The sequence below is a fragment of the Telopea speciosissima genome, chromosome 2 (assembly GCF_018873765.1).
Source record: "Telopea speciosissima isolate NSW1024214 ecotype Mountain lineage chromosome 2, Tspe_v1, whole genome shotgun sequence".
NCBI classification, from domain to species: Eukaryota; Viridiplantae; Streptophyta; class Magnoliopsida; order Proteales; family Proteaceae; genus Telopea; species Telopea speciosissima.
Window position 1 is genome coordinate 10,630,442 of NC_057917.1, and position 72,089 is coordinate 10,702,530.

Genomic DNA, 72,089 nt, shown 5'->3' on the forward strand with positions numbered 1-72,089 from the left:
GTAAAATTTCATTTCTTCGGCAGGTTCCTCTAAGTTATCCTTTAGAGGAAAAGCACCTAAAAGAAAATAACCATTTAAGATACAGAAAAAAAAAAAAAAAAACAAACACAACGATATTAATTACTTACATTTCATCTTCGTATCCCCAACAGTATGGGGAATGATCCGAGCTTTCTTTAACTCCAATTTCCTCTCCTTTCGAGACTGCGGCTTATTTCCTTCCAACGTAGCGTCGCTGCTGCCACGATAACTTCCAGGAAGCACCCTTTCGGCACATTACAGAGATCGCAGAGATCCGAAAGCCATCATTCTCTGTCTCTGCTATGTTATCTTCTCTCCCCCTTCAAGGACGAAGCTCCCTCCCACTGTTCATACTTTATAGGGGTTAACGGACAATCACTCTCATTACCCTTCACTTTAAGCTAAGTGAAGGGTAATGATAGTTATTGCCCCTTAAGCTTATCCTAAATCAAGACCGTAGGTTTCTTCTCTTAATCGTCCTAAATCGTCCTAAATTTTTTGTTGGGGGTGGCCCAAAATGCCTTGCCCAGATCCTGGCTCGGGCGAGTGAGCGATGCGCGCTAGCTAGTGTGCAATAAGGAATTAAAATTGCACCTTCCATCACAAAACGTCTTTTGGAGGATTGGCAAGCATTTGGTTCTAAAAATTTGTATCAGAGTAGGTGGTCGCGAGTTCAAGTCTCCCCGGTGCCATGGGTGCTCTGTTATTGGGCGTGCATTTGGGAGGGATTGTTGGGGGTGACCCAAAATGCCCTGCAGGTGCAACATAGAGTTACGAAATTGGCTTTGCAGGTGAGGCCTGCAGGGGCCTGCTCGGGGACCTCGCACATCCACATCGATTTGCAGTCTCACCCCCTCTTTCCTAATTCGCTACTGTCCTTACTTAAGTCATTTAGAATTCAGAAACTTGGAAAGCCCAGAAAGGATGGAATTAACCCTCCCACACCTCTGGAATCGAAGTGGTGAGGCTGATCATGTTTTTTATGCTTCCCACGATTACAGAGTTTGTTTTCATGCTATGGTGAGTCCAAAAGCTACTTTTGATTTATTTTTTTATTATTTTATAAGTGTTTACCTCGAATGACATTCGATTAATCAGAAGCAACGTGTCTTGGATTCTAATAACTACTGTAATATATACAAAAAAACAGAAAAACAAACAATAGAAATTTCAAATAAGGCTAAAAACTTGAACTAAACTGACATTCGATTAATCAGAAGCAACGTGTCTTGGATTTTGATAACTACTGTAATATATACAAAAAAATAGAAAAACAAACGATAGAAATTTTAGATAAGGCTAAAAACTTGAACTAAACCCACCGACATCATCGCTTCAACGCTTCAAATTTTTCAATACAACTTGTGCATACCCACTTCTCGCCACTAGGTCTAAGGAAAAAGGGAAATCGCCTCTGCTCTTCAATTGGCTGACGGTCTTCAGCAGCTCCAAACTGATTATATTCTTCTCCAGCTGCAAATCCAGGACGTCTCCTTCGGCTATTTTGTCTCCCATCAGATATATATAATGGCCGTCTCTATCCCATTTATATCTGTCGTGAAATTTCATTTCTTATGCAGGTTCCTCTAAGTTATCATTTAGAGGAAAAGCACCTAAAAGAAAATAACCATTAAAGATACCGAAAATAATAATAATAATAATAATAAACAATAACAACGATATTAATTACTTACATTTCATCTTCGTATCCCCAACAGTGTGGGGAATGATCCGAGCGTTCTTTAACTCCAATTTCCTCTTTTTTTGAGACTACGGTTTACTTCCTCCCAGCATAGCGTCGCTGCTGCCAAGATAACTTCCGGCAAGCACCCTTCCGACACATTGCAGAGATCGCAGAGATTGTAGAGATCCGAAAGCCATTATTCTCTATCTCTGTTATGTTACCTTTTCTCCCCCTTTAAGGACGGAGCTCCCTTCCATTGTTCATACTTTATAGGGGTTAACAGATAATTACTCTCATTACCCTTCACTTTAGGGAAAGTGAAGGGTAATGATAGTAATTGTCCCTTAAGCTCATCATAAATCAAGACCATAGGTTTCTTCTCTTAATCGTCCTAAACTTTTTGTTGGGGGTGACCCAAAATGCCCTGCCCATATCCCAGCTCGGGCGAGGGAGCGATTCGCGCTAGCTGGTGTGCAATAAGGAATTAAAGTTGCACCTTCCATCACAAAGCATCTTTTGGAGGATTGGCAAGCGTTTGGTTCTAAAAATTTGTATCAGAGCAGGTGGTCGCGAGTTCAAGTCTCCCCGGTGCCATGGGTGCTCTTTTATTGGGCGTGCAACTGGGGGGGATTGTTGGGGGTGACCCAAAATACCCTGCAGGTGCAACATAGAGCTACGAAATTGGCTTTGCAGGTGAGGCCTGCAGGGGCTTGCTCGCGGACCTCGCACATCCACATCGATTTGCAGTCTCACCCCCTCTTTCCTAATTCGCTACTGTCCTTACTTAAGTTATTTAGAATTTAGAAACTTGGAAAGCCCAGAAATGATGGAATTATTCCTCCCACACCTCTGGAATCGAAGTGGTGAGGCTGATCACGTTTTCGATGCTTCCCACGATTACAAAGCTTGTTTTCATGCTATGGTGAGTCCAAAAGCTAATTTTGATTTATTTTTTTAAATTTTAAAAGTGTTTACCTCGAATGACATTTGATCAATCAGAAGCAACGTGTCTTGGATTCTGGATAACTCCTCGTAATATATACAAAAAAATAGGAAAACAACAATAGAAATTTCAGATAAGGCTACAAACTTGAACTAAACTGTCATTCGATTAATCAGAAGCAACTAAAAACTTGAACTAAACTGACATTCGATTAATCAGAAGCAACGTGTCTTGGATTCTGATAACTACTGTAATATATACAAAAAAATAGAAAAACAAACAATAGAAATTTCAAATAAGGCTAAAAACTTGAAATAAACCCACCGACATCATCGCTTCAACGCTTCAACTTTTTCAATACAACTTGTGCATACCCACTTCCCACCACTAGGTCTAATGAAAAAGGGAAATCGCCTCTGCTCTTCAATTGCCTGACGATCTTCAGCAGCTCCGAACTGATTATATTCTTCTCCAGCTGCACATCCAGGACGTCTCCTTCGGCTATTTCATCTCCCATCAGATATATATAATGGCCATCTCTATCCCATTTATATCTGCCATAAAATATCATTTCTTCGGCAGGTTCCTCTAAGTTATCTTTTAGAGGAAAAACACCTAAAAGAAAATAACCATTTAAGATACAGAAAAAAAAAATTAAAAAAAAAATAAACAAACACAACAATATTAATTACTTACATTTCATCTTCGTATCCCCAACAGTGTGGGGAATGATCCGAGCTTTCTTTAACTCCAATTTCCTCTTTTTTCGAGACTGCGGTTTATTTCCTCCCAAGGTAGCGTCGCTGCTGCCATGATAACTTTCGGCAAGCACCCATTCGGCACATTACAGAGATCACAGAGATTCGAAAGCCATCATTCTCTGTCTCTGTTATGTTACCTTCTCTCCCCCTTCAAGGACGAAGCTCCCTTCCACTGTTCATACTTTATAGGGATTAACGGACAATTACTCTCATTACCCTTCACTTTAGGCTAAGTGAAGGGTAATGATAGTTATTACCCCTTAAGCTCATCCTAAATCAAGACCGTAGGTTTCTTCTCTTAATCGTCCTAAATCGTCCTAAACATGTTGTTGGGGGTGACCCAAAATGCCCTGCCCAGATCCCGGCTCGGGTGAGGGAGTGATTCGTGCTAGTTGGTGTGCAATAAGAAATTAAAGTTGCACATTCCCTCACAAAGCGTCTTTTGGGGGATTAGCAAGTGCTTGGTTCTAAAAATTGATATCAGAGCAGGTGGTCGCGAGTTCAAGTCTCCTCGGTGCTATAGGTGCTCTTTTATTGGGCGTGCATTAGTGCCATGGGGGCTCTGTTATTAGGCGTGCATTTGGGGGGATTGTTGGGGGTGACCCAAAATGCCCTGCAGGTGCAACATAAAGCTACGAAATCGACTTTGCAGGTGAGGCCTGCAGGGGCTTGCTCGCGGACCTCGCACATCCACATCGATTTGCAGTCTCACCCCCTCTTTCCTAATGCGCTACTGTCCTTACTTAAGTTATTTAGAATTCAGAAACTTGGAAAGCCCAGAAAGGATGGAATTAATCCTCCCATACCTCTGGAATCGAAGTGGTGAGGTTGATCACGTTTTCGATGCTTCCCACGATTACAGAGCTTGTTTTCATGCTATGGTGAGTCCAAAAGCTACTTTTGATTTATTTTTTTTTTAATTTTAAAAGTGTTTACCTTGAATGACATTCGATTAATCAGAAGCAACGTGTCTTGGATTCTGATAACTACTGTAATATATACAAAAAAAAATAGAAAAATAAATAATAGAAATTTTAGATAAGGCTAAAAACTTGAACTAAACTGACATTCCATTAATCAGAAGCAACTAAAAACTTGAACTAAACTAACATTCGATTAATCAGAAGCAACGTGTCTTGGATTCTGATAACTACTGTAATATATACAAAAAAACAGAAAAACAAACGATAGAAATTTCAGATAAGGCTAAATACTTAAACTAAACCCACCGACATCATCGCTTCAATGCTTCAAATTTTTCAGTACAACTTGTGCATACCCACTTCTCACCACTAGGTTTAAGGAAAAAGGGAAATCGCCTCTGCTCTTCAATTGGCTGACGGTCTTCAGCAGCTCCAAACTGATTATATTCTTCTCTAGCTGCAAATCCAGGACGTCTCCTTCGGCTATTTTGTCTCCCGTCAGATATATATAATGGCCGTCTCTATACCATTTATATCTGCCGTAAAATTTCATTTCTCCAATTTCCTCTTTTTTTGAGCTGCGGTTTACTTCCTCCCGACTTAGCATCATGTTGCCATGATAACTTCCGGTAAGCACCCTTGGTACATTGCAGAGATCGTAGAGATTACTGAGAGATCCGAAAGCCATTATACTCTGTCTCTGTTATGTTACCTTCTCTCCCCCTTCAAGGACGAAGCTCCCTTCCACTATTCATACTTTATAGGGGTTAACGGACAATTACTCTAATTACCCTTCACTTTAGGCTAAGTGAAGGGTAATGATAGTAATTGCCTCTTAAGCTCATACTAAATCAAGACCATAGGTTTCTTCTCTTAATCGTCCTAAATCGTCCTAAATTTTTTGTTGGGGGTGACCCAAAATGCCCCGCCCGGATCCGGCTCGGGCGAGGAGCGATTCGCGTTAGGCTGGTGTGCAATAAGGAATTAAAGTTGCACCTTCCATCACAAAGCGTCTTTTGGAGGATTGGCAAGCGTTTGGTTCTAAAAATTTGTATCAGAGCAAGTGGTCACGAGTTCAAGTCTCCCCGGTGCCATGGGTGCTCTGTTATTGGGCGTGCATTTGGGGGATTATTGGGGATGACCCAAAATGCCCCTGTAGGTGCAACATAGAGCTACGAAATCGGCTTGCGGTGAGGCTGCAGGGGCTTGCTCGTGGACCTCGCACATCCACATTGATTTGCAGTCTCACCCCTCTTTCCTAATTCGCTACTATCCTTACATAAGTTATTTAGAATTCAGAAACTTGGAAAGCCCAGAAATGATGGAATTATTCCTCCCACACCTCTAGAATCGAAGTGGTGAGGTTGATCACGTTTTCGATGCTTCCCACGATTACAAAGCTTGTTTTCATGCTATGGTGAGTCCAAAAGCTAATTTTGATTTATTTTTTTTAAATTTTAAAAGTGTTTACCTCGAATGACATTCGATTAATCAGAAGCAACGTGTCTTGGATTCTGATAACTACTGTACTATATACAAAAAAACAGAAAAACAACAATAAAAATTTCAGATAAGGCTAAAAACTTGAACTAAACTGACATTCGATTAATAAGAAGCAACATGTCTTGGATTCTGATAACTACTGTAATATATACAAACAAAATAGAAAAACACACGATAGAAATTTTAGATAAGGCTAAAAATATGAATTAAACCCACCGACATCATCGCTTCAACGCTTCAGCTTTTTCAATACAACTTGTGCATACCCACTTCCCACCACTAGGTCTATGGAAAAAGGGAAATCGCCTCTGCTCTTCAATTGTCTAACGGTCTTCAGCAGCTCCGAACTAATTATATTCTTCTCCAGCTACACATCCAGGATGTCTCCTTCGGCTATTTCGTCTCCCATCAGATATATATAATGGCCGTCTCTATCCCATTTATATCTGCCGTAAAATTTCATTTCTTCGGCAGGTTCCTCTAAGTTATCCTTTAGAGGAAAAGCACCTAAAAGAAAATAACCATTTAAGATACGAAAAAAAAAAAAACAAACACAACGATATTAATTACTTACATTTCATCTTCGTATCCCCAACAGTATGGGGAATGATCCGAGCTTTCTTTAACTCCAATTTCCTCTCCTTTCGAGCTGCGGCTTATTTCCTTCCAACGTAGCGTCGGCTGCCACGATAACTTCGGAAGCACCCTTTCGGCACATTACGAGATCGCAAAGATCCGAAAGCCATCATTCTCTGTCTGCTTATGTTATCTTCTCTCCCCTTCAAGGACGAAGCTCCCTCCCCTTGTTCATACTTTATAGGGGTTAACGGACAATCACTCTCATTACCCTTCACTTTAAGCTAAGTGAAGGGTAATGATAGTTATTGCCCCTTAAGCTTATCCTAAATCAAGACCGTAGGTTTCTTCTCTTAATCGTCCTAAATCGTCCTAAATTTTTTGTTGGGGGTGGCCCAAAATGCCTTGCCCAGATCCTGGCTCGGGCGAGTGAGCGATGCGCGCTAGCTAGTGTGCAATAAGGAATTAAAATTGCACCTTCCATCACAAAACGTCTTTTGGAGGATTGGCAAGCGTTTGGTTCTAAAAATTTGTATCAGAGTAGGTGGTCGCGAGTTCAAGTCTCCCCGGTGCCATGGGTGCTCTGTTATTGGGCGTGCATTTGGGAGGGATTGTTGGGGGTGACCCAAAATGCCCTGCAGGTGCAACATAGAGTTACGAAATTGGCTTTGCAGGTGAGGCCTGCAGGGGCCTGCTCGGGGACCTCGCACATCCACATCGATTTGCAGTCTCACCCCCTCTTTCCTAATTCGCTACTGTCCTTACTTAAGTCATTTAGAATTCAGAAACTTGGAAAGCCCAGAAAGGATGGAATTAACCCTCCCACACCTCTGGAATCGAAGTGGTGAGGCTGATCATGTTTTTTATGCTTCCCACGATTACAGAGTTTGTTTTCATGCTATGGTGAGTCCAAAAGCTACTTTTGATTTATTTTTTTATTATTTTATAAGTGTTTACCTCGAATGACATTCGATTAATCAGAAGCAACGTGTCTTGGATTCTAATAACTACTGTAATATATACAAAAAAACAGAAAAACAAACAATAGAAATTTCAAATAAGGCTAAAAACTTGAACTAAACTGACATTCGATTAATCAGAAGCAACGTGTCTTGGATTTTGATAACTACTGTAATATATACAAAAAAATAGAAAAACAAACGATAGAAATTTTAGATAAGGCTAAAAACTTGAACTAAACCCACCGACATCATCGCTTCAACGCTTCAAATTTTTCAATACAACTTGTGCATACCCACTTCTCGCCACTAGGTCTAAGGAAAAAGGGAAATCGCCTCTGCTCTTCAATTGGTGACGGTCTTCAGCAGCTCCAAAGCGATTATATTCTTCTCCGTACCGCAAATCCGGACGTCTCCTTCGGCTATTTTGTCTCCCATCGAGATATATATAATGGCCGTCTCTATCCCATTTATATCTGTCGTGAAATTTCATTTCTTATGCAGGTTCCTCTAAGTTATCATTTAGAGGAAAAGCACCTAAAAGAAAATAACCATTAAAGATACGAAAATAATAATAATAATAATAATAAACAATAACAACGATATTAATTACTTACATTTCATCTTCGTATCCCCAACAAGTGTGGGGAATGATCCGAGCGTTCTTTAACTCCAATTTCCTCTTTTTTTGAGACTACGGTTTACTTCCTCCCAAGATAGCGTCGCCGCCAAGATAACTTCGGCAAGCACCCTTCCGAGCACATTGCAGAGATCGCAGAGATTGTAGAGATCCGAAAGCCATTATTCTCTATCTCTCGTTATGTTACCTTTTCTCCCCCTTTAAGGACGGAGCTCCCTTCCATTGTTCATACTTTATAGGGGTTAACAGATAATTACTCTCATTACCCTTCACTTTAGGGAAAGTGAAGGGTAATGATAGTAATTGTCCCTTAAGCTCATCATAAATCAAGACCATAGGTTTCTTCTCTTAATCGTCCTAAACTTTTTGTTGGGGGTGACCCAAAATGCCCCTGCCCATATCCCGGCTCGGCGAGGGAGCGATTCGCGCTAGGCCGGTGTGCAATAAGGAATTAAAGTTGCACCTTCCATCACAAAGCATCTTTTGGAGGATTGGCAAGCGTTTGGTTCTAAAAATTTGTATCGAGAGCGGTGGTCGCGAGTTCAAGTCTCCCCGGTGCCATGGGTGCTCTTTTATTGGGCGTGCAACTGGGGGGGATTGTTGGGGGTGACCCAAAATACCCTGCAGGTGCAACATAGAGCTACGAAATTGGCTTTGCAGGTGAGGCCTGCAGGGGCTTGCTCGCGGACCTCGCACATCCACATCGATTTGCAGTCTCACCCCCTCTTTCCTAATTCGCTACTGTCCTTACTTAAGTTATTTAGAATTTAGAAACTTGGAAAGCCCAGAAATGATGGAATTATTCCTCCCACACCTCTGGAATCGAAGTGGTGAGGCTGATCACGTTTTCGATGCTTCCCACGATTACAAAGCTTGTTTTCATGCTATGGTGAGTCCAAAAGCTAATTTTGATTTATTTTTTTAAATTTTAAAAGTGTTTACCTCGAATGACATTTGATCAATCAGAAGCAACGTGTCTTGGATTCTGATAACTACTGTAATATATACAAAAAAATAGGAAAACAACAATAGAAATTTCAGATAAGGCTACAAACTTGAACTAAACTGTCATTCGATTAATCAGAAGCAACTAAAAACTTGAACTAAACTGACATTCGATTAATCAGAAGCAACGTGTCTTGGATTCTGATAACTACTGTAATATATACAAAAAAATAGAAAAACAAACAATAGAAATTTCAAATAAGGCTAAAAACTTGAAATAAACCCACCGACATCATCGCTTCAACGCTTCAACTTTTTCAATACAACTTGTGCATACCCACTTCCCACCACTAGGTCTAATGAAAAAGGGAAATCGCCTCTGCTCTTCAATTGCCTGACGATCTTCAGCGACTCGAACCGATTATATTCTTCTCCACCGCACATCCGGACGTCTCCTTGGCTATTTCATCTCCCATCAGATATATATAATGGCCATCTCTATCCCATTTATATCGCCATAAAATATCATTTCTTCGCAGTTCCTCTAAGTTATCTTTTAGAGGAAAAACACCTAAAAGAAAATAACCATTTAAGATACAGAAAAAAAAAATTAAAAAAAAAATAAACAAACACAACAATATTAATTACTTACATTTCATCTTCGTATCCCCAACAAAGTGTGGGGAATGATCCGAGCTTTCTTTAACTCCAATTTCCTCTTTTTTCGAGACTGCGGTTTATTTCCTCCCAAGGTAGCGTCGCTGCTGCCATGATAACTTTCGGCAAGCACCCATTCGGCACATTACAGAGATCACAGAGATTCGAAAGCCATCATTCTCTGTCTCTGTTATGTTACCTTCTCTCCCCCTTCAAGGACGAAGCTCCCTTCCACTGTTCATACTTTATAGGGATTAACGGACAATTACTCTCATTACCCTTCACTTTAGGCTAAGTGAAGGGTAATGATAGTTATTACCCCTTAAGCTCATCCTAAATCAAGACCGTAGGTTTCTTCTCTTAATCGTCCTAAATCGTCCTAAACATGTTGTTGGGGGTGACCCAAAATGCCCTGCCCAGATCCCGGCTCGGGTGAGGGAGTGATTCGTGCTAGTTGGTGTGCAATAAGAAATTAAAGTTGCACATTCCCTCACAAAGCGTCTTTTGGGGGATTAGCAAGTGCTTGGTTCTAAAAATTGATATCAGAGCAGGTGGTCGCGAGTTCAAGTCTCCTCGGTGCTATAGGTGCTCTTTTATTGGGCGTGCATTAGTGCCATGGGGGCTCTGTTATTAGGCGTGCATTTGGGGGGATTGTTGGGGGTGACCCAAAATGCCCTGCAGGTGCAACATAAAGCTACGAAATCGACTTTGCAGGTGAGGTCTGCAGGGGCTTGGTCGCGGACCTCGCACATTCACATCAATTTGCAGTCTCACCCCCTCTTTCCTAATTCGCTACTGTCTTTACTTAAGTTATTTAGAATTCAGAAACTTTGAAAGCCCAGAAAGGATGGAAGTAATCCTCCAACACCTCTGGAATCGAAGTGGTGAGGCTGATCACGTTTTCGATGCTTCCCACGATTACAGAGCTTGTTTTCATGCTATGGTGAGTCCGAAAGCTATTTTGATTCATTTTTTTATTTATTTTAAAAGTGTTTACCTCGAATGACTTTCGATTAATCAAAAGCAACGTGTCTTGGATTCTGATAACTACTGTAATATATACAAAAAAACAGAAAAACAAAAAAATAAAAATTTCAGATAAGGCTAAAAACTTGAACTAAACTGACATTCGATTAATCAGAAGCAACTAAAAACTTGAACTAAACTGACATTCGATTAATCAGAAGCAACGTGTCTTGGATTCTGATAACTGCTATAATATATACAAAAAAATAGAAAAACAAATGATAGAAATTTCAGATAAGGCTAAAAACTTGAACTAAACCCACCGACATAATCGATTCAACGCTTCAACTTTTTCAATACAACTTGTGCATACCCACCTCCCACCACTAGGTCTAAGGAAAAAGGGAAATCGCCTCTGCTCTTTAATTGGCTGACGATTTTCAGCAGCTCCAAACTGATTATATTTTTCTCCAGCTGCACATCCAGGACGTCTCCTTCGGCTATTTTGTCTCCCATCAGATATATATAATGGCCGTCTCTATCCCATTTATATTTGCCGTAAAATTTCATTTCTTCGGCAGGTTCCTCTAAGTTATCCTTTAGAGGAAAAGCACCTAAAAGAAAATAACCATTTAAGATATAGAAAAAAAAAAAAAACAATAAACAAACACAACGATATTAATTACTTACATTTCATCTTCATATCCCCAACTGTGTGGGGAATGATCCGAGCATTCTTTAACTCCAATTTCCTTTCGAGACTGCTTACTTCCTCCCAGTGTAGCATCGCTGCCGCCATGATAACTTTTGGCAAGCACCCTTCCGGCACATTGCAGAGATCGCAGAGATTGTAGAGATCCGAAAGCCATTATTCTCTGTCTCTGTTATGTTACCTTCTCTCCCCCTTCAAGGATGAAGCTCCCTTCCACTGTTCATACTTTATAGGGGTTAACGGACAATTACTCTCATTACCCTTCACTTTAGGGTAAGTGAAGGGTAATGATAGTAATTGCCCCTTAAGCTCATCCTAAATCAAGACCGTAGGTTTCTTTTCTTAATCGTCCTAAACTTTTTTTTGGGGGTGATCGAAAATGCCCTACCCAGATCCTGGCTCAGGCGAGGGAGCAATTCGCTCTAGCTGGTGTGCAATAAGGAATTAAAGTTGTACCTTCCCTCACAAAGCCTCTTTTGGGGGATTGGCAAGCGCTTGGTTCTAAAAATTGGTATCAGTGCAGGTGATCGTGAGTTCAAGTCTCCCCGGTGCCATGGGTGCTCTGTTATTGGGTGTGCATTTGGGGGGAGATTGTTGGGGATGACCCAAAATGCCCTACCCAGATCCTGGCTCGGGCGAGGGAGCGACTCGTGCTGGCTGGTGTGCAATAAGGAATTAAAGTTGTACCTTCCCTCACAAGGCATCTTTTGGGGGATTGACAAGTGCTTGGTTCTAAAAATGTATTGTTGGGGGTGACCCAAAATACCCTGCCCAGATCCAGGCTTAGACGAGGGAGCGATTCGCGCTGGTTGGTGTGCAATAAGAAATTAAAGTTGCACCTTCCCTCACAAGGTGTCTTTTGGGGGATTGGCAATTGCTTGGTTTTAAAAATTGGTAACAACAGGTGGTCGAGAGTTCGAGTCTCCCTGGTGCCATGGGTGCTCTGTTATTGGGCATGCATTTGGGGGGGAGATTGTTAGGGGTGACCCAAAATGCCCTGCCCAGATCCCGGCTCGGCGAGGGAGCGATTCGCGCTGGCTGGTGTGCAATAAGAAATTAAAGTTGTACCTTTCCTCATAGGGCGTCTTTTGGGGAATTGACAAGCGCTTGGTTCTAAAACTTTTGATTTGCTACAACGGATCAAATCTCACGAAGTATAGAATATTCAGATTAACCATTACAAATATGTTTTAGACTTACCTCTTTAGTGCCGCAATTGAAGCATCTCCAATAATACACAACACTTGAATACTATTCCTTTAGAAATAGGAATCAATCTTCAATCAACATTTTGATTGAAAAGAATGCAGTAGAATCCTTCCTCCCTATACTAGAAGAAAGACAAAAATAAAGAGCCTAAGTATTTGCAATTTGAGAGAGAGCTCTCTCTTCCAAATTGATGAGCTATGTAATTATCTTCTTTGCTCCTCTTTAGACTACTATATAGTCTAACTATAGTACTCTCCTTTGGATTGCTAGTGCTAAGTGATGTGATCCTATTTGGTCATACACCAAAGCATCCTATAATGATTCCTCAGCTAATTAAGTTAATTGCTTATAAGGGCACCTTAGTACAGTAATTGTAATAAAACTTGTAATGACAGAAATCATTACGTGTAGGTCCCTCCACTTTACATTGTCTCTAGGTGTCTTGACGTGCACTCTCATGGGCCTCTATGCTAGTTGAGGGGCCACGCGACCAAGGACGTCCTCTTTCTCTTAATTGAAATAGGTTTTCAAATTTGACACATGATTAATCTAGATAATGACTACTTGATCCAACATTCGAAATTAAAACATTAGTTATCCATATGACAAGAATTGTGAGCATGTAAGGAATATGTTCCTACAAATTTTTATCCTCTAAAATGTGGTGCATTGCCCAGTGCACTGCAAAAGTCCATTCGATGGTGGCCAAAGTTGAATTGGTGGATGTTAACGGCGAATAGGTGCGTTGCCACCGTTGGATGCACTTTAAGGTGCACTGAGCAGTGCATCGCTGATGTCACTTTGTTAAGATTGCACAAACCCAGATCGGGAGAGAATAATAACTACAAGAATAAAATCTCAAATCCGGATAGATTAACATTGTTTTAGTAAAATAATGATAACGTTTGGTGAATAACTCAGTTTGCGGTGATTCAAGTTGGAGATGAAAGCTAATATATAGGGCTAAAACTTCCGTTCTTTGAGTTTTCTAAAAGTATGAATAAAAGAGGGTTATATGGGGCCATGAAGTGGAGATCACTGCATAGATCTGAATCTGAAAAACTTATCACCAAGGTAGATGTCACATCATCTTCCACTATGAAGTTTTCCATATATCAAACCCTAAAATATCCTATGATATCTCAGTCGTCGATTTCAATTGAGCTTCAATGACTGAGATTAAACATTTACATCACATAACAAGAACTAAGAAATGTTAGTCATGGGCTTGCTTTGCATTATGGGTCAAGCCTAAGTGCTAGGCCTTGGCTTGGACTTGAGATTGAATATGGGCCGATCTTCTAACAATTATTTGATGGTCCAGATGATCTTGATACAAACCTGTATTAATCGTACTTGAGAGGATAAAGATCCTTGTTCCTACCACATACTTGTAGGAAGAATTTTTTCTACCTAAACAAGTAGCACACAGTCATGTTGTATTTTACCACTTTTACTTAAGGGAGTGTCTGAATAAAAGAGATAAATAATTAGAATGACATAGGTGTAATTAGAATTTGATATTTTCTTTTAGTTGTGCCTTGCCTTATTCTTAAAAGTTCTTTAAGTTAAAGAGTATAAAAGAGTTTTCAAAATTAATTTGAAAGTGACATGTCATTATGTAATATCAAAAGGTGTGATTATCATACACATATTTCTTGCAAATGAGGAGATGTCAAATGGGTGAGGAAGCTCTCCAACAATGGCTTACATGAACTACATTCCTTGCAGATGAGGAGATGTCAAATGGGCTTCTTACTTCCCAAAAAAAAAAAATATCTCCCTGCATCTATGTATATATAAATGCTGGTTTCGTAACAATACGCAAGAAAATCTACCCATTCAGGTTTTTACCCCATCAATCGGGCAGGGGTAAGGCAATAATTACATGCCTTGTTGTGTCTGCATAGCACGGTGCAGGACAGGCAGCGGCAGTAGAAGATTCAAATGGGGGGGAGGGTGTAAATCGGCTCGATTTTGGTTTAAATAGTTTGATTCAATTCATATTGTATTGATAGAAATCGATACTAAACTGATTATAATTGGTTTTTAAATCCCAAATTGAAACCAATTTGGTTTCAATTAACTGATTTATAATTGGTTCCAATTTATTACTGCTTTTGTTCGGTTTGTTATTGGTTTTTCTTATACACTCTTTTTTTTTTGGGTAGAATTTATTATTTGCCTTCTTATTCAGTTTTATTAGATTCATAATCGATTGTATTTGGTTTAACGGTTTGCTATTCAATTTAATCAGTTTACAGTCATCTCATCTCTCCGTTGTATTCTAATACGATAGAGTAGGATTGTATGATCCAGAGTAAGTGTTACATACAAGATTTAGAGATGTAAACGGATATTCGAAAATCCGGATTCAATCCGTGTTCATATCTGTTTAGGAGAATCTGAATCCGTCCAAAACTAATCGGATACGAATATGATAATCCCCCTATCCGATCAATTATTATTCGATTCATCTAGCAATCCGACTGTAATAAAATATCTAAAATATATCTTTGTGTCCGTCTATCCTTTTAAGTTACCTTATTGTTTTATGTAATGTGATACATGGAATCACATATCTATGTGAGAAAATAAAAAACTAAGAAAAGTAGAAGAAAGGGTTGTTGTTGAACTTTCAAGTCTCAACCCTAACCCTCATCATAAAGACGGTAAAGATGTCAATGGATAGTCAAAAATTCGTATTCAATCCGCGTTCATATACATTTAGGAGAATTCGTATTCAAAAAATACTATCCGGAAATTATCCGAATCCGTCCGAAAACAGATAGGATATTATCTGAATTTGTTTGAATATAAACGGATACGAATATGATAATGCCACTAATCGACCGAATTCGATCCATTTACATCTCTATGCAAGATACCTTACAATTATTAATGATTGTAATTAGTCTTCTCGATTATTGTAATTAGTTATTTACTATTTTTATTTAGTTGTCGAAGGGAGTTAGGTAACTTGGTCGGTTATTGTAATTAGTGGGTAAGTTGTTATAGGTGGATAGGAGTCGTGAAGAGTGGTAGGAGTTATCCTATGTTGTAACTATAATCCTATTTATTATTTATATAAATATGAATTAATGAAGAGTACATGAGAGTATTTACCTAAAAGGTCTATTGAGAATTGAGATAAGAGGATCGGCTACCTCCAAACAAGCCACTCGAAACTCGATCGTATTTTCTTTCCTATCTTCTCTCTCTATCCTTTATTTTTCTTTTTTCTTCTATTTTCTCTCAACAGTATCTGTGCACTTATCATTTGGTATCAGAGTCAGTCACCACATCACGGGTTTGAGTCACGAAAAGGGCTAGTTAAAGTAGAGTGAAAGCCGTCAAGAAAGGACTACCTGCCGCCAAACAAAAATCCTGAAGCAAAGTGAAATCATTTGGAAAGCGTAGTGGTATGCTATGCTCCTAATGATGCCCACTCTAGTGTATGGACACTAGATTGGGCCAGCCTAGTATGAGATAGATTAAAATGCTTGATTTAATATGTACCATAAGTTTGGAGAATGCAGTAGAAATAGGAATCAATTTTCACTCGACATTTTGATTGAGAAGAATGCAGTACAATCCTTCCTCCCTCAATACTTGGAGAAAGACAGAAATAGAGAGCCTGAGTATTTGCAATTTGGGAGAGAACTCTCTCTTCCAAATCGATGAGCTATGTAATTTATCCTTTTTTTTTTTTTTCTAATGAAAATGTAATGATTCCTCAGCTAATTAAATTAATTGCCTATAAGTGCACCTTAGTACGGTAATTACTATAAAATCTATAATGATAGAAATCATTACGTGTAGGTCCCTCCACTTTACAATATCTCCGGGTGCTTTGGCGTGCACTCCCATGGGCCTCTACGTTAGTTGAGGGACCACACGACCAAACAACGTTCACTCTTTCTTAACTGAAATAGGTTTCTAAATTTGACACATGACTAATCTAGATAATGACCACTTTATCCAACATTCGAAATCAAAATATTAGTTGTCCATATGACAAAAATTGTGAGCATGTAAGAAATATGTTCTTACGAATTTTTATCTTCTAAAGTGTGGTGCATTGCCCAGTGCACCTGCAAATGTCCATTCGAAGGTGGCCAAAGTTGAATTGGTGGATTTTAAAGGTGAATAGGTGCATTGCCACTGTTGAATGCACTTTAAGGTACACTAAGCAGTGCATCGCTGATGTAATCCTTGGTAAGATTGCACAAACCCGGATCAAGAGAGAATAATTACTACAAGAGTAAAATCTCAAATCCGGACAGATTGACATTGTTTTAGTAAAATAATGATAACGTTTGGTGAATAACTCGGTTTGAGGTGATTCAAGTTGGAGATGAAAGCTAACATATAGGGCTAAAACATTTTCTTTGAGTTTTCTAAAAGTATGAATAAAAGAGGGTGATATGGGATCGTGAAGTGGAGATCACTGCATAGACCTGAATCTGGAAAACTTATCACCAAAGCGGATGTCACATCATCTTCCACTATGAAGCTTTCCATATATCAAACACTAAAATATCCTACGATATCTCAGCTGTCGATTCCAATTGAGCTTCAATGACTGAAATTAAACCTTTACATCGCATAATAAAAACTAAGAAATGTTAGTCATGGGCTTGCTTTGCATTATGGGCCAAGCCTAAGTGCTAGGCCTTGGGTTGGACTTGAGTTTGAATATAGGCCGATCTTCAAACAATTATTTGGTAGTCTAGGTGGTCTTGATACAGACCTGCATTAATTGTACTTGAGATGATAAAGATCCATGTTCCTACCACATGCTTGTAGGAAGAATTTTTCCTACCTAAACAAGTAGCACATGATCATGTTGTATTTTACCACTTTTGCTCAAGGGAGAGTCTAAATAAAAGAGATAAATAATTTGAGTGACATAGGTGTAATTAGAATTTGATATTTTCTTTTAATTGTGCCATGCCTTATTCTTAAAAGTTCTTTAAGTTAAAAGAGTATAAAAGGGTTTTCAAAACTAATTTGAAAGTGACATATCATTATGTAATATCAAAAGGTGTTATTGTCATACACATATTTCACATATATATGTGAAATGATAATATTTACCTTAACTGGAAAAAATTGTATGTAATACTAAAATGGTAAAAAAGTAAGGTCACAAATTATTTGACACCATGAGAGATGTCAATAAGAAAATTTCTTTGCTTAATGACTAATGATGGAAGATAGAAAAGATTACTTCATAATCATCCCAAATCATATCTGTTTTGTTTTTTCTTAAACTCTCTTAACTTTGGGAAAGAGAATGTTATCTCATATCTGGATGTGTTCGGTGCGTTGCCCCTGCATCGAGACACAAGGGCGTATGAAATGACCGCTATGCCCCATGAAAAGGCCAAAATTTTGGGGGCACGATGGTCATATTTTGCACCACTATGTCTGGGCGCAAAGACAATGCACGCGTTGGGCTCCTCTGCAGCGCTACAAAGTGTGTAGCGCACATCCAACGGCCTTGTGTGGTTGGGCACGCAGCCCAACACCTTGCTTGTGTTTTGAGCTGCGTGCCCGAGCACACAGGGCCGTCGAATGTCACGCTACACATTATGTCACGGTACAGAGGACCCAAATCCGACAGTGTACCACACGCGTCCAAGTAGCATTCTTTCACCCTTTATTTATATAATATAATACATAGTCTTTTATTTTCCAGAAAATATATTTCAAAGATTAAAGAAAAATAAGAGAAAAGGCGCACGTTCTCTATCCGCGAGCGCATCTGAGCATAGACTATACCTAAACACATGGGGCAGGACATAGGCAGGGTTTTAGTCATCCAAGGGGCGGGGCGGTCATTTTGCCCACCCCCATGTGTCTGGGGGCACCTTACGCCCCGGTGCAAAGAACATTATAAATGTGAACTCTTTTACTCTTTTCTTTTCTTTTTTAGATTTTTCTTTGTGAGTGAAATTAATAAAAGGAAAGGCCATTAGATGGAATGGTGTGGCCCGTGTGGATCCACTTAAGAAAAGATACTGGCATACTGCAATATTCACACCGATTAAACTTTCTACCGCAAATAAGCAAAGGAAATGCCTCAAAACTGAGTAAAAAGTGCAAAGGAATTATAAAAATTTCATTTTACATTTTATCAATTATAAAATGATTCTATCATAATTTTATGAAACTCTACCACATGGACACCCCCCTCCTCCTGCATCCAAGCCATCCATATTGACCTGGTCAAAATTTTATTCCATTTGCTAATAATTTTTATCACCTTCAATTCGTTGCTCGTTCCAATTCCTTCCAATCCCTCACATAGGAGCAGAAATAACCACCCTACCCCACCTTAGGCAGTGGGTAAGGTGGTCATTTTCGCTCCTATGTGAGGGATTGGAGGGAATTAGAGCGGGCAGGAATTGGAGGTGATAACAATTCCATTGGCGGGTATAAAATGTTGTTGCTCTACTTGTTTACCAAACTAATTAAGGGTACGTAATTAGGCCCATTACCTAGGTCCATTCCTAATCCTACCCCCAAACTCAAAGGCCAAAACTAGCTAAAAGTCTTATCTCCTTTTTATAATGCTCTTGTTTACTAGGAAAATTTTACTTTAAAATTTTAATTCAAAAAATTTTAAATGTTGAAAAGTGTTCCAATGTTTATTTTTTTATGAAAATAAACATTAGAAATTTTTTCAACATGTAAAATTTGCCGTGTAAAATTTTACACCGAAACAAATAAAGCCTAAAGAAAATAGGTAAATATTGATTTCTAGAGAGCGAATATTTCTGCAAAATTTTATGGATTGTCTATTTGGAAATTTCACGATAGTTTATAAGGGGACAATATAGTATTTTGTACATATTAATAAATATTTATATATTTGATACGAAAATAGTTCAAAAGTTTTAATAAAGATAGGTTTACACGCTTTACCATTTTATCCATGAGGTAGGATGTTTTCCTACCATCTGCCAGAAGGTATGAAACCGTAAGGATTTTATGTCCACTAAAAGGAGGGTAAGGGCAAGGCTATTAACTGAATCTATCCTCCTTGTTTGCAGACTTAGTATGAAATGGTAATTAATATGAACTCGCCTATGTTTCTTCCTCCCCTTATAGGGAACTCACCAATGTTGAGATTTAGATTTACTTAAAGAAATATAATTATAAGGGGAGGGTTTTCATGCACGGACACATTAGGCACGGCGGGTTATATATGAGGCATCAAGTGGGGAGGTTCATCATTTTGGAATCCGGATCAGCTACCCACATGTGGGTAGCAAATCTGAACTCATCTTTTTGACCCTGTTGTTGTGAGAGGGGGATAAGATTGTGCATGGTGCACAAAAATTTTACCTAATTATACTTAATTTTTTTTTGGGCGCACATTCTCTGTCCGAGAGCACATTTGGGCGCAGACTGTGCCTAGACACATGGGGCGGGACAGGGGCAGGGTTTGGGTCATTCAGGGGGCGGGTCGATCATTTCGACCACCCCCATGTGTCTGGGCACACCCAGTGCTTTGAGTGCAGAGAATTTATTCCTTTTTTTTTATATATTTCTTGGTGCAGAAGCCCTCAAGGGAGGAATGTATTAAGCCTGCCAGGGCTTAGCCCGAGGCATCAACCTTGGCCCAGCCCGACCTTGACCCTGGGCCTGAAAATTTCAACCCTAACCTGTCCTCAGGGTTGAAAAATCCAGCTCAAGCCATGTTCGGGCTCAAGACGGGCCATGGTGGGTTCGGGCTGACAGGGCCAAACTTGCAGCCCTATAGAAGCCCATCATAAGGAAATCTACCAAAGATTCTTTTTTGACTGTATCCATTATTCTCAATTATAAATATTTTCAAATAAGGATATCTGAAGTAAATATAACTCTTATGTCTCCCAAAGTAATAGTTAATTATGATTTAGTCTCTTTACTAATACAAATCTTCGAGCATGAAAATAATTACTGTCACCACCTTAGTTTGTAGAGAATATCGCTATTTGATTGGACAATTCACAAAATATTTATAAATAAATATTAATATTAAAAAAAAAAAACTTTTGTAAACAATTCGCAAAATATGTCATTTGTACCGGATTCATCAAATCATGTATATAATCTCTCTGTTGATATTCTCACCATGAGGGAAGTGGATTTCTTATTGAGTGTCTCATTCGTTCAAAGTCAAACAACATGAATTCGCACCACCATATATAATCTGAGAAACATCAACCGTTGGTATATCAAAACTCATAATGCCTTATTACAAGGATAAGGACCCCCTCAGGCCAAATGACCAATATTAAGCCATTAATGAGAATCTTGTTCCTTAACAATTGATAGTAGTCCATTCAAGATTCATGTTGTAATCCAGTTCAATATACACTCACATTTGTATCTTAGAATCTAGCTAGGAATACATAGTGTGACGACCATACGAACATAATGCCTAATGTTGTCCCTAGTCGTAGACAATTTTTAAGTTAAAACCTAAGGACAACAACCACCCATTAAATTCATGCCTAAGTAAGTTTAAAACATATAAATATGAATTTTAGTTCTAACAGTTTTTTTAAGAGCTTCGTCTTGTCAAGCAACAACTAATTGATTTGGATCCTCCACCTTGATAGAGTGAACAAAGAGGCTGGAAATAATTACAAACTATAAGGAATCAAAGCTTGCTGAAACAGTTTCTTATAAACTTAAGCAAATGGATAATTGAATTAATTACAGTGTTAATTTATAAACATGAACAACAACAGGGCCATGGCCTTTGGGCCCTTGTATGTGTCCATTTTTGTGGCTTTCTGCCTTTTGTGCTTCCAAGAACTCTAAATGTACAATTGATTCAGAATTTGGTTTGTAAAGTTGCCGAACCGGAGAATTGCCGTTCTCCGGGAGCCTCCGTTTTTCCTCCGGCGATCACGAAAGACGAAGAGTAGGATTGTTCAGGCTCTGAACAATCTTCATAACTGTTCACAAGCCTTTTGTAGGAGAACTCATGAGTTGATTCACTATGAAGAGCTCGAGTTCTGCGACTCTTGTGGCCTGTGATGATTTTGTAGATGTGAGGAAGAAGACCTTCCATTGGTACCAAACAGAAACAAATTTAGAACAGATAAATTGATAGAGAAAGAGAGAGATTTCTTGTTGGTTTTAAAGGGAAGTGAAGACCCAAGTGCTATGGATCCAACCTTTAAAGAAAAAGCAAATCTAGAAACTTGGCGTGGAAGAATTTTTTACTATTCTCAAGAAAGGATTGGAAGAAATCCTTCATTTCCTTACTCCAAAGCCATTTAAAAATTTTAATAATGATGGATATGATTATAGAAAAATAAAAAATTTATTGAAGACTTATCCTTAAAGATATTTAATATGTATTGATAGATTCTTCTTGGGATATCTATTCCTTTTAGTGTGTGCTTCATGAGGCTAATCAAGACAAGGTCCATTTTTTAAATAAGAAAAGTTATTTCTTTAACTACATGGATAAACAAAATCAAATATGATTTAAAAATAATAAAAAAAACTTATATCTACATTAAAATGGATAGAAGAGAACTCTTCTCCTCCCTATTAATAAGACTAAAGTAGATTAAAAAGAATAAAAGAACAGTTGGGGCCTGAAAGTGATGTTATTCTTCACAATCTTTCAAAAATCTTATAATGGAATTCAAAATTGAATTGCCAACTCATATAGTATCTTTTCTTGATTGTGATATGTTTTATATATCTAGGGAAAAGGCTAGGCACTCTACCCACATACTGCGAGGTAGCGTCTGTTGGGTCTATCTCTTTCTTCTCCGGTCCCTTTGAAATGACCTTCTACCCCTCTGTTATGATGCCTCATCCCACATCCCTAATGGTGCCGCCCACTAGCTTATCGCATGCGGGTGGTATATCTATCCCTCTCCCATATTTTTGTTAGTCTCTATTTCTATTTTAATTTTTTTCATATCTGGCATTCAACATGCGGAGCGAAGTATGGATGGAAATCGCAACGGGAAAAAATACAACCACATTCAACACTGATAATCACCATCATTGTTTTTTTAGTTTTGGGAGAGGGAGAGGGTGGAGATCTTTTTCTAATATCTACAAATATTTGTAATGTAGCATATTGGTTGTGGCTTCTATCCCTTTTTTGTTTTTTTTCTTTGTTTTTTTTTTTTTTTTTTTGGGGGGGGGGGAGGTTAAGGTACCCAGGGTCTCCTTTAGCATTTTGATTTTCAGCCCCAACAGCTAGACTTGAGAAAAGAATAATGGAAAATCCAAGAATACCAAGAGAAATTGTGCATGCAAGAGACATGATTGAATTTCAACCTTAAATTTGATGCGTAATGAATCTAGAACTTTCCTAAATATCCAATTGTGGGAATTATTACGTCATCGTTCCACGTGTGCAATTCTTAGATTTCATATTAGAGTATGTGGTTTAGAAAACCTTATACCAAAAATAAATAAATAAAAGAGTTAAAAATAACGTAACAGTTTTCTTTGATTGAAAAGTCCACTATAGAATCCATGTAAGATTTTCATAAGGTGGGCTGGTATAGTCCCACTTTATTTTAATAAAATCGATTTAATTATGTTGATGGAAGCTACCTTAATGGTATGAGTCCAGTTAATATGTATGGACCTAAGGTATTGTTTCCTTAATGGGAAGAAAATCCTAGTTTCTTTGCAGGGTTGGTCCTTACCCTCACTACTATAAATAGTTGTTACTGGCCCATTAAGTGACTAACCTAAGAAAACCTAAAGTAAAAGTGGAAGAGGAGAGACCAGACCAACGTTCGTGTGCGACGGGAATCGTAAAAAAAGTTGTCGGCTTCAAACCATGGATCCAGGTACTCCAAGAACACCTCCGTAATTTATTGTATGCTCATTGATCTCCATGAATGTTTCGCATAGTTATTTTCTCAATCTATAGAATGCATACCTAGTTGTGCCACTTGAAAGGGTGATGTAGAAATTCTTCTAATGGTTATCTAAGGAATGGTCTAAACTACCCACATCAAATTTTAAGCTCAAATTCATTCATATGCCCCCAACATGGCATCTCCCCTACTATTGTCAACTATCTATTTCTTTTCAATAACTTTCATTTTCTATTGGATTTTTAAAGCTTTGTTTCTTTGTTATTTGTCCAAGTCCATTTAGGATAGAACTTGAAATATGTGACCAGGGACCTTGGGGTCTACTTGTCCGTAATATTTGAGCCCCATCTAATATTTGTGTTGTACATCGATATCATTGTGTAAGTATCATCTAGAAAAATACTCCCTAACAATGAGACAAAAACTAAGGAAAACTATCCCTTGTTTGATCCAAAAACACGAGGAATAAACCAATCAAACAATCACAAGAACATGAGGAATTTAATGTGGATGATTCGGCATGAATGCCATCATCCACCAGACGGAACTAAAGAAATTTTCACTAAGTTAGAAAAAACTCCACACCACTCTCCACCTCACAATATGATATTCTTTGTTTCTAGAGCTTTCCCGACAGAGACAATATACTCATAAGATCAGAAGTGAAAGATAACCGTTTCTTTCAAGATCTGCATGTGTTCACAACATGAACTGTATGTAGATTTTGTTGTCCATCTATACCTTTTACCTGAGTTCCAATGGTAGCTTCATAAGTTTAAACACTCCCTATAAGTCTACACAGATTACTAATCATCCGTCCCCCCATCACAACCATGACTCCTCTTGAAACCTTGAGAACTCTACCTTCAAATGACATTGGAAATCTTTTGAAATCATATTTCTTTTTAGATCTGGCAAATGCTAACACCAGTGTAAAGTTCGCTTAGTCCCGTTAAACATGTGAATCTTACATTCCCAATCTCAACAATATTATTTGTCCTTTTAACTATACAATTATCATATGCATGATATGTAACAATCTGATTCCTGACTAAACACATATAAAATAAACATCTAGAATCTAAAATTCAATCTAGCGTTTTCATACTTGATGAAGTAGTTAGAAAAACATCTTCTTCACTCCAGGACCCATCTACAATAGCAGGATTTGATGATGTATTTTCATTCACCTTTATATTCTCCTTATACGATGGATAATTCCTTTTTAAATGACATTACTCATCCCAATAATAACAAGTTATTTTTACAACATTTATACTTGAAGAGCCCCTTATACTTAACTAGAGTCATCATGTCTCTCATTAGTTTGGTGTAGTGATGCTTCTTTCATGTTGTAGAGAATGTGCTTTTACTTTGATGTCATGAAAATGATAGGAACTTAGGATTAGGTCATCCATTGTATATCTCCATGATTTTTCATCCTTGATTTCATGTCTCTTATGACCTTTCCAATGGCCTCCAATATTTTCTTTATTGATATAATTCTTTAAATTAACTTGTCTTTAAAGTTTTGCCGTTGAAGGACAGTTTCCTATCATTTTCATGCATGATTTAATGTTTTGCTCAGTGGATCTATCTATTTTCATCATTTTTTTTTTTTATTTTTTTGTATTTTTTTCTGCATTTATTTAGGATTTTTCAAGCGTTCATTTACTTCCTAGGGGCGTTTGCTAAGCATGTGTATTTGGTATTTTTTTGGTGTACTGAGTCTTATTTTGTAGTTAAACACATCAGGTACGTGCCCATACCATTATTCTTAATTTACTTTCCTTTCATGTATTGTATTTTAGTATGTTTTGTTTTATTTTCATCGAGTAAATAGAAAAACCATTTTAACTAGGTGAACCGAGATGCCTAACACCTTACTTGATCCGCAACCTGACTCTTTCCCTGATCTTTGATTTGATCGATTCCCATTGGAACTCATTCATCATAGAGCCATGAATGTTTTGATGTGGATCCTAAACTGGTATTCCTACTTGAGTTGATAGATAAAACATTGCTAGTTTTATACCATTCCTTCAAAACGTACATGACTCTCCATAATACCCTTATTTTTTGGTAGAACAGATGAATTCCGATCCGAATCTTGAGTTGGAAGATTTGGATCCATGGTGATGGACCCATATCCGATCCGAATTCCTAACCCTTGACGTGGATTATAGGAAAAATTATATCCTCAATTTGCCTGCCCGTCAATTTCCTCAATTCCCTCTAATGGAGGGAGGTGGACCCCACCCCAGGCAATGTGTTCGGACAGGGGGTAGAGTGGTCATTTCAATCTCCCTATTAGATGGAATTGAGGAAATTGAGGGACAGGCAAATTAAGGGGATAAAGATCTGGATTATAGAGAGTTAGGGAAGACTTACTTCCATCTCTCCATAAAAACAAATGGAATTTTATACCCCAAATTGAAGGCATCTATGCTGCTCTTCAAGAGTTACCTTTCTGGATGGTCCAACATGTTTTCATATTTTTATTAGGGGGACAGTTTTGTAAATAAAAATCCAAAAATAACTAATCATGTAATTTTCCCCTTTTATTATGATTAGAGAGTTCAATTTCCTAGACAACAGGCACATCGATAAGATAAGTTACCTATGTACAAGGACCAAGTTCTGCCATGATTATAAAACCCAGTTGAGAGTGAAAAAGTTTTTCATGTGCTCAAAAGAATAAGAATCCGAACTCTGAGAGCAACAGAACCAAATCACAATTATATTGCACAGGATAAATCTACACATGGGGGAATCCCAATAATATCATGTGGCCTGCCGATTATCATAAATAAAAATCGACCAAGCCAATACATATCAAATAAATAAATGAAATTTTCTATGTTATGTGTATTCAGAGCGCTACAAAAGTAGAAACCCAACAAAAAGGAAGATATGCACAAGGAAAGCCACAATGCTGGTTGGTATCAGCACATGTACATTTACAGATAAAGAACTGCTCACACTCAGCTGTCCTGCATTTACAAATTCTCCCTTTCCAGAAGTCTCAGAGACATTTACAGATAGAGAACCTGTGAAGAAGTAACAAGTTCAAAAGAAAGGAAACAGATACTTAATGATGATCCTTCCTCATTGAAGAAACAATTTTATAGATTCATGCAAAAGGGTTTGTGAAACTTACAGTCATAATCAGTCCATCCGATCCGTTGATTCACCAGATCATAAACGAATATCTTGTCTCTTAGAGCAAGGTCTGCAGGAAAAAGAGTAGGGAGAAGAAAGAAACACAATATTATTATTTATTTTCTCATCATGCTTATCGACTAGCATTTTTTAATACATCATTCCTTATTAATAACAAATTAGCACACATAGGAACAAGAAATGATACTGCTTTCCCATAACTGCACTTTGACTAATCTACCCCTTCTGAATACAAGGATGATAATGTTACATACTTTATAATTCTTCACAGTGAAATGTAGGAAAGAGTTAAGGATCCTCCTAGGTTTGACTAATGTCATTGCATGTTATTAATTTTGATTTGTTTGCCACAGAGATGATCGAGAACAAACTCCAAGTTACTGTATAGAAAGTACTATTGAAAGAACAGTTTCATGAAGAAAGATCCAGGTATAAGTAAAACTAAACATAATTTGTAGCTTGAAAACAGCATCCAAGTAGGAACTTGTTCAAAAATCAATCTTTTTTAATTAAGGTCGAGCATTCTTCTGTCTCTTCACTGTTAAAGAAAGTTCAGATATTGAAAATGGCTAAGAAGGAGGGGTTCTGGTCTGTTGGTGTCAGGTATTTGGGATCAGACATTTTAAAAATCAACTTTCATTTGTCTTGTGTGTTCTTATGCCTCATTCTTAGAGCTTGTTTGCCGTACTCTCCCGATTACCCATTCAAGTGCAAGCCAGGTTCTGCAATTCAAAACTGTAGGTCTCAGAATATAGCTCTTTGGCAATTCTTTTGCTTCGTATCTGCCACAGATACACTTTGGTAGAACCTATCGCAAACAATCTAACCTAACAAGTGCCTCAAGATGCCAGGTAAGTAGCACCAACACCAATTCTACAATAAATTTCAAAAGAAATGTTCCACAAGTTGTCAATTGTCCATGATAGGGTCTAACCATTTAGAAGAACCAACCTCATCTGGATCAACAGCTTAATGGGAAGTTTGATGTTTGACCTCAAAATTTCTACCAGATACATAAATAAATCACTTAAGGCATGCTTCTTACATTATGCATGAATAGGAGGAATCCCAAATTTTTCCTATTTTAAGTCTGCTCAATCACTTTTGCATTATCTACTTGACACATTCCAAAAGAGCATGCGTTTCTCAAGATATGAGTGTTGTTTCACCAAAGCACAGAAACTCACTCATTGATAGACTTAAAAGAATGACAAAATGATTGACAGGCCATGCATATTTACAAGATCTTTAAAAATTAGATATTCATGTTCAGTTCTTCACTGAGACAGGGAAAGAAAAAGTAAATAAATCCACGTAAAGATTTAAAGAACGAATTCGCACTGATAATAACATAGTCATAGGATCAAAACTTGAAATTAAGCACCTGACAAGGTAATAGGAAAACTGGTATACAATTGTATTTACATTTCTAAAGTATGTCAGTTCATGAGTGTGCAATATAAAAGTACTGCAATTAAATACATACAAAAAGTAACATAAATGATGTTCAATTAATATAATGCAGTTGAAAAAAGCTAATCAAAATGAAAAGTTAAATAAATGATACTTAATTTGTAGTTGCAAACAAGAGATGGACAACGAAGACATAAGTATGCCTGTCCCTGACACGAAGAACACCAAGGTGTCTGACTGGGCCAAATCTAATTGTCCTAGTGATATGGATGGTAATTGATGTTCCAAAGTGAGTATAGATGCACATTCCATGCATGCATAGATGGTGCAAAAATGCTGCATTTTAAAATAAAAATTAAATGACGAAAGCTTTTGGCCCAGGGTTCATACCTCCTAAAATTGTCATCGAGATATCCGACACTCTTTGAAAGCCAATGCACCACAATTCAGTACCATCCTGTCACAACAAAGTTCATTGATTACAGTCAAGCCTTTTCAATAGCATAACTATATTAACTGAGAATCTTACTCAGAAGTATCTAAAGATAAAAACAAGAAAAAGAGCAAGTTGAAAAACTCACAACATAGCCCTCTTGTACAAGATATTCCACTGGCCTTAGAACCATAGTTGCACCACCCTCAAAGTTTAAAGTAACCACAGGAAAGATTTCTTCAACACTGCACCCAGAACAATATTCCAAATGTTAGTATAATTAGTATGCTGTCAAAACACATATACCACAGCCTTAATGGTACCCTAAGCAGTGACTGATTGCACTGATGGCCTTAATGTTTGGCCAAATTCCTGGATTATTCAGTAAACTAAAAAAATATTTTTAAATGGGGTAGGGGGTAGGGGTTGGTAACTGAGTATAAAGTGTTTCCTGACCTACACAAGTAACCTCAGCTCAATCTATAGAGTAGGTGGCATGAATTAGCTTGTCATTTAAATGCACATCTCTCAAACAAATGATTGGGTTGTGCATTGTTAAAAAACCATGAATATGCTTTCATCTGGAGGCCCAGCCTACTGCTTGGTTATGCCTCATAAAGGAAGATTTTACAGCACAGAAGCATCCTCTTTTACAATGACAATTCCATTAAGATTGTACTAGAAATAAAACCTGCTGGAGATGAGGTAACATGGAGTTCCTTTGGAATATAAGCGACGGACAGATTGCGAAACAGTGTTACTTATCTGCAGAGCCAAGAAGAAAATGCACTTCAGAATATACTGGTAGATTATTTTTCTACTACATAAGCAAACTTCTAGATCTTTTAGAGATGCCCAGGGCGGCGAGAAAAAAACTCAGAAATGAACACTAAATTTTTATAGCATAATTAGAGAACCTATCAAAAGAGTAATGAAATAAATTAAAGATCCAGGAAACTATTACCACTATAACTTACTGCACTGACAAAAGGGTCGTAAGCTCCCCCTGCAAGGTATGCCAAAGTTGTTCCAGAATCAATTATTGTTCCTTGGTTGCTTGACGTTGCAAACACTGCTGGATCAATGGGCAGTATTTGCCCATTGACAGCAATGCTCTGCAAATTCACATTATAATGAGGCCTGAAAGTTCAGAGCAGAAAGCATTTCAAACTTGCAGCAGAATCACTAGCCAAAATAGAATGAAACAGCTTGTGCCATTAGTAGCATTATATGCTTCATATCTTCACTCTATGTAAAAATAATCAAGAATAAGACTCCAGTCAGAACCCCAACTGCCCCCCCCCCCCCAAAAAAAAAAAAAGAAACTCTACTAAAAACTGCCAAAGTTGTAATGTAAAGGGTGTACAATACACATTAACGGTTACATCCAAGCAAGCATGCATCATGCACATTCAGAAGGCACAACAATGGACATAAGTTCGGAGGTCAGTAACATATTTTTTCTGATAAAGAAGGAATTACAATTACAAGCTGAAAATATTTATATATATATATTTTAACTGAGACTCCTTACAAAGTGAAACTCCCAACATATGCGCCCCCGCCTACCCCAAAAAAAAAATTATATTAAAAAAACTTGTTGAAGAAATTAGAGCAGCCAGTAAAACTTGCCTTCAACAGATACAGTGAAAGCCCCAAAACAATGTTACTTGAATCCCTGAGAGATGACAAAAAATTGCATGACCACAAGCTAAAAGATTGAGGATGAACTGGGTACAAGCAATGTGCCTTCTAAAGACACTGCCTCATGCCTTGGTACTTAAATTCTTCAATATGGATGTTTTATGAGGTTATCTGCCACACGCTTCCAGTTCTTTAGTCTCTTTTCTACTACTATGTGCAGTAAGACCAACATACGTCTCTTTCTACTACTATGTACAATAAGACCGTAAAGACCCAACATACAAAAGAATCCCAAAAAAATTTCCTTGATTTTTTGTTGGAAAGGATTTTCCACATTCATCTCGGGAGCAATATGCACATTTCACAGATTTTCATTTACAGGAATATTCTTATTAGTATAATGGAAAGGCTAAGCGTGCGCTCGTGGCAGAAAGACTTGTAAGTCTTCTTGATATAGTTATGCAATATGCTAATTTAGTTAAATATTTACAAGTTTCTGATCAAGTTCCATATAGAAAGGAACTTAGCTCATGTTCAAATTGATATCTTTTAATGATGGCCATGATCATCCTTTCCTTTATTAATTATGTTATTAATTAATCTTCCACATACAATCCTGTTTCTAGATAACACAGTGCAGGAAAACAAAGTCATATTTCGAAATATCAAGAAGTCTCCAGTCACACCACCCAACATGGCAATGTATGAAAATGCAAGTCCAAGGAAACAAGTAGATTTCCACAAAAAGGGTCCATAACAGCCACTATTTGACCCACAAACCCAAGCCCCAACAGATCAGGATTGCTGCAGAGACGAAATTAAGATTTAACAACAGAACCCATAGGAAATATTTTGAGACACTAAACTGGCACAACACAACAGCATCTTCCACAGCATTGGGAACCAATGGTAAGTTCCAGAAAACTTTTTGGAACTTCCAGAAGGGAGCTTTTCTCTGCCTCATCAGAAACACTAACTACCATATTCACGGTACGGATCTTTCAGTTAATCCATCAAGTTTCAAAAATAGTTAAGAGACCGACCTTGCCAATCTCAAAGAACTTTGAAAATAACATGTCTGCTCAAATGAATTTAAGACCATTTTGAATCAAACCCCATATACCCAGATTTTAACACCAACAAGGTATTGGCTTTCGAGGAATCCCTGGAAAGAGAATTCCTGTCCTTCCTCACTTCGCCCACCTGCCTGATAAATCAAATGATCACCCATAAGATGTGAAACCTCAAGAAAAATGGTTCAATGACCAAGTTTCCCCATATAGCTGGCCATCAGGCAACTCCAAACCTGGATTTCAGGTGGCTGCTAAAATATTGCCTAGTGTCATTCTCCAGCTAAAATGCACCACTACTTTGTGTGCAGACACCTCATAAAGGCTCTGGGACCAAGGAACTTTCCCTTCCCAGATCTGCCTTGCAAGATCAAATTGAAAAGGACCCATTCCTAACCTCCTAGAGACCTAGACAGCCCCACAAAGCACCCAAACCTAACATTAGAAAGTAAACAAACCAAAAAGTATAAAACTCATAAAGTACACAAAATCCAATAAGTAACAACATCCCATGAATCACCTGCCACCCGTTCCTCCTCCCCCCCCCCCCCCTGAGTGGCTTTATACCATGTCATACCTTTTTCCATTCCACTTACACTATAGTATCACAAACTTATAAATACTTCACATAAAAAAGTAGGATCCCCTAACATCTCCAGAAATTAATTTTTGAAAGTGTAAAAATCAAGACAAATCCTCCTAGTTCTTTCCTTAGTTTCAAGACCTCTGCTTACAATAAAATCTTCAGCATTGCACCTTCTGTCCTTGACCATATTTTACAGCTTCATGGCACTTGGAGTAAATTATCTCCAGATTGAGATGTACTAAAGGTTTGGTACCAGATAACCTTGGAAAAATGGAAGGCGAAAAAGGAGAATCATGGTGTTTCAAGAATATTAGAGTTACAACTATAAGCAAGTTATTTATTTCATCTGTGGAGCAATTACCAATCAAGAAAAAGGAAAAATAAAAAAGGAAGTATCATAAACGATTTTTTTTTCCCCATGTTAACTAGCATTTTCTTTCTCAATGAACAACTATTTGTAACCCCACCCCCCCCCCCCCAAAAAAAAGTTGGTTTATCAATATCAATTGTATCTCCTATTCATTGAAAATGGTCTAAATTTTGCTCATAGATACTGAATCAGACAGCTTTTTTTCTCACTGGAAAGTGATTGTGTTATTTCAAAACATTTGGAGACTATTGTTTCTTCAGTTCATGCAGAAATGTACATCAAATAGTCAGAAAACAACGGTCAATAGGATAATAATTTTGAGTAGTACTCCACCACCCAGTCAACCCCCTTTCCCCTCAATGTATTTTCTCCTTAACTTGATATAGTTTACATAAAGCATAAGAATTCAAAGTCAGGCATATATAACTTTGAACATATTGATGCTAAGAAGACTGCTCAAGACACTGGCCAATCATCAAGGATTACATTCATACTGTACTCAAGGATGTCACAGAAGCATGATTCGAGATAGGGTTAACATGCACAAATCTATCAAATCAAAAATTATTATACGGTATTAAAATCCTCTATTATACAAGGATTAACAAAATTCAGAAGAGTATCAAATTGCAAGAAGAGCAATTCTGTGTCAAGGAAAGAAGACATACTGTGATGGAACAAGCGGAGTATATACTATATTAGGTGCCACAATCTCACCAAGAACCCATATGCCCCCTCCAGTATTTGATCCAGACAAGCAATGGGAGAAAATTTTTGGTGCAATTCCTCGTGAAGACAATTGTGAAATGACAGAAAATCTTGACTTCCCAAACCCAAAGATCCCATCAACTGCTCTATCTGGCTTGGTCAGGTCCGCAGACTGGTGGTTACTACATCTGTTTTAAATACCAATGTCCAATTCTGTAAGTTCAAACAAGCACAGAGAGAGGATTTGGTGAAGTGGGTGGGAACCCATGAAGTCAAGAAAAGCTCACCCAAAAACAATGAGAGCAGAGGAATTTGCGACAGAAGACTCTAGAACTATGTCAAAGTATAACATATCTGCCACATAATAACCCGAAGTTCCACTGCCATCACCGTACTGGAACGAGTAACTGCACTGAAGGCCACCGGAAGAACAGTCAGCTGCTGCATCTTCAACCGCTAAAGAGCATGTATTAGAGGAACAAGATATTGCTGAAGCTGTGGTAGAAGTGGTAGGGTCAAATGAATTGAGCTGGATCTGTAAAAGCACAATTCTTCATCAATACTTTCTTCCCTTGGTGCTACATACTCTGGGTTAATAAAAAATTTGACAGAAACTGGAAGAGTAAGGGAGAAATGGAATTTTTACATTTAGTCCGCTGGATGTTGGGCAGCCATCACAGGGATTGCAAGCAACCCACAATATGTCACTTCCAGTATCAAGCTGCACATAGAATTCCTTCGGAGGAGACCCCAGTTTCACTGTCGTAAAATAAAGACTAAACAAGACCAAGAATCCAATTAGGAAAAGAAAATACTGTCAAAAATCATGATAAGGAATTAAAAAAAAAAAAGGAAGAAAAGAACAAGCAACTTGCCATGGGAGATCCCAAGCCAAAAGAATTGATTAGTTGAACCCAAATGAAAAAGAAGAAAATCCATGTATTCAACACAGTCAAGACCAACCAACAAGAACATCAAAGAACGATCCCAAGATGAAAAAGATACTCAGTAGACATCAATTTTATTTATAAAAGAAACAAATGAAGAACATCAATCAACCCCTTCATTCACAAAAGTCCATAAACAAAAAGAAGTAGGTAAGAAGCAAACAAGACCACAACCTCATGAGTTCCCGAAAACCGAGTACTAAAAAATAGTATAGCGCAGCGAATTGAACCCCGCAAAAAAGAATGTAAGCAACAGAGAGTGAGAGTAAAGCAAAAAACGAAATTCAACAGTAGTACCAAAAACTAAAGGCAGTCTAACCTGAAAACGAGTAGAAATTATCGTGCCCCAAAGCTAGCCAGAAAGAATAAATAATTAAAGTAAATTAAAAAGAATTACCCGACCGTCATGGGATTATAGGTGCCATCGACGGGAAAATCGATGACCCCGCCGACATTCTGCAAGATTCGTCGATGTCTTGTCCTGTCACGAGCTCGAAGCTCTGCTAAATCGATTCTATGTTTCACAGGAAAAGCTCTCTCAAGGTTCAAAATCACTGGTAAGCTACAGAACACCAAAGCCGCCGGAAAGAACAGGGTACCCAGAGCCAAGATCAGAAACCCAGCGCGAAGAAACGACGGCATTTCTTCGCTTCCAATTCTCTCTCTCTCTCCCCCCTCACACTCCCAACAACCCCACGCGTAATATATCAAACGAAACAAAAAAATTCAAAGGCGAAGATCGAGGTGGGTGTCTTTCTGCATCTTTGAAACACATATATACTAGTATATTCCCACATCACCAACACTAGAGAGTCAACTGAGAAGACGAATCTAAACCAAGTGAGGGAGAGGGAGGGAGAGAGAGTTCTTCGTCGACAACAAGCGATAAACACTAAATAAAATTTTCAAAATTGGCTTACGTTCTATAAATTCATCAGTTTCAGAACGTCTCTCTCTCTCTCTCTCTCTCTCTCCTTTCTGTCTAAACATCGTTCTAAGTTTCTAAACTACATATATGTGCGTAATACGCACGCCTTCTTTCTTGGTTTAAGGTCTCGCTTTTAAATCCTAGTGGACCAATACTGGTTGGACCCACCAAGGCCCGAGAACAGCTCAAGAGTCTAGTGCTACATGTGATCGTACATCTTAAATATATATATAAATCTGGGCCATTGAACTTGTGGGCCCTAGCATACGACCCCTTTGATCAATGGAAGCTAAATTTTTTGACTAAAGCCAACGGTCAAATTAGACACAAAAACATGTGGCCCCATCTGTTAAAACTAATCAAGGAATAGACACGACAAAATCTCAGCCACTAGATCGGGATCGTGTTCTATTCCTGATAATATCATAGGTTGTCGGCTTGGCTCACGTGCTACTTTTTTTCAGCATTAGTTTACTTAAACACTTCAATCTGATGATGGACCAACCGACAAATGATAATTTGAGGATGAAATCATTGGATTAGAATCTTTTGTTTTGAGGGATAGTACTATGGTAGATAGGAGTAGACCCCACTGAAGCCGTATTCTGTATCCAATCTTTTCCTTAAAGATGTGAACAGATAGTCAAAAATTCGTATTCAATCTACGTTCATATTCATTTTAAAGAATTCGTATTCAAAAAATAACTATTCAAAAATTATCTAAATCTGTCCGAAAACCAATAGAATATTATTCGAATCCATCCAAATATAAATGGATAAGAATATGATAATGCCACTATCCGATCAAATTCGATCCCTTTACCCCTATTTTTCTTTCATTGAGACTATGAAAACGGAAAATGCTAATCCAATGGCTATTAATCATTGTAATGCTTTTAAAATCCAAAATTTAAAAAAGGGTAAGTTAGAAAAAGAAAGACGGAAAAACGAATCATTGAGCAACGTGAAAAAGGGAAAGCATGACTCGGGGCGGTGGATTTTGGGTCCTATTGAGATTTGAGACTCTTACACCCCAAGACCTCTTTCCAAATTGACAGTTCTTGACACTGACGTGGGCACATTGGGTCAAGGGTAGATCAGTCATTTGAATAGTAATTGCCACGTTGGCGAGAGGTGCCATCTCCCGACTCGATTTGCCACGTGAACAGTTACTTTGAGTGGAAGTAGGCCGTACGCTGTAATTGTATACCCATTGCGGAGCGCACTGAGGTTCATGCGTATTTTAGCTGTTCTCCACATCAACAATGAAAAAACATGTCTCATCTTCGTCATTACCTATCTCTCTCTCTCTCTACAATAATGGTTCTTAAAATCGGTTTGGGTCAGATAGATTTATCTTTTTTATTTTTTTATAATAAAAATCGATTTTTATTTTGTATTTTTGGGTATTTTACAAAGGCCTTTTTGAAAATACACATTTGTTCAAATGTCTGTTTACAATTTTTCTAATTGCAAACTCTTTCCTACTATCAAAACAGTGTAGCATTTTTGTTCAATTCTTTAATTTGGGATGTTAGACGTTAGTTTCAGAGAATCAAATGACCAAAATGCTCTTTTAATAAAAACTCATCAAAATTAAAAAATAAAATAACCAAATTGTCCTCAACTTCCCCAAAATACTTTAAGGGTGAGATTTTGAAATGCCCTATCAGCGCTCAAAGCATTTAATGATGTTACTTGAGCTTTTGTAAGTAACTAAACAAGATCAGGATATAATTTTGAAATGCCACATCATTTTCTCACCCCAATTCTTCAACGTTACCTAATTCCCCTCTAAACAAACGGGGCTTAAAGTAATTCTACTTGTATTGGGTCCTCCCAAGCATTGATTCATATTAATATTTCGCCTGACTGATTATTATCTATTGATGGGTCCACATAAATCAAAGATAAAAATAATAAAGGTAAATTTGTCCAACAAAGATAGATTTGGATCGACATCGGCTAAAAACCGATACGATATCCGATAAATCAGATGGTCCCAAGTTCCCTCCTACTCCGAACTCCTGAGGCTTTCTACGTTTTTTTCAAACTCATACGCCTATGAACTTTGAAAAAAAAAAGACAGGAACGGGAAGGAAAATCCTCTTTAAGACCAGCTTTTTCTCTCCATCCCCAAAGCTAAAATGTCATTTGAAAACAACTTTCCGTTTCTTTCGGTTCAGCTAACGCCTATTATATTTGTTTTCTTAATGCATTTTCCGAGTCACCAAACACCACTGACCAACCAGGAAAACAGCCGGAATCGGTGACATATACAGAGTAGTAATCCAAGGAATATAATAATTTTCATGGCGTTTTCCACGTTTAAAGTTATTCATTATATGGGACCTATAATTCATCATTCCTTGGTGCGTGGTTCCTCACCAGAAATATCTAAACCCAAACACCATTATTAGTTCATGTTACAAGCTTTCAATTCGGAATCAAATCAACGAAATTGACGGATTCCGAGTACAATAGTAAAAAATAATGAAACTTACCTCTCGTTACAAAATTTACAAGTCGTAAATCCTTTCATCACTATCATTTAAGGGTGCAAGTTTGGTCCGGTCGGTCCAAACCCGTCCTGAGTTCGAACAGGGTTTGGATTGAGATATTTAGTCCTGAAGGCGGGTCAGGGTTGAAATTTTTTTGCTCTGAGTCAGAGTCGGGTCGGATAAGGATTGAGGCCTCAAGCTAAGTCTGGCCTGGCCTGGCCCGATCCTATTTTAAGTTATACTATATATATATATATATTATAAATTTTATTATATATAAAGACAATAAGTGATATAATATATTTTATTACAGTGTTATTTTACATTAAATTGATAATTTTTTCCCTGACCCATTCCCATGCATGCATTTCCTTCCCCCTCTCTATGATCAAGGCCAATCAGGGTCAATCCGGCCCGACCCTGAGGACTGATCAGGGTTGGATTTTTTTTTTTGTATGGAAGTCAGGGTTGGATTTTACTGGCTGTGAGTCAGGGCCGGTCGGGCCTAGGCCCAGATAAGGAAAGTTAGGGTTGGGTTAGGGTTCTATAAAACCCCGCCTAACCCGATCCTATTGCAGCCCTACTGTCATCAGTCCCATCTAATTGAACTAGGAAGAGGTGTTTTTGACCTGTGTAGGAATTCATGATGAAAGAATTTTTCATCCTTCACATTGAAGGAAAACATTATCTGATTTGGTTTTCATTTTGTAAATCATAGCCTTTAATTGATTTGGGAAACTCCACCTATCTCCCAAGATAGTAAACTTGCTCAAACCAAAAAGCAAATAAATCCAATTTTAAAATCCAAATTATAGGTTTTCAAACCTTATCTCTATCATCAATGATAATAAGTCCAATGCTTCTATTCATGGTTCATTCTTGCTTTTCTAGAATGAGACTCCATTGCCCAAAACATACTCTTTTAGGTTCTTATATATATATATGGTGGGGTGAGGGAGTTGATTGAGTAAATAACAATATTATTCAAAAGCAAATTATGCAAGGAACAATATTCATGACTAAGGCACACAAGAAATGCCCAACCTACCTACTAACTCTGACCTTTCTTTTAAGAGAGACCACAATTTCATCAACACAAAACCTGTTCTCCGCCCCAAAGAAAGGAAATTTGATTTATTATTTAAAGGGAGAGGGTTGGGCACATGGGTGACCTTGCCCAATGGGAGGGGTGGGATGGGAGGGGTAAAGTGGTCCTTTCCCATAGGGAGGGGAAAGAGATAGACACAAGGTAAGAACCTTAGCAGCGTGGCCATCCTTTTTCCTTATTTTAAATTACTTAATATGCAACTAGCTTTTGGTTCAGATGAATTGATTAACTATCCAAGCTAATCCTTATTCTTTCAAGGCAAAAGATATAAGTTTTTCCTTCTTTTTTTTTTTTCCATGAAAAGAGATATAAGTTTCTATTAAGTTTTCTATAGTCATTCTTGATGTGTGCTCTATATTATGGTTTAAATTCATGATACCGTGAAGGACATGTCAAGAAAATTTGGGCAAGAGATCGCTTTCTGATCATGTAGCGGTTTCACCAGTGCGAAGGCCAATGAGAACAACATCAAGATAGATGTGATTTTTAATTTCATGGGTTCAAGGTGGTATTTTTTCGAGCTCATACGTCTGGGCGCATGAGCCACGTGACTAGATAGAGTTTCTTTTTCCTAAAAATTTTATGTCATTCTCCAATGAGAAAGCTCCCTCTTGTTTCTAAAAGGGCTGGTCATGTAATAGACTTATGGGACAATCGTGTGAATAGCTCTACATTTATACATCAAAAGTCAATTACCTTGACTTCAACTTTTAATCTTTTCATTCCGGCCTTCATCAATGCTATGTAAATACACATTACATAACTCCTCTCAGGTCCTGCTCGATCAGGTTCGTAGGTTCCTCTCATAGGGGATCAGAAATGACGATCTCACCTCCTGCCCAAACACACTACCCAGGTGGGGTGAAGTCGTCGATCATTTCCGCCCTCCCTATGAGAAGAACCTACGAACGTGACAGGACAGGGAACCTGAGAGGAGAAAAATTCGAGAGAAAGGGGGGGAGTTTCTTATTTTCAATTTCTCTTAGGCCGAATCTCCCATAATAGAAATTGAGACCTCAAGATTGCAATTTCTCTCCTCTTAATTGCTCTATCTTCTTCCCTCATTGCAAGTAATTGTATATAGTATCTATGTGGCTTCAATCTATCCAGGTCAATTATTTATAAATAAGATTTTAGTATGCGTATACCTAAAAGTAGACTAACACATTCTGTATTTTATTTTTCCCACGTGGAAGGATTATCTCGAATTCTAACCATTGGATGATTAGGAAACAATGAAGAATTGTCACATGTCAAATTTCAGATTGAGATTCAATGCATCCTCTCATATGTAAATTCATCTGCCCATTTATTAATTTTCAGCCCCACCTGAAATACCAAATGACAATAATTGGAGGGTGTACTACTTTACTTCCGAGTAAGGGTGAGATTCAATGCATCCTAGTCTCTTATGTAAAATTTACCCCAACCATGTGTGGCCATGCACTTCACTGTGGTCGCTTGGTAGTCCTTGATCTTTTTCAATACCTTATTTTATAACTTGGCAAACTCAGATTGGACTAAAATTTGATAACTGAATAGAGGATCTTCCTTCTTTATAAATATATTCTACTTAATTGATATAAGGGGATGTAGCTCAGATGGTAGAGCGCTCGCTTAGCATGCGAGAGGTACGGGGATCGATACCCCGCATCTCCATTAAATTTCTTCTTGAAACAACCTTGCTGCCTTTTTTTAAAGGCTGGGTACAACCACTATGAAAATGATCCCCTTGCACTTCCCATCCCTCTACCCGGTGAATGAGATCCCATTATTTTACGAACATACTAAAACCCTATAGGGGTTTGTGAACCCTAGGATGGTGGATGGAGAAAAACTTTCTTCTTACTTATATCCTCTCTTTTTATTTTATTTTATTTTTAGTTTTTTTCTTTGGTAGTAACCTCTCTTTTTATTTTCAACTAAAGAAATCAAGTCTTTCATTTTACATAAAAACCCTCTGCCCTCTTTATACCCGCATTGGTCAGTAGGGGGTCGCTTAGGTGCAAATGTGCAATGACACATTTGGCATCATAGAAACAGGGGCATATACAATGCGGTTAAGCCTAATCCAATGTGGGTGATATCCAATATTTAGAAATGGTTGTGCACTCTCAATGTTTCCCCCAACATTAAAGTTGTGATGTTTCTCCTACTTGTAATTCTGTTTTTTCTCCCTTTAACATGCATTGATAATATGTCAACTTTTCATATCCTATTTTTTTTTTTTTTTGGTGTTTCATCAGGTTTTAAATTTTCATGTTACACTAAGTTAAAGAACCCTTTATTGGCAAATTTAATATCTCTCTCTCCTAATATTTTTTGAGAAGTAATTTCATGTCATTCCATCAATTTGACAACTAAAGTTAAATACATGGCTAACCACCGCATCAATTTCATGCCATTTCATATATATGCATTAAAAAGTACTAAAAATAATGCTTTTTTTTTTTATCGATTCCAATATGGGTTTTATATTAGGGATGAAAATGGATAACCGAAATCCGAATCCGAATTCGCATCCGTATTCGTTTAGGGGCATCCGTATTTGTTTAGAGATATCCGGAAAATAATCCGAATACTCCGATTAAAATCCGTCCGAAAAAAAAGTCCGAATACTTAATAATAAAAAATTAAGTAAATAATGATTTCAAGGGTTTTTGAAGATTAAATAAGTTCTAGAATATGATGAAAAGAGAACCATGATCTAAGAGATATGGATTGAGAGTGAATTGTATCCGCTAGGGGGAGGAAGGTCCGGGTTACACAAGGCAGAGATGTAAACGGATGGTCGAAAATCCGAATCCGATACGCATCCGAATCCGTTTAGAGGTATCCGTATTCGACCAAGGAATATCCGTATCCGATCCGAATCCGATCCGTTTACATCCCTATTTTATATCAGTAGAAACTGAACCAAAAAGGTATTTCAGCATGATTCGATTCGGTTCAAAATAAAGGAGGCAGTTTCAATCGATTTGACTATTGAAAAAGAAAATATGCAATTTCCCAAACAAGACAAAATAAGGGGTTTTCTAATTGACATCCCTGAAGGTATCAAATAATTAATAATCTTACTATTTTGTTCTTTCAGTATTAAACACAATTTTTTCCATTAAAGGTAGATATTGTCATTTCACATGTGTTCACCAAATATGTGTTTATCAATGACCCCTTGTTTTTTATTCTTAAAATATTTCATATTGAAACAACTAAAACAATTTCAATTTTTTGACAAAAATATCTATTAACTATTTCATGCAATCAATTCGAATTGAAATAAAAATCATATCAAATCTAGCTTCAGTCGACCATGATTCAATTTTTGGTTTAGGTTAAAAAATTGGCACCCTCACCTTTCTTCTTCTTTTTTTTTTTTTTTTTTTTTTTTTTTTTGGGTAGAATTGTAGAAACACCTTCGCCCATTTCTTATAGAACACACAAGAAAGAATGAGAAAGTTCCCAAAAAATGGGCTTGGACCTTTCAATCAGAGACCCACTACACCCCTTCTCAAATGGGTATTCCAATCATTTACCCTAAGTCCTCGGGGGCCCAATCCAAACTGGGCCAAGCCCACCAGCCTCTGCATTATCCACCCTTTTTTTTTGGTAAAGGCTGCATTATCCAGCCTTACGTGGACAGAACTTGTGAACGAGTGAATTACTATCACCTTTTTCACCGAAAATAGCCTCACTTTCACCAAAAGAGTTGACGAAATTAAATGCTCTTAACAATAATGTCATTCTACTTTTCAAATAAATTACTTTTTTCATCAAAAAAAAAAAAAAAAAAGTGTAAAATACTCTTAGCAACTAAGGACTGGATTAACTTATTCAATATTTTTGAAAGTAGGGGAGATAAGTGTAAATAGTGAAACGTCATGGATGAATCAATAATCAGATGATAACACAGGGGAGGTACGTGTAAATTTTCCTAAAAAAACAAAAAAACAGAACCCATGGTTCTTCAAGGGGTGTCAATCCATTGGTTTGGTTCGAGCTGACTGATTTGGGCTAGTAGATCAATCGAAGCCAATGTTAAGCCAAAAGTCAGTTTCTGTTGGGTTTGGATTGGTTTCTTATCAGAAATGTGTTCATTCGGTTTCAGTTTTTTCATATATATGCATTAAAAAGTACTAAAATTAATGATCTATATTGATTTCAATATGGGTTTTATATTGGTAGGAACTGAACCATTAAGTATTTGATTCGATTCAATTCGAAATGAACCAGCCAGTTTCGATCAATCTGACAATTGAAAAAGATTATATGGTAATGTCCCAAACAAGACAAAATAAGGGGTTTTCTTATTGACACCCTGCCTTACTATTTTTGTCCTTTCAGTATTAAATACAAAATTTTCCAATGTAAATATCATCATTTCACATGCACTCAAAATAGTGTATATCAATGACACCTTTTGATACTTTTTTGGGTAAACAATAATACGTTTCGATATGATATAATGATGCGTCACTTTCAAATTATAGTTTCTTAATGAACTTTTAAAAATAAAACAAGTGATAATTAACGGAAAGTGTTAAGTTCTAAATATACTTACAGAGGAGTAATTCAGACACTCCCAATAAGTAAATTGAAGCGTCAGAGAATACCTGCAAAAGTAGGTGAACACTAGTACAAATACATGAGAGTGGCCACCATAGTTATTGAAGTATGTCCTTAGGCCTCTTCCTCAAGTAAATTTTAACCCTCCTTAAATACACTCACTGATGTACTCCACCAAAAATGGGTGGAATGGGGGATTAAGCACGGAGGCCAAGCTCCCTTCCCCCCATCATGGCTTTAATACTTGGATCAAAATCAGTTGAATTGGTCATGTTGATTCCGAATTGACCCCAAATCTATTCATATTGAGATCAACTGATTCCTACCGATTTTGAGATAATTTAATTAGGAATCAAATAAGAATCAATGAAAACCGATCCCATACTCAGTTTTGAATTTTAAAACCTTGGTTCTCTTTTTTCTTTTATTATTTTATGTAAAGATGTAAACGATTGATTCAAATGTTCCTTGACTGAATATGGATTCGAATTGAATTCAGGATTTTCGACTATCCATTTACATCCCTAATTTGTATAATCCAAACATTCCTCCCCGTGTTTGCTCTCAATCCATGTCTCTCAGTCGTTAAATCTTTAAGAACCCTAAAAAATCATTAAATAATTAATTTTTTATTATTTGTTGATATCTATTATTAGATAGATTTTTTTTCTCTTGAAATTATCCGAATTTGGATACAAATATCTCTAAATAGATACATATGCGAATCAAATTCGAATTCTCAACTATCTGTGTACGCACATATAACATGTAAGGATTTTTCACAATAAATAACATGTACGGAGTTCTAAATTGTCTATGTAATATAAGTTTATATAAGATAGGTTGCCCCCCTCCCCACTACCATTTCTATCTGGTATATACTATCAATTTAAGTGGGTCCCCATTACCATTTCAATAAATTTCCTTCTTACCAAAAAAAAACAAAAACATTTTTCATCAAAAAAAAAAAAAGCATTACACACCCAAAAAAAAAATAAAAATGTAGGTACCGAAGGAGAGAATTTCTGGGTCCACTCTTGCACCAATTATGCACTTACAATGATGGAGAACACATGAACAGCTGATCATTATCTAATAGTTCAAGATAATCCTCAGATTCCCCTTCGTCTTTGATTGCTATCTCCTCGTGTCTTTCTCTCTATGATCGCTTGCGATTCCCCTTCCCTTCTCCCTTAGCCTCTTGGGTATTAAGCTTGGTAGAGTGCCCCTAAGTCTCCCTGGTGCCTCGGTTATAGGAGTGTGATTTGGACCCTTCACCTAACCCACGTACTTGGCCTCTTTCCCTGTTCCCTGGTTAATTTCTTTCTTTATTAACAATGCTTTCCACAGTTTGAGCTCACTGCTTTTCTTTCCTTGTTTTCACTGTTGCTCTCTTTTTGGATTTCTGTGCAGTGCTCTGTTTCATTTTTGGCTCTGTGGAGAGTGGTCTCGTTTGAGGGTGCTTCTACCATAGTTGCTTGGTGGGATCTTTTGGTTTTTTTAGTGTTTTCTTGGTGCTTTTCTTTTAAGCTTCCTTGTCCTTTTCTTTTCTATTGCTTTCCTATTTTTGTTGGCCTGCTTCATTTGGCTCCCTTTAATATGTCTCAGTTTCGCTCTACTTCTGGTCGCTCTGGATCCGGCTCTCCTAGTCGAAGTCGCGGTGCTTCTGGCTCGAGGTTGGGCGGTTTTGACTCTTTTAGTCGCCGCCCACCGTCTACCCTGTGGAGATCGGATGAGGTGTGTCTGGGCTCGGGGAAGAATCTTTCGTCTGGGAAGAATGTGCTTTTTTCTTCCAGGATTCTGTATGGAGTTACTCTGGGGTTTCCTCGTCCCGGCTAAGGATATCCTTTGCAGTAAGCTGGTTAGCATCGGGAAACCTTTGGGCGCTGTGTATCTTTGTTGCTATGAGCTAGGAGGGTTTATGGTGGAGTTCAAGTCAGCTCTGGAAAGGGATAAAGTTTTTGCTCTGTCTCCTTGGCGGTGTGATAGATCGATGTTCCATCTTGCGCAACATGCACTTGATGATGACCTGTTTGCCTTTGAACGTGGGTCCATCACCATCTGGGTCCAAGTTAGTCTGGTGCCAACGGATGCCTTCTCTTTTGATTCCGTGAAGCAGGCGGTGTCTTTTATTGGAAAAGTTCTTGATTTATGCCTAACCCACGTCTAACTGGACTTCCCTCTGAAGTGGCGAAGGTGAAAATCTTGTTCCAGCGGTGTTACACTCCACAGTTCACAATAGTAGGGGTGACTCTCTCCCTGTGACTATCCATTATGAAGCTTTCAAGATTTGTTTCAGATGTGGAAGGTTCTTTCATGTGGCGGATTACTGCTCTTTCTAACACTTGCTGTCCCGAAGGCCCCCTCGAGGAATGTTTGACAATGCCCTCACACATCCGTTACTTGTAAACAACTCTAGACCCCTGGCGGCAAACAACCTCAATATTGAAATGTTTGAAGCTGACATTTCTTCTTCGGATGAACTTCCTACACAAGTTTTGCCTATTCCTGAGACTCCGTTGGTTGGAGATGATGCTCCAAATGAGAGCCCTCTGTTGTGTTTCCCTGCTGGTTTTCAAATGGTTTCCCAACCTAACCCTTGGGTTGCCTCCACCTCTAGTTCTATCCAACCAGCTGCCTTCCCCGCTGGCCCCATTAATCAAAGTTCTCCTTCTAGTGAAGACACCTTTATCTCCTCCCTTTTTATGGACCTTCAGCTCCTTTCTTTGTGGGACAATTTCTTCGCAGAAAACATTTCGGTTGAAGCCTCGGTCCTGCTTTAGAAAACTGGGGATGTTGGTGGTGCCAACCTCTCTTCTCTTGATGGTCACAGTGTGGTATCTGCTAGGAATATGATGTTGACTGATTCCTCTAGGGGTGCAGGTGAAAGAGCTGTTTTTGTGGGCACCCAGGTCTTTTCTCCTCTAAATAAGAAGAGGAAATTGGTTATCCTTGACGTTCCCCCTTCCCTGGCCTCCAAGTTCTCCAAATTTCGTGCTTCTTTGGAATCATCTCTTGCTACCTCCGCTGACCCTACCGCTTTTCTCTCCCTAGTCAAGGAATGGGTGGGGGCAATGACTTCTGGGTCCCCTCCTGAATCTATTGATGATACTTTGTAGCACACAAACCTGAATATCGAGGCCGAGGGAGATATAGGGACACACACACACACACCAGGCTTGGTACCCTTTCTTTCTACTTATGTTGATTTCTTTAGTTATTACCTTATTTTCTTTACTATCCTGCTTAGTCTTTCCTTATGTATTTATGATTTAAATTGACGCGCACTATTGAGATCTTTCTTTCCTCAACGAAGATTTTGGTCCCTCTGTTGCTGCATTTTTGTTCATCTTTCTTTTTATCTAGAAAATATGATTGTATTATCATGGAATGTTAGGGGCATTAGGGGCATTAATAACTCTTTTACTAAAAAATGTCTTGCTCACTCTGTAAGAAAACACTCACCTGATATAATTTTTCTTTATGAAATTAAATGTCAAGATCACCTTTCCCTCAAACTTCTCAATCCTGTTAAAAACTTTAACCTCATCTCTTTTATGGATAGCCCTAAAGATATGAAAGAAAAATGTGGTTTCTGTGTGCTGGCGAATTCTTCAATGCGGATCCTAGATGTTAGGAATTTTTCCAACTTCTGTGGTTTAAAAATTTTGGACATGGTGGTTGGTGTGTTTTGGGTCGCTCCTTCGCAGGCATCCCTTGGAACCAACTTTTGGATTTCCTTGTCTAAGAACCTTTCAACGGTTAAGGAGCCTTTTTGCATCATCGGAGATTTCAATGAAGTTCTCCACCCTTTGGAAAAATTGGAAGGCCTTCCTTTTCATAAGTCTACGTCCTTGTCCACTCTTTAGAACCTTCTGGACAACCTTTCTTTGGAAGAACTCTCTCTTCATGGTTCAAGATTCACCTAGTCAAACAAACAAAGACCACCTAATTTCATTAAAGAATGCTTGGACATGATGTGTGGCTCTCTCGACTGGTTAAACCTATTCCTCTCAGCCTCTATTTGTAAACTTCCTTCAGTGGGTTCTGATCACAACCCCATTCTCCTTAATACCAACCCTGTGAGATCCTCTTTCAAGAAACTTTTTCATTATTAACATGCTTGGTCACATCACCCTGATTTTCATCCCTTCTGCAAATCCTTTTAGTCCGCCAAGTCCTCTGAACCCCTCCATTGCCGCCTCAACCAGTTTGCAAACGCTCTAAAAAGCTGGAATAAAAATGTCTTTGGACATGTAAACCTTCTCAAAGAAAATTTTTATTCTCATTATCTCAATTTGGAAAATTCCTCATGCCCCTCTTTGGAAACCGTAAAGGACCTGTCAGCGAAACTTAATTGGGTTTTATAGGCTGAAGAGGTTTTTTGGCTACAAAAGTTGAGGCAAATCTACATTAAGGATGGGGACAGGCATACTAGGTTCTATCATACATCTACCAAATGCAGTTCAAGAAAAAGAAGAATTGAGTCTCTTGCTCTGGAGAGTGGGGAGATTCTTACTAACCCCAAGGAAATTGTCTTGACCTTTGCTGATCATTTGAGCTCAATTTTTTCTTCTTCCAATTCTCTTGATGCTGATTTTGTTGAATGTTTATTCAAATCTATGGTGAACTGTGATGACCAAAGTTTCCTGTGTAGGATACCTTCTTTGGAAGAAGTTAAGTCTGTTGTGTTCGCGATGAGTCCTTTTAAGGCTTCTAGTTTTGATGATTTTCAAGCTCTTGTCTTCCAAAAAATATGGGATTTACTTCAAAATGATTTGAATTGCTATGTGACCAATTTTTTCAAATCTGCTATCCTACCGAATGGGGTCAACCATACCCTGATTTGCCTGATACCCAATTCTGACAATGCCTCTGCGGTTGGGGATTGTCGACCCATTAGTTTATGTAATGCCTCTAACAAAATTATTGCTAACATTATGGTCAATAGATAGAAATCTTTTCTCCCATCGATTATTTCCCCTAACCAGACAGTTTTTGTACCTGGGAGGCAAATTTCTGATAGTGTTATTATTGCCACTGAAAATTTTCACTTCCTGAACCACAAAAAAGGTAAGTTGGGTTATGTGGCCATAAAAATTGATATGTCCAGGGCCTACGATAGAATGAAATGGTCTTTCCTATTGGCCATTTTTAGCTTCCTGGGATTTGGGAAATCTTGGGATTCCCTCATTTCTGAGCTTATGACTTCCTCTTCTTTCTCTATCAAAATGGAAGGGTCACCTTTTGGTTACTTTAAGGGGACCTGTGGCTTAAGACAGCGATGCCCCCTCAGCCCGTATCTCTTCCTTATAGGAATGGAGGTACTCTCTAGACTTCTACAAACTTACTGTGATCTTGATCTTTTTAGGGGAATCAAAATTGCCAGATCGGCCTCTGAAATTTCTCATCTTCTATTTGCTGATGATATTTTCATCTTTTTTAGAACCACTTCTGAAGATTTACTCACTATTAAGGCCATTCTTGATTTGTTTTCTGATCTATCAGGCCAACTGATTAATTTTTCTAAAAGTGGGATACATTTCAGTAAAAATGTGACTACTGTTGACAAAACTAAACTCTCAAATGTTTTGGGAATCTCTGAAATGTATCATGATACTATCTATCGAGGTACTAATTTGTTTCCTTGCAGATCCAAAACAATGAAGTTGGCTCCAATGGTCAATAGAATAAAAAATCGGCTGAACTGTTGGAAAGCTAATCTTTCATCTTTTGTAGGAAGAAGGGTGCTAATTAAATCTGTTTTAGCTTTTATTCCTTCGTACCTTATGAGTTGTTTTTCTTTCCCAGTTTCTGTGCAGAAATATTGATTCTATTTGCTTGAATTTCTGAAATGGGGGTTTTACGGGTAATAGGAAAATTTCTCTTATTTCTTGAAATACCATGTGTAGACCCTTAACCAATGGGGGTCTTTGTTTTAGGAAAGCCAAAGTCCACAATCAAGCCCTACTCCTCAAACTAGGATGGAAAGTCCTTGTTGATGGTGAATCTTTGTGGGGCAAAACTTTCAAAGCAAAAGGCATTCCTAATTCTTCTCTTTTCGACTCCAAAAATTTTATGCTTAGGGGCTCTTAGACTTGGAATAGTATTCGTGGGACAATTTCTTTGTTGAGATCTTTTACCCTTAGGAAAGTTGGAAATGGCCAAGATACTTTTTTTCTAGACCGAACCCCTAGATAGCCTCTATCCCTGGCTTTACAATCTTACCTAATGGCTATCCTAGAGTGTATCTTGGAAAAGCCTCCCACTTAATCAATTCTTTCGGTTGGGATGAGGAGCTTTTAAAAATCTCTAATCCTTCAATTTTACCGAACATTGTCAATATTACCCTGTCAAATTCTTCTGACTCTTGGTGGTGTACCTTATCCAAAGATGGTAAATTTAGTATGAAACGAGCGGCTAATTTTTGCCATACATCTTCAACTCTTAATTTCACTCCTTCCGTTTGGTGGAAGTTTTTTTGGAAATTTAATTTACATCCTAAATTTCAAAATTTTTTCTGGCGTGTATTACATGTAGGGCTTTCGATTAAGGATACAATTTCAAAATGGAGTCAGATTGATTCCACTTGTGCTTTCTGTGGCACTTGTGTCGAGACCCATTGGCACATTTTCCTCACCTACGAGTGGGTTAAACATATTTGGGCAGCTAGTCCTTTGTGTTTCAAAACAGAGTTTATCAGTCATTCCTCCCTAGAGCAATTCAGCATTTCTACTTTGATGAACTACAAGCTTGATAAACCTTCTCTCACTTGGTTTTTTTCAGTTTTTATTATTACTTGTTATTTTATTTGAAAAACCAGAAACAATTTTATTTTCAGATTTATTAAACCTAATCCTCTGTTGGTTATGAGGAAGGGGGAACTTTGGATGAAGGATTTGCATATCTCTCCCCCCTCAATTTCGCCCCTGGATGTAACAAATGATGATGTTGATGTTGATATGTTTTTTCCGGTTTTATCTACTCTACATTTTCCTGTGTTGATATGTGCAGGACACGACTCTAGGAGGATAGGAACATCAAAGGGGGCCTCATGCATTTTGCTAAAGGGCAAATTTATTTTTATCGCAGCAGGGACTTTATATCTAACTCATTTTTTTGGAACTAGAGTTTTTTGGAATTCTTACAAGATTAGATCATGCTACGAAACTAGGGTTGAAGTTGAAAGAAGTTTGGTGCTCTCATATGAATCTGCCTAGTCTTCTTCCATCTTCATTCCAATCTCCGTGGCCTTTGGAAATCATTAATATGTTTTTGCAGGTGGCAGCCATTTCTAAAGAAGTGTCTTTTTGTCTTTGTGATAATTACAAATTAACTGAACTACTGCATTTCTAGGCCGATAAGGCACTAAACACTAAGTCCAATTTTATGTATAACCTTAATGTAAATTTTCCCTACAAGTAATATATTGCTTTTATTTTCTCAAACAAAAAAAAAAAAGACAATCCTCAGATAGTTTTTTGTTTGTTTTTTTGTTTTTGTTTTTTAAGAACTACTCAGAAAATGGAAGAAATAAGAAAGAACAATTAATGTGTCTTAAGTTTTTTTTTGGGTTACATAACCCTTATTTCTAAGGCTGTGAATTGATTCAGTTCCTAGTCGATTTTGACTATATGAATTCAAACTGAAATCGAACCAATTATTAATCAGTTCCAAATTCTGAAGGTTTATTATTGGGTTTTTTGTTAATAAAAATCCATTGATGAGTCAATTATCAGTTATTGAATTTATTATTGAAGAACTGAATCAATTAGAAAAATTCTTAAAATAACCCAAAACGGGACCAGACCCAGGCCTGATTTGGTACGATTACTATTTCAATTTCAGGGGGTGATTTCTATTTTGGAAAATGGTTTAGTTTGATTTTGCACCTTATTTCAGTAAAATAGAAATCATGTAGAATAGAAAATTCTAAAATATTTGGATTAGTTTTTGACATTACATCTATGCTTAAACTCTTTAATTCAGTATGTATTTTAAAAGTAGATAGAACTGTTACTTTTTCACCCCATCACTTAGTAAACTATGCACGCTTCACATCCTCTTCAGGGGAATCAGTCACTCTTCTCTCTAACTTGTACTCCGTTTAATGTTTCAATAAAATTTTCTTCTTCACAAAAAAAAAAAAAAAAAATCTGAAATAGCTAAGGAGCTGTTTTAGAATTTCTATTTCATTTTAGGGAGAATGTTCTCTGTGCCATAGCGCAGCCTGTGCAGGGGAGCAGGGTGGTCATTGCACCCATCCCTATGTGCCTGGGCGTAGGCTGCGCTGCGGCACAGAGAACAGCACCCCTTCATTTTATTTCACTTTTGCTCTTTAATGAGCACATGGTTAATTTGATGGGCAAAGTAGTAATTTGATATTAAAAATAAAACACAACACTTCTCCTAATGATCTCACTACCACCACCCCACTGCCACTGCTACCGCCACAGCCACCGCCACCATTCTTATGCTACCACCATCCTTCCCAAAATAATATAGACAATCTATTCTCAGAATTTGAACTACGAAATGGATTTTTTATGAAATATTTCATATTGAAACAACCAAAACTAGTTTCAAGTTTTTGACTAAAAATCTAGGGCCCGCTTAATAATTTTACGGATAACTATTTTTAATGTTTTTCCATTCCGAAAAATAAGAAAAAATCTTAAAATGCGCTTGATAACGGAATGTTTTTTTTGAGTGTTTTTGGTAACATAAATCAAAATTTATGATCTCTGAAAGACTCTTGTCGTTTCTGAGCACAAGTTTGATAAAACAGTGCCCGATAATTTCGACTAAGTCTTCGCAAATCCTTCTCATTTTCATTTGCCACAAAGCAAACCTAGGCCTCTTCACGATCCACAGAGAAGACAACCCTAATGGCGACGGTGATTCGAGTTGCAGAGTTGCAGATCTGCCATCGTCGAAGCCTCAGGCCGTCGATTGGAGTTGCTGCTGCCGTCGTCGAAGCCTCACCAGGTCGATTCGAGTTGCTGCTGCCATCGTCGAAGCCTCACCAGATACCCTATCTCGATCGCTCTGTCTTTCTCTCTCTCTCTCTCTCTCTCTCTCTTTCTCTCTCTCGATCTCTCGCCCTCTCGCCCTCTCATCCTCTCGATTCGAGTTGCTGCTGCCATCGTGAAGCTTGAACATAGAGCTTTCTAGGTTTCAACGATCTCTAAAACTTTGTCTAAGGTTCAATGATCTCTAATGCCACCACCCTCTGGTCTGTTTCCGTTTTTTTTTTTTTTCATCCATTGCTGATTGAAATTTGTTTAATTTATTTCTGTATCTTATTGTTTGCAGGTCTGCCCTACGAAGGTGGTATTTTTTTTCCTGATCCACACCAAAGATCCTCTTCAAACCTCCCAAGGTATGCCTGTGTATGACTGTATCTTTTTTTCTTTCTGTGGTTAATTTTCATTCTTGATAACCATGAAGAAATTCTCCAATCGCTTCTTGAAATTCCTGATCCAATCGATGTCTGCTCCTCCATAGAAAAGAAGGGGCCACAGGGAGCCCTGTTCATGGCCTTAAGATCACAAATTTTTGTTATGCTAAATAATGTTCAAATCCATATTCATCCTCGGCTTCCGTGAGCACTTGTATGAACAGATGAGCACTTGTATGAACAGAGGATGGTTAATGTACATGACAGAAATCACGAACCTCTCCTGTTCATCTCCTTGACCCACCATGATCGCAAGGTACCCCTTTGGGATAGCCTGCTGATCCTTCTTCCCATGCTGATGCGACAACTGCATCTGAAAGTTCATGAGGTGTTTGTCTCCGCTGCCCATCTCTCTCTGACTCAATCAAGAAGCAGACATAGATAGATTGAAGAGGTGTTGGTTTTAGTTACTGATGTAGAATTTGTGATGCCATATTACCCTTAATAGCTCTTACCAAACTTAAACCAGTTGATTCAGTAGCAAAAGGGGTGTTAAGGGCTCAGTTTCATTATATAAATAGACATGTCTTGGTTAGAAGTTGTTGTATGAAGTATTTCTTTTTCCCATTTATTCCTGATTTTGTATGTAAATAAACATGTCCTGGTTTCTATCCAGAATTTAAACAGGAAAAATGCTATTTATCTTTCTTTCTTTGATTTTCTTTTCGGCCATGTGGTGGTGCTATAGATGACTTTCTTTGTTAATTCTGTCTTATGGAATAAATGGAATGGTTGCACACTAGATGCTGTATGTGGCAAGGTTTGTATTGGATTATTGGGTGGGGGTGTGTGCTCAGGTGTAGGGCAGCAAGGGCTAGGGGTGTGTATGCTCAGGTGTAGGGGCAGCAAGCAGGGACGGGCTGAGTGTATGTGTGCTCAGGTGTAGGGCAGCAAGGGGTGGGGCTGAATGCGTGTGTGCTCAGGTGTAGATTATTCCCTGCTTCACCTTTCTTTTTCGGTTAAGGACTGGATATTTTTGTTGCTCAAGGCTTTACTCTCTTTCGAAAAGTGGATGGTTGTAGATTGATGGTGAATAGGATAGACAAAGGTGATTGTGACTGTCAGCTGGTTTAGTACTTCCCAGGAACCTAGGTGGTCTATCAACCAGATCTGGAGATCACCAAGTGCCCAAGGTGATATCTGAGGTGCTTAGGTAACATTGACTGAGTGACTGGCCTTGATCACAATTGGTGGGGGTGTGTGCTCAGGTGTAGAGGGCAACAAGGGGTGTGTGTGTGCTCAACTCTCCCCTCACCATTTCCATGGTAATGCAATATTAGACCTGCTGTATCCAGTTTACTAATGATCTAAGTTAATGTAATGAAATAATCTCTAATCATAGAGCTAGGATGGACGTGTGGTTTGTGTATTTATTAAAATACCCAAAAAAAAATAAACTTAATTAGTTCTTTGAATAAGTCCTTCACCTGTTCTTACGTTTGCAAGTTGTGAAAAGGGGCCTCGAATAAAATACCTTGCGTGTACACTTTAAGTATTTCTACTAATGGGCTTCATACTAAGCATGGATTGAGTAGCATAGGCTTTATATTAAAGCTTGATTTAGTACTTAATATAATTGGATTTCCTTAGTCTTGAATCAAACATGTTAGTTATTATATATTCCTCTATAGTGGAAGCCAAAATAGCTTATTCTAAGTTTTCCCTTAGAAAGGGCTACCCGTGTGGCCCTAAGATCTTACTCTAACGTACAAGGAAAGATAATGTAACAATTATGATTATAGTTGGATAGAAATGATCTTATTGGTTGGGTTTATCAAATTAAATCAAATATCTTCCTGTGTATTGGTATGCTATTTGTTAGGCATCTTAAACCTGAGCTCGAATCAATGAAATCGGATCAAACCAACTGAAAAAGCCCAAATTGAATCGAACCGAATTCTTATTGGTCTGTTTGGGATTAGGGTATCGTTGAATTGACAAAAAAAAGGACCGCACCGAAACCCCACCGATGAACATGAAAAATCGGACTGTAATCGAAACCAAGCCAATTTAAAATCGATGCTAACCCGAAATGATAAAAAAGATAGAATGTTTTTTTTTTTTTTGGGTCATAATTATTAATATATATATATACATGGTAAACCAAACGGAATATCAAACCGATAAGAGGAAAGTGAATCCAAACTGGATCGAAGTGACTAGTTTAGAACCTTAATATTTGTGCACGCATCACACTTACGACACTCCAACTGATATTATTAATTGTGCATTCTCACAAGGCCCCAATAATTTTAAAACTCTATTGTACAATTTAAAAAACTTTGTTTTGACTGAGGTTTTGTTTTAGATGCATGTGATCAAATGACCTTATGATGGGGTTTACGTGTCCACAAAAATTAAGTCCCATCCGATCTGTCATATGTTGGATATTTGGCTTGTACATGAAATGTTTTCTACCTACGGGATCCGTCTAACAACCAGTAATAGTTCATAATTAAAATTAAACATTTTCCATTGAATATTATTAGCCTACTTATAATTTAATTAACTCATATATTAGAAATGCCAATGAAACTTGACAAGTTAGCTAACCATATACCATCAAGTTATGCAATCGATCAACACAATAATATTCATAGACAATGAAATTTAAGTCAATCATTCAAATAAAAGTTTGGCAATCCCCAATGACGAGAGTCGCCGGCCAATTGTGAGAACCAAATCAAAAATTTTACACCGAAACAAACAGAACCATTAATATATATGAGCAAAATGACTTTGCACTCTAATTGTACGTTTGATCATAGATAAGAATCCCACGGATATGCCACAGGCAAAATACATTGAGCATTTTAATTGTATAGTCCATATAATAGGGGCCTTTTTTCCTTCAATTTTCCAATGGTCATATTTTCAAACAATATATTTGACAATTAATATAATGCTTTTCCATGAAATGGGCTTGAGAAATGGGGAATTTCAAATGAGCTAATTAATTAAGGGTTTTTGGGGTTATGTGCCCATGAATGAGAATACCTTGGTAAATCTGGACTACCCAAAAAGATTACATATATAATACCTGAAACTACTACATATTTATCCTACCTAGAAAGGTAATTAAATGGGAAATCCCCATATCTATCCTTAATAAAGACTCTCTCTCTCTCTCTCTCTCTCTCTCTCTCTCTTCATCGTGTTGAAGAAAAATTTACTTATCCACAACTGAAAATTGTTTTGGTAAAGCGACGACCTCATCGTTGGGCCTAGAATGGAATCCTGCTAGCTAGGATTGCAAAAAGGGTTGGGTTTGGTTTGGTTGAGTCGGATTTTTTAAAACCACAGTCCAACCCTGAGTTGTTCTCTTAGCTAGGTCTAGACCCGGCCCGACCTGTACTCAAAGTTTGAAAAATTCAACATTGATTCGCCTTTAGGGTTGGGCTGGACTCTGACCCTTATATATTGGCCCTGACAGTGAACAACGTTAGGCATGATCAGAAGTATTGATTTGGGCCTTCTGATCTGACAAGCCACTAGATTTATGTTAATTGATAAAAAAAAACTTGCAAAGTCACATAAGATTATAAGAACAACCCACCCTCAGGACTTGTTCCATAATCTAAAAAACCTTTTAATTAAAGCAATTGAAAATGAGTAAATATAGAGGCAAAAAGTCCTTAGCAAATATTAATTCTGGCCTGTGTGCCTGGCCTTATAGTGGATAATACGGGAAATTATGGCTATTGGATAAATTAGAATTGATGTTATATGAATTAATTATCTATAAATCTTTTTTTCTTTTGTTTTATAAATTTTTAATGGCTATTGGATAAATATATAGAATTTTCCTTACGAATTGGAACCCGTATTAGAGAACCGAATTAGACTTGACCCATATTGAAAAATCGAATTAATTAGAACCATAACTGATCAAATATATAGATTTTTCTTTGATAATTCCAGTGGTATCATAAGTATTGACCAAGTAAATATTGAATATATATAATTAAGATCTATATATGAGACAATGAATATGCATGGTATTTAAAATACGGACAAAGATACGTACAATATATCAAGAAAATCTACTACGTATATGGTATGTAGCTAGAAGACAGATATGATAACCATAAGAGGGAAGAAGATATAATTGAGGACTACTATGAAACGGAAACGGAAACGGACACGGGGAGGGCATGAAGTGGGTGTGATGTTAACCAGAAGACCCGATCGATAAATATTTTGTGGCCGGGTATCAAATTAGTGGTGGTAGCCATGTAAACCTAAGTTCATATTTGGCACCGACCTCCTCCTTGTTCAAATAATATAAGCCATCGGGTGCTGCAACCCACCAACACTGGGTACAAAGATCTCTCTTGGCATAGAAAATGTCGAAATGCCCATGTCCGCCTTGCCCATGTGCCTCGTCTTACCATTGCATATCACAATAGAAAAGCGTAGAATACCAAATTAAAGACGTTGACGTTGAAAGACCATTCAGTATACATTTTGTAGGGGAGATGTATCTCGCCGAGATCGTCATCTTTGGATTGGCAGTGAATAGTGAGTGGGATTCCCTCCCCCAAGTTATTGCTAATGCGTACATGTCTCTTACCATCAACCACCAATATTGCCTCCTCACACAACCACATACTCAATACCAACAAACCAACCATGAGCCACCCGTTTCTGGTATTTATTACAGTCATAGCATCGCCATCATATCATCTCTCTTGGGATCTCTCTCTCTCTCTCTTCGTTGTGTCTGAATCAAGGGTAATATCTTTGAATTGTGTTGTTTTTTTATGGTATTAATTAGAGTCATAGCATCGCCATCATCATCTCTTGGGATCTCTCTCTCTCTCTCTTCCTTCGTTGGACGATATTATCTCCAACCAACCAGAAAGCCTCAAATCATTCCTAAACTTAACTGTCTTATTTAACTTCCTTATTATATGTATATTAAAAAAAAAAAGAAAAAAAAAGAAGTTTAAATTAGAAAGACATCTCATTCTCAATCTCAAAACTATACGAAAGTTTTTGAGTGGATAGACATGTTATCACCACCTTAGAACTACAAAATCCTAAACATCCCATTCTCCACTTTGACCACACAATTTTAGATTTTCATGAGTCTATCTCTCTCCTCCCCATGTGAAAAGACATCTCTATCCCCTTGTTTTATGGAGGAGAGAGATAGATACATGGGAGTACTGACGTAGGCCACACTCTCGTACAGAAAATTACTTCCCTATATATATATATATATATATATATATATATATATATATATATATATATATAGAGAGAGAGAGAGAGAGAGAGAGAGAGAGAGAGAGAGAGAGAGAGAGAGAGAGAGAGATCATTGTCTAGTTGTGTAGCTCTTGTACCAATGGGGGGCAATGAGAACATGCATAGAGGCATCAGCATGGGTTGAGTACTTTTATTTCACAGGGGTAGGGTAGTGATTTTGTACGCTCTTGTGTCTGGACACAGAGGCCCACACAACCAATCAACATTTTTTCCCCCATATTTCTAATTTTTTTATAGAAAAAAAGAATACTGCCAGGTCGTGTTCCCTTCTGCCCACACACAGGGGGCAAAATGACCACTTCCCGACGCCCTTCTGTTGGATGCCTATGTGCGTTCCCTTATTGGCCCCTTGTGTTGGTGCAGAGTCACGCGACTAGGTAGTAATTTATAAATACTAAATAAAAACATAAAAAAATTAATGTAAATGCCTAGTACTTATAATCTATTTCTTTAAATCTTATGGTAATATGATACTTACTAATTGAGCTGTCAATAGTGAGATAGGCATCAAGGCTTAAGCTATCATGTGGGTTATAGACACTTGTGCCAGAATGGGCTGGGCACCTTTTTTTTGGTATAGGCTGGGTCACTGGGCACCTTGACCTCTTCATTAATGAATTTGCTTCCTTTTTGCAATATAGCTTAATAGATCTTAGTATAAAATGTAAGTATAAGAAATTAATTGTTAAGTGAAAAGATAATAAATAATTTTTTTGTATAATTGAACATTATGGTCATTTTTGAATTTTAAATGCAGGCATTAGTTAGGTGATAAATTCTCAATTTATATGTATATATTGCCCTTTTTTTTTTCACGTGCTACAAAAATCTAAATGTACACGTATTATTCGTTTTCATTTTTTGCTTTTTTATGATCTATTTCTTTAAAAGAAGATAGGTTGCATGGCGCCTATACCAAACACACGGGAAAGGTAAAATGATCGCTTCATCCCCGTGAAATGCAAAATCCCACACTTATTGGATGCTCTTGCATAAGCTCTCATTGACCCTTGTGCTTATACAAGGGTCACACAGTCTGACAACAAAAACGTGTATAAAAGCATTGGTTTGGATGCATATTTCGATTTCACTAAGAACTGAACGTTGTTTTTGCTCGCAAAGACATCCACCGCCAAAAATGAATTGTGGAAATATGGAATTTGCTTTTTCAAATTTGTCCCATTGTCAAGGGTTAGGAGATTAGAACTTTTAAATGGTTTGTCCATGTCAAATTAAATAGAGTAGGAGAAGTCAGATGTCAAAATAGACAAGTAGATAGAAGGGGATTAATTACGTTGCTAATTTTGTAGTCCTCCTAGTTCTTACACTAAGAATCAAATCTCACTAATCAAAGAATCAAATCTCACTAATCAATTCATAAGTACAAAGATGAAGATGATCTAGTTGACAAGTACCAAGATCACATGAGTAAATCATCCGTTTATAGTCTATTTCTTGAGGACACTTGTTTTGGTTTTATTTCTTTTTGGGTTAGGATTGGCAGTGTGGCCTGCATCCGTGCAGAGCCAATCATAGCACAAATAGGGAATCAATAGGGATGGAATCTTCATTTCGCCCACTCTATGTTCGGTGATAGGGATTTTTTTTTAAAGTTAGGCGATGCAAGATTTCTACACTAGACACAGGGCCATGCAAAATGATAGTCATACCCATGGAAAAATAGAAATCCTCAAACAAGATGCGATGGTAATTTCACGTAGAGAAGCCACGACCATATAGGGTTCTCTTTTCCCACGAATATATTATTAGTACATTTAGTCAAATAATATTAGATTTGCAGAAACTCAAGTGCATTATCAACAAGTGAGTGGATTGTTTCAGTGTGCCTGCTTAGTCCAACTTTTCCTGATAAAATGTTATAGCTTTTTTCCATCTCTGATGTCGTCTCTCTCACAATCTCAAGCTCCCCCTCCATCCCAAGAGCCCTAAAAGTACGAATAGTTGCTTTGTTGTGTTTCATCATCCAAATTGCTAGCTCGATTGCAAACCTTCTTATTCTAGGAGCTTTGACTGATGGGTATTGATAGAATTTTAGAATTTGCAGGAATTTCGTTGCAAATTTGATCTCATTGATTCCAGTTCGATTGAACGTGATACTTGCTTCTCAAGGAGTCATGAACTTGAAAACATGTGTTGCAAGCCCTAGCATTGCTTCTTGTAGTTTGTTTTCTTCGGACATTATCATCTTCAACACCTGTTAATTGTTGGACAAGTGTGTGTCCATCAAACCCGGTTCGGTCCGGTTCACCTTTGTATTGAACATTTATACATTTTAGTTTAATATTGTCACATGTGATATAAACTTTTTGAGCATTATGTGTCTGTAAGTTATACTTAAAATGGTAGTCACGACTAGGGTTTGGGCTGGACACCCTTATCATATGGTCGTCGCATGGGTATGCCTAGACATGTGATGTCAGGGTACGAATGCGAGTGCTCACATGTTTGATCTGTGCACTGGCGAAGAATCTACTTTGTCGATTCCCTCATGTATTACTGCCAGATGTAGGAAGGGATAGACATGTGTCACCGACACCCTGTACCTGAGGGAACCTGTCACTGCAAAGTGTGATCGCATTCTTTGGTTCATCAATGACTGAGACTCAAGCGAGTCAAAGCCGGTGTTCTGGGAATGCGTGAACACTTTGTGAGTGAAGGAGTTATCCAACACGGTCACCACTACCCGATTGGGGAACACCAAGATAGAGACTGTCTGTGCATGGTCGGATCAGAATCTGGATCTAGTACCGTTTTGGAAATGGTTTTGCAAAATTTAATTTACATAAAATGATACATTATTTATAGTTATTTCAAATAAAGTGTTTTATCGAGTTTTGCGGGACCCGATCGGATGCACAGACGCTCTTATATGGACATGTACTATGGATTGGGGTTTGGCAGTACATGTGTACATGCCCTAGATTCCATAATGATGGTGTTGATTAGTGGGGAGGTTGTATATGATAAATTGTTATCATATAGGGAGTTATTTGGAATTTGCTAATTTAATTGGCTCTTTATTTAATTAATGGATTTGGTGCTAATTGTAATTATCCATTAATAATTAAATAAAGAATCTAATTAATACTTTCCCTATTAGATTCTGCTTCTTCACCTGTGTAGCATTTTGAGTTTAAACAGAACTGCCAAACTGAGAGAGAGAGAGTCAGATTCTCACTAGGGCTCTATTAAATCTATCTAGGATTTAATTAAACCCTATTATTATAAATAAGGGACCAAAAAACGCAGAAGAGAAAGCTCTCCACGTTTTTGGAGCGGACACTCTCTCTCCTGCGTTTTTGGTTTCTCTCTCTCCCTCTTGTGATCTCTCTTCTTCTTCTTGCTTCTCTCACCTATGTTTGAGAGTTAGGGTTTGTGAAACCCTAGATCTATGCTGAGGAGTTTGAAGGCATCTGGGACTGGCGTGTAGAACCTTGGTAGCACCATTGGAGGTTCAGATTTGTATGCTTGGAGCGCTCGCTGGAGGAAGAACCACTGTCTATTGGAGCAGCAACACTTGAGGCTCACCAGGTTAGCAGTTCTTCATTAATTCCTTCAGTTTATTGATTATTAATATTTATGGGATGTGAAAGAAACTCGAATCGACCTTTTCCGCTGCGCATTCGAGTTAGGGATGAATCCCTCTTGCCATGTGATGGACTAGGGATGAGTTTCTTCGTCCCTACTGTTATAATAAATTTTATGGGACACATGAGGGAAGGAGAAACCCTAACAGGGATGCACCAGGGTTCCCAAGGGCGACCATGGGAAGCCCTAAAAATTAAAATGGGGCACCCATGGGACACCATGGGCTAACCCAGGGCGTGCAAAACCCTAAGGATAAATATCTTGGTCTCCCTAGGGAACCATGGTTTGATCCTTGGACCGTTGTTTGGCCAACATTAATTGGGCTCACAGGAATCCAGGGACCAGTTAGAACGATTCTTACCAAACCCTAGAAAGCAAGATGAAATGGAAGAAGGGTAATAAAAATGTGGATTTATCCATGATGAGGTGGGTGGGGGCGAGTGGGATTGCAGCATGAAGAAGAAGGGTATTGTTGGGTTCAGAAAAGTTTGATTCAATGTCAAAATCAGAGGTTGCTGGAGCATGGTTGGGATGAAGTTGCAAGAGGAGGAAGAAGAAGAAAAAGGGTAAAAGGGTCATCTCAAATGAACAAGGGTTAGTTTAGACATTATAAAAAATCTAACTATGCCAAGAAGGATATATATCCCAAGAAAAAAGATGATTGGCTTAGGAAGAAACGTAATACCTTAATGATGGTGGCATCGTTAATTGCAACAATGGCTTTTCAAGCTGGTATATCAACCCTCCAGCTGGTGGGCGGGTTATGGCAAGACAACAATCAAAAACACATTAATTGCAGGAACTTCAATAATATATTAATGGCTACTAACTAGCTATCCGAAGAAAGAAATTATGATAGCTTCTTGTTTTCGAACACAATGGGTTTCCTTCCTTAATTGCTTCTTTAAGCATAGTCCTTTTGCTCATAATTAATTGGATTGCCTCTAAAGCGTAGATTTTTTTGTGTGGTTTCTGATGGTGATTATATGGATAGCAACTACATCGATCAATGGCAATTACTTAACTCCATTTCTACACTGAGCATCACACCCCATAATCAGCCAACACCTTATGGTGTTGCCCCCAACAAATTTCACATTTACAGTTTGATTATGGATTGGGTTGATGGGCCTTCTTCTATTGGGACACACAATCCGCTTGACAGTGAGGTTATTCCGCAAATTCACTAGGAGAAAGATACATGATTCCAATTCAACGATGAAGAGAAATTGTACAAATGTTTGATGCTCAAAATGGAGCTCGATGGGTTTGGTAGGTGGGGTGTTGCTGTCGAGATCCGTCGAGGTCTGATTCAAGCCTGCACATAAGAGAACTAGAAGGCGTCCGAAATGGATTTCGCGGGAGGACTCTCCTATGTCTAAGTCAGATCTCTGAGGAACAATAGTTATCAGAAGTCAGAACTTGATACAGAGAATTTATCAATACCTATTAGTTGGTGTCATCGGAGGTTATCCCTTTTGCAGGCCACGTATAAAGTAGAATTTTTACAGCAGCGGCCATGTGTACATAGCGGACCCCACTATGCGCACCTGGCCGCTGCTGCACCGCACGATGCGTACAGCAACGCTCCAGTTACAACAACGGACAAAGATTCTATAAAATACCTTCTTCATGCGTGTGGCGTGAGGAATCGAGAGTCAGGAATTTAATCTGAACCTCTGGCCTGCATCTCACGAGTTACCTTTGGCCTAGGTTTATTACATGTGTCGACTTATTATTGGAGGTCAGATTCTATATGTATCAATGGGAAATCTATGCCATGCCATGTGGGGTTATTGTTGAAAATGCTTCTTTGTATTTTTCTTTCTCTTTTTCTTTTCGAGATTGGGGGTGTTGACTGTTGACTATTAAAACTTTGGGTGGGATCTAATAGAGAAGAAAGTCAGTATATCGATTGCACTGCCAGTGAGTATCCCTTCTAAGAGGTTGATGCTCCCTGGTTAAACTAAGCCTCCAAACATGAAACCAACTACACATTGGTATGTAAATGTATAATCGAAAATATGTATTTGATTTGTGTTTGTATCTGTTTAGGGGAATTCATATTCGAAAAATCGATTTTCAAAAGTTATCTGAATCCATTAAAAAACCAAGTTGATGCAAATACGGATATTTCAATTCCAGACCAAATATTATCTAATTCATTTAGGTCTGATTATAAAAATATAACTAAAATAATAAGTTTATAAATAATAATAGAATTTTAAAATACACTTATTCAAAGGATATTACAAGTAATTAAATATTAAATTGAATAAAAAAAAAAAAATCATGAGGAAATTTAGATATTGATATGGGTTCGATATTGACCATATCAATATCAAATTCAATACAAATAGTTTTGCACTAAAAAATTATACTACTCTTGTTTTTATTTATTTATTTATTTTTTCATTTTATGCCTCATCTATACCGTTTCATGATGTGTATTAGTATCGGATCCATATTAATATTTGGCCGACATTGATATTGTTTGGCGAACAACACTGATACCAAACTGATACCTAAAACCAACCATGGCATACAGAGCAGAGAATGTTCAAGTACATGAACGACTCACAGGTATTCCGATGGAATTCATTTTATGGGAATATTCCATCTGAATGGCTATGAGTCGTTCACGTAAGTTCACTTACTTGAACATTCACCCCCTAAAATATAAGAGGATTAGAGATGCAAGAACGTACTGCATGCAGGGTTCAAGAAATGCCTAGCTTCTAACCAGAAAGGACCCAATTCCTGATTTCAGATGCCGCTGATGAAGCCACTAGCAATATTCTAGGGATTTTTCTAGGACTAATCAATTAAATCCACTGCATATTTTCTAGGACTAATCAATAAGTTTGTTACATAATCGAAGTGCTAGGGATTTTCTAAGACTAATCAATTAAACGCCGGTGATGAGCATTGCCAAGCTTCTTCTCTGGCAACTACAACCTCATCGATTTGGGTTTTTAGGGTTTTTCAAGGTTAAAACATTGAAAGGGCAAGTGTATAATTTTCACTTCATGAGTTTCAATTGAAATGATGACAAGGGTAAAATGGGTTTTTCCATTCAATCACTAACAACAAACTAACACCGTCAGGTTTCATGGGGTGTCAAGTAATTGTTTGAAAAATTGGGTATATTAAGAAATCGGGCAATAGTCTAGGGGTGTACAAGTAATTTTTTCTAAATTTTATTTTTGTTGTTATCGTGGTACCGGGAGAGTAATTGCTCTCCTAGGCATTGTTGGATAACTGGGTTTTGAATAGGGTTGTAAATGGGTAATCGAAAATCCAAATTCGACCTGCATCCGTATCCGTTTAGGGGCATCCATATTCGATTAGAAATATCCGGAAAAAAATCTGAATAATCCGATAAAAATCCCAATCCGAATACTTAATTACAAAAAATGAAGTAAATAACGATTTTGAGGGTTTTTGAAGATTCAACAGGTTCTAGAATATGAGGAAAAGAGAATCATGATCTAAAACTATGGATTGAGACTTGAGAGTATATTGTATCCACTAGGGGGAGGAAGGTTCGGGTTACACAAGGCAGAGGTGTAAACAGATGGTCGAAAATCCGAATTTGATCCGCATCCGAATCCGTTTAGAGGTATTCGTATTCGACTAGGAAATATCCGAATCCGATTACATCCGATCCGTATCTGAGCCGAATCCGATCCGTTTACAAGCCTGATTTTGAATGGGGCGAGTCGCCCGAGTCGAGTCAAATATTTGTAAACCTAATCAAGAGTCGTGTAGACTAGGTCAAGGTAAAAAATGATGAGACTGGGTCATAAATCGTCTGAGTCAAATAAGACTCGTTATTTTTACCCAACTCATGCAAACTCAATGAGTATAGTCGTTTTTTTTTTAAAAAAAACATAAATTCGATTCACTTAGAAACTAAGTTGAATAAAATAGTAAATCCATATTCTAAAACAATAAGAAGCTCTCAGCTCCTCGATTCCCTTCTATAGTTCAATGGTATGAACTCAAAACGCAATGATCTATGATTCCTTGATTTTTTCCCCCTGATTTTCCATATTTTTCTGGTTTTTTACTAATTTATACATATTTATTGCATTAAAACTTTAAAAAACGGGACTCGCCTTGATCGGGTTTGACTAGGCCGAATCACCATGTTTTTTTGAAAGACGAATCGAGTCAAGAAACCTAGTTTTCTAACAATGCTCCTAGATCCAAGAGAGGATCCGGACTCAATTCTGCCACCCCACCTAAGTCCCCGTCAAACAAACGTTGCCTAAGATTTCTTACTTCTAAGGTGGGGAAGGAATCTCTAGCCACTTATAGTTTCCTATATGTAAGGGGATTAGGATCTCTCTTTTTTCATCCCAAAAAAAAAAATAAAAAATTGAGATCTCTTCTCAATTTAATTTTTTTTTAAAGAAATTAAATATGAAAGGTTAAGGCTGTGTTTGGTATGCATTCTTGGAATGCATTCCAGGTCGATTTCGCATTCTCGGATGATAAAAGTATGCATTACCAAACACAACCTAAGTTAACAGCCATTTGAAGTTTTCTTTTCATTCAAGAGCTAAGATCATGTAGTTAGTGATTATGAGTTAACAGCAGATATTGTACGTTAATACGAGTAATTAATTTTTTGGTAATAGGAATATAAATTAAAATTAGGGTAAATTACACCAAAGGTACCCAATCTTTGAGATAAAGACATTTTGGGTGCTCAATTTTTGAAAAGTAATGTTTAGGGTGCCTTTGATTAAATTTTCAAGTTTACCCCCTCTCAACTCTCAACTGCACCTTCACTTTCAACCAGTCCTAACTGAATTTCTATTCTCTCAATTACACTGTCTGTACTTGACTGTCAAATACATCTAATAGAAAGAGGTGGACCTCACCTTGGGTAGTGTGTTCAGACAGGGGGTAGGATAGTCATTTCTGCCTCCTCTATTTCCATTATCGAGTCATGGAAATGACTCCATGTATGTCCATGACTCTCTGCAGCATCTCTTCTCAGGAGACCTTCATGTTTACATTTCATTTCCTATGTATGTCCATACTCGTATATTTTTTTTTTTTGGGTAGAAAGTAGGGCTATTCATTCATGCGTGCCCAACGCCAAACAAAGGAAAACAAGATACATAACACAGATAGGGAAAATGATAAACGCGAGGTATGGATATACGGTATCCAAAACCAAGGAATGGAAATTGACCCGGTCTCACATGTCATTGATAGGGTAATCCAGGTTAGGGGTTGGTTCACAACCACTTCCCTAGTAAACAAGATGTAGATACAACTAAGCTTAAGTGCATGCACATTCGTGCCAATAGAAGAGGCCCCATATGTGCCAAGAAGCCGACGCCAACCAGCCCATGCGTGCCGAAACACTGTCAAAGCCTACTTTCAAAAAGAGTTGCCGGGACAACAAAGGTTTGTTGGATCGACGAGTGGAGCTTCGATCGACGGTAGATGGAGCACAGAATTGCTACCACAACCTACTTTCGAACAGATCTAAAACGATCTGCTGGATCGGCGAGTGGTGCTTCGTCCGACGGTAGGAGAGGGATGGTGACAGTTGAACGGCAGGTGGTGCTGCAAAGCCGATGGAAACTTCGGTACCACCAGTACAAGAGTCAGCACCACTGGAGGTGGAAAAGTTGGGCCACTCAGGCTAGATTCTGGTGTCAAGGGCGCAGATGCCAATATCGTCAGCGAAATCGGACTTAGGCTAGAAACCTACAGCAACGATTAGAAGGTTAGGGATGTGGACGTGGCGAATCCGGTCGAGGATGACGGAGAGGGCGGCTTGAAGGAGGCGAAACTGGGCTGCTTGAGAGTGGGTGTTGTCGTAGGGGAGACTTAGATAGCTGAGCAAGCGCATCAGCTTCTAGAAAAGGCACCCGCAGATCTTAAAGTCAGTGGCCATAAAGGTAAGGATAAGGGGAAGAAGAAGACTAGAGTTGCAACAGTGGAAGGATAAGGGGAAAGAGGAAAAGCAAAAAAAAGAAGCAAAACAGCAAACTGCACGCCACTGAGGCAGAGACAATCACGCCACAGGGGCGGACAAATAGCTACATCATGAAAGAGAGACCATGAAAGGGGCATTTGCGAAATTGAAGATGAAGCTCAGAGCGGCGCTAGGGATTTTTCCTTTACACGGCAATGAAAGAAAGAATTCATTTACAATCCACCATTTCAACCAACGTGATTGTCTAGACAGCATTCACCCAACTTTGAACAGAAACAAACGATTTAGATTAAAAAAATTGTAAAAATAGATTATTTAGATTCCTTATGATTTCCCGAAATAATAACCCTATTTAATTGTTTGCAATGGTGGTTCATTACAAGATTTGGGTGTATCATACTGGAAAATTATTGTTGCACGATGCGCACAGCAGCGCCCCCAATACTGGGGGCGATAAAGATCCTATCATACTCATGGACCTATTCCTATATATCACGGATCTGAATCCTCTACTGCCTAGCAAGTTGACTGAAAATTTATAAGCAGGTGAGCATAAAATTTGCAACTCCCCCTGATTAGTGTGATAAAATATATAACCCAAACATCAGATTCAGATTTAAGAGAGTAGTTAAGGGAGTAAAATAAAAGGGGATCATAATCAACCAATGTAGAGCTAACACTTGGAGAATAAATAAACAAAAACAAGATTTAGTGCCATAAATAAAAAAAAGGGGGTTTTCACCCACCACTGGCCACAAGTATCATATTCAGATTTCAGACCAAGTTGAGGATCTTAATCATCCAATCAAGGGTTATCAAATGGCAGAATTATATATAGAATTAAAAGAGGGTTACGGTCATAACTTAAAAAATGTTAAGAGGGGAGAGTAAAGGTGTGATTTTGGTAGGTGTCTTGGAAGCATGGTTTTTGTGCATGGTATCGGTCAATTCAAAATCCGATATGGTATCAGATTGGTATCGGTAAGGATCGGCTGTATTAGATAGATTTGTCTCTGATCATCCTTTAAAAATAGATTTTTTTGACTATTTTACCCTTTGTCTGTACCATGTCACCGATACGGTATCGGGATCGACAAAGTGCAAAACCGGTATGGATCACTCGATACAGGCAATCCAATACCGATACTTAGAACCATGTTTTTTTTTGTTTTTGGTAAACGCCAATTTTATTGCAAAGAAAAACAAGAGGAGCACGAACCATCTTGGATACAAACCTCTAGGAGCCATAGAGTGGAAAGGGATCACACTGTCTTACTTGCCAAAGACAGGACCTTCCTAACTAGAGAGTCAGCGACACCATTCGCTTCTTTAGGGATACAGGAAAAAGTACAAGGAACTGGTTACAAAGGTTTGAATGTCCTCTAGAATCCTTGCAATATCTTAGTTAGAACCATGCTTGGAAGGCCATATTGGGAGTTTAAGGTTCAGTCTTTCAATGTTTTTAAGTCTTCCTCCTAGGGTTTTAGTTCTTTTTTTTTATTATTTTTTTTTATAGAAACCTAGGGTTTTTAGTTCAGTACGTAACGGTGATGGCATCGGTTATTGCTGATTCTTCAACTTTTCTTTCATTTTTCTCATCTAAATCCCATAATTGGAATCCTGATTTTACCGGCACTGTCCTTTAATTCTCCGTTCATTGCAGCCGAAAAATGCGAATTTAAGTTATGGATCGGAATTATCCAGCCAGGAACGACTGGATTTTGGATAGCAAAAATTTTCGGAATGAAGATTTATCGGAAAAATTTGATGGTGAAGACTCAAGAATGAAGCAGGAGGTTTCAATCGTAGAAGCCGAGACAACAATAGAACCGGCAGTTCCATTTCCCTTATTTTATATAAATTTTACTTTTATCTACTACTCTTTTAATAATTAACCCCTGCTAAAGCTAATTGCCATCCCCTAATTTTAATTCACACCCTCACTGACCCAACCCCCTCAACCCCTCCCTCCCTCACCCACCCTCACCCACCCTCACTCGCCTTGCCCCTGCCCTACAACCCCACCCTCCCCCACTCTTACTCACCTCGTCTTAGGGGACCAGCTGAATGGGTGAACCAATGGGACCAAGATTTGAAAACCTGATTCTGAATTGTTATTTAGTTCAAACAATTGAGAAGCCTATAGGATTAATCTCTCCCAAACAACAAATCAGAAACAAAGAGAGAGAGAGAGTTATCAAAATGAGACATGGCGTAATAAAAAAATTAGGAGAAAGATAGATTAACTGCTTTAAACATATTTTTTTTTTATTGAAATTTATTCATAGAGGTGCAACATTAATGTTCCTGTATTTATGGATCGAAAGGAAAGGGCCAAACCAACCTAACCTATGGAGTAGTTGATTCAAATCCTCTATTACGGAGCTGTAGACCCTACTGTCAAAACACAGTAAGGTGGGGAATGACCGCTTTACCCTTGTCTCAACTATTGAAAAGCTGGATTGGGAATTTTAGATAAGTCTTCAAAGGAAAGCGCCAGAAACCCCAACAACAACCAACATCCAGCAACCACCGGCAATCCTTCTGGAACCTGAGTAGTATGGCTTGAACGGTTACAGGTCTTCCGGTGGATCAATAAGGCAATATAAAGGCAATGGTAGGGATTGGCCTGATGACGGTGGAGTACTGCAGTTCTGCGTGGAAACATTCTTTGGAGGAAGAAGAGGTGGCGGTGGCAAAGGCAAAGGGGGCTTGGGTGTCCCAAGAACGGTGGTAGGACTCTTTGGAGGCGGAGGTGATAATGGCAATGGCAAAGGCAAAGGCAAAGAGGGCTTAGGTGTCCCAAGAACGATGGTGTTCATCGTGCTTTAAGCCGTATTGATTAATGTAGTACTGCAGACAGCGAGGATCACAAGAATCACCACTGCAACTCGACTTGTCGATGATGACATGTTTGGGTTGTAGGCGTGCAATTCTGTTCTCCTTCTCTACTGTGGATCAATCTGAAGGAAAGAATTGAAGAAAAAGAAAAAGAAGAGGGAATTAAGAGGGAGGTTGTACTGAAAGCGACTAGCATGTGGGTGGTGTCATACGTAAAAGCTTGGTCCCCACCATCTACCTCGTACCTCTTATACCTTAATAATATTATAGACAAAACAATAATGAATTGGTCTAAAAAAAACAAAACAATAATGAATTGGAAAGGATACAACGATGTCTTAATAAAGTTACAGCAGTGTAATTATGTGGGATTCAATTAATAGGCTCATCGAATAAAAAAGGTTGGTAGATCAGAATAGTAAGGAGGTCAAGCCCCGGCGGCAGCGCCAACTACCACACTGGCACCACCAACTAGTCTGATTGCACCAGTTTCATCACCACCCACTGCCCAAAACCCCAGCCCCAGTAGCGACACTAACAACGGCACCACCGACAGTAGTTTCAGCTCCGCCAGTGTAAGCTCCCAAGGCAGCTCCACCAACACCGACGGTTCCAATCCGTCCTTTTTCCATTTCCTCCACCCGCTTTTCCCATCCTTCAATTGCTGTTCCTTCTTCTTCTTCATTTCGCTCTGAAAATGGTTTCTGAAAATGGTATCTGTGTTCCTTAAGTAAGAGAGAGATGGGCCTGCGGAAGATGATTGGAGGAGCTTGAAAATGGGCAGAACTGATGATTGGCAAAAACGATTCTTCTTCTTCTTCCTCCTCCTCCTCCTCCTCCTCCGGCAACCCCATCCGCCCCCACCCTCTACAATCCGGCCCCTTTCCTGCAGCACCACTCCCTTTATGATTTAGTAACCATCTCCGATCCACTTTGACTGCAGACTGAGCGCTCAATCTGGCATTGATCTCAACCACGGTGATATTGCCGGTTACTTTCTGGAGGAGCTAGGGTTACTTACCGACCTTGCACTGTTCCATATTAACTCCAATCGCTTCTGGAGAACTATGCCTCACAAGTTCGACGACCTCAACTCCAGGAAAACTTGTATAATTAGATGTTAGGTTATTGAAACTGAAATGGTAGATTTAGGTGCTTTTTTTATGGGTTTTTAGTGAATTTTGTTTCTAATGAAGTTCGCCCGGTCAAAGCTATTTCAGGTTAAATTTTCTCGGAGAGTAAAACTATGTCTTCTAAAGAGGGTTTCACTGTCAAGGCAGAATTTTCTCAAAGAGTAAAATTATGTCTTCTAAAGAGGGTTTTAGTGTCAAGGCAAAGGTATAGTGATCCAGTAGTAGGTATCCTTTCTTCTCTAGTAAAACCCTCTTTAGAAGACATAATTTTACTCTTTGAGAAAATTCTGCCTTGACAGTGAAACCCTCTTTAGAAGACATAGTTTTACTCTCCGAGAAAATTTAACCTGAAATAGCTTTGACCGGGCGAACTTCATTAGAAACAAAATTCACTAAAAACCCATAAAAAAAGCACCTAAATCTACCATTTCAGTTTCAATAACCTAACATCTAATTATACAAGTTTTCCTGGAGTTGAGGTTGTCGAACTTGTGAGGCATAGTTCTCCGAAGCGATTGGAGTTAATATGGAACAGGCAAGGTCGGTAAGTAACCCTAGCTCCTCCAGAAAGTAACCGCAATATCACCGTGGTTGAGATCAATGCGATTGAGCGCTCATCTGCAGATCAAAGTGGATCGGAGATGGTTACTAAATCATAAAGGGAGTGGTCTGCAGGAAAGGGGCCGGATTGTAGAGGGTGGGGGCGGATGGGGTTGCTGAGGAGGAGGAGGAGGAGGAGGAGGAAGAAGAAGAAGAATCGTTTTGCCAATCATCGTTCGCCCATTTTCAAGCTCCTCCAATCATCTTCCGCAGCCCATCTCTCTCTTACTTAAGGAACACAGATACCATTTTCAGAAACCATTTTCAGAGCGAAATGAAGGATGGGAAAAGCGGGTGGAGGAAATGGAAAAAGGACGGATTGGAACCGTCGGTGTTGGTGGAGCTGCCTTGGGAGCTTACACTGGCGGAGCTGAAACTACTGTCGGTGG

The 72,089-nt window shown here is 38.2% G+C and overlaps 1 protein-coding gene, 1 long non-coding RNA gene and 1 other non-coding gene across 3 annotated transcripts; 2 read left to right on the top strand and 1 right to left on the bottom strand.

Moving 5' to 3' along the window:
* Positions 1-26,088: 26,088 nt before the first annotated feature.
* LOC122652699 (aspartic proteinase 36-like) lies at positions 26,089-34,509 on the bottom strand. Its single transcript, XM_043846515.1, has 10 exons — positions 34,116-34,509; positions 33,418-33,547; positions 33,059-33,306; positions 32,732-32,959; positions 29,371-29,533; positions 29,085-29,158; positions 28,542-28,638; positions 28,351-28,417; positions 26,525-26,596; positions 26,089-26,414 (listed from the first exon to the last, which is right to left on the bottom strand). The coding sequence occupies exons 1-10, from the start codon at positions 34,358-34,360 to the stop codon at positions 26,245-26,247; spliced, it is 1,494 nt and encodes a 497-aa protein (XP_043702450.1). The 5' UTR covers positions 34,361-34,509; the 3' UTR covers positions 26,089-26,244.
* On the top strand, positions 26,604-38,182 carry LOC122652700. The gene is made up of 3 exons (XR_006331633.1): positions 26,604-26,834; positions 27,399-27,402; positions 38,152-38,182. It is a non-coding gene; the product is annotated as an uncharacterized LOC122652700 (long non-coding RNA).
* Positions 38,183-39,841: 1,659 nt separating this feature from the next.
* TRNAA-AGC lies at positions 39,842-39,914 on the top strand. The gene has a single exon. It is a non-coding gene; the product is annotated as a tRNA-Ala (tRNA).
* The last annotated feature ends 32,175 nt before the right edge of the window (positions 39,915-72,089 follow it).

Coding starts and splice junctions, on each gene's coding strand:
- LOC122652699 (XM_043846515.1), bottom strand. CDS start 34,360: ATGCCGTCGTTTCTTCGCGCTGGGTTTCTGATCTTGGCTCTGGGTACC. Junction 26,597..28,350: donor CTCGATGACAATTTTAGGAG/GTATGAACCCTG, acceptor TTTTTCCTGCAG/ACCTTGCTCTAAGAGACAAG. Junction 26,415..26,524: donor CGGATGGACTGATTATGACT/GTAAGTTTCACA, acceptor ACTTCTTCACAG/GTTCTCTATCTGTAAATGTC.